At 34.4% G+C, this 72,089-nt stretch overlaps 3 protein-coding genes and 1 pseudogene across 7 annotated transcripts in view; all 4 read left to right on the top strand.

Moving 5' to 3' along the window:
• LOC118037065 (G-type lectin S-receptor-like serine/threonine-protein kinase At4g27290) overlaps positions 1 to 3,906 on the top strand; it is a 9,062-nt gene extending 5,156 nt beyond the window's left edge. For 2 of the 4 annotated variants that reach the window (XM_035042946.2, XM_035042948.2), the window contains exons 3-7: positions 1,958 to 2,115; positions 2,354 to 2,564; positions 2,850 to 3,087; positions 3,168 to 3,318; positions 3,468 to 3,906. In XM_035042946.2, the coding sequence (XP_034898837.1) occupies positions 1,958 to 2,115; positions 2,354 to 2,564; positions 2,850 to 3,087; positions 3,168 to 3,318; positions 3,468 to 3,773 (1,064 nt within the window). In that variant the 3' untranslated portion in view covers positions 3,774 to 3,906. The remainder of the gene's footprint in view (positions 1 to 1,957; positions 2,116 to 2,353; positions 2,565 to 2,849; positions 3,088 to 3,167; positions 3,319 to 3,467) is intronic. The other 2 variants (XM_035042947.2, XM_035042950.2) reach the window with 1 other exon arrangement.
• A 27,705-nt stretch (positions 3,907 to 31,611) lies between these two features.
• On the top strand, positions 31,612 to 35,773 carry LOC118037069 (G-type lectin S-receptor-like serine/threonine-protein kinase At4g27290). 2 transcript variants are annotated; one of them, XM_035042954.2, is made up of 7 exons: positions 31,612 to 32,949; positions 33,375 to 33,515; positions 33,761 to 33,918; positions 34,157 to 34,367; positions 34,601 to 34,838; positions 34,916 to 35,066; positions 35,195 to 35,773. In XM_035042954.2, the coding sequence occupies exons 1-7, from the start codon at positions 31,683 to 31,685 to the stop codon at positions 35,498 to 35,500; spliced, it is 2,472 nt and encodes an 823-aa protein (XP_034898845.1). In that variant the 5' UTR covers positions 31,612 to 31,682; the 3' UTR covers positions 35,501 to 35,773. The 2 variants fall into 2 exon arrangements, with proteins under 2 accessions (XP_034898845.1, XP_034898846.1); XM_035042955.2 differs by having other exon boundaries at positions 31,614 to 32,949; positions 33,773 to 33,918.
• Positions 35,774 to 45,381: 9,608 nt separating this feature from the next.
• On the top strand, positions 45,382 to 51,199 carry LOC140955990 (uncharacterized). Its single transcript, XM_073411679.1, has 5 exons — positions 45,382 to 46,998; positions 47,154 to 47,285; positions 47,688 to 47,981; positions 48,073 to 48,427; positions 48,486 to 51,199. Exons 1-5 carry the CDS (start codon positions 45,382 to 45,384, stop codon positions 51,197 to 51,199), a joined length of 5,112 nt encoding a protein of 1,703 aa, XP_073267780.1.
• Positions 51,200 to 52,221: 1,022 nt separating this feature from the next.
• Positions 52,222 to 56,614, top strand: LOC118037061 (G-type lectin S-receptor-like serine/threonine-protein kinase At4g27290; annotated as a pseudogene).
• The last annotated feature ends 15,475 nt before the right edge of the window (positions 56,615 to 72,089 follow it).

Genomic DNA, 72,089 nt, shown 5'->3' with positions numbered 1-72,089 from the left:
AAAGAAGAAATGAATAAATAATCATCAGAATCACATAATTGACCAATGAAAGCAAGATTCAATTTGAGTTTTGGAATAAAATAAACATTAGGGAAAGACAAGCGAGGTGTGATAAGAGAACCAACACCTGCTAAGGGCATGAGAGTGTCATCAACAGTCATAGCAAGGAATGGACGGTAAAGGGGACACAAGTAAAAGATGAAGAATCTAGAGACCTATGATGTGAAGCACCAGAATCTAAGACTCATTTAGAACATGACATATTTGAGGAACTATGAGGCAACTGACCTATGGAAGGAGAAGCGAACATTACTTATGGCTGTAAGGAGAGAAACTTTTGAAATTGCTTAGCTAGAGTAGTATGATCGGTGATAGAGCCTGATGAAGTTACTGCTACAATATTGTGGTGGTGGTTTATAACCCTAGAGGTGATCTATAAACATTAGATTGTGGCTGATTGTCATGCTTCCAAACTTGATTCTGTTATCTAAACTTCAAACACTAGGCCTTCCAATGACCTTTTTACTTATAGAAACTGCACTCATCGAATCCAACTCTTGTGTAAGGCTTACTCTGATGATTAGAAAATGGCTTAGAGGGTACTATTAGTACAAAAGGATTTGAAGCAGAACGAATTATCTTTTTAGAATAAGACTAAAGATGTATTTCTCTATCCAATAACTCATTAACAATAGAGTTAACAGAAGGCAGTGGAGAATGATGCATAATTGAACCTCTAAATCCTTCAAAATCACTGCGGAGTGTTGTTAAAAACTGTTCCAATCGTTGCTGCTCTTTACGCTCATTATAGGCACCACATGCCTTTAATTCTACCGATTCTATAAGAGCTAATTGATCCCAAAGATTTGTCATAGCAGAATAAAATTCCTAAATACTCATATTCTTCTGATGAAGAGCTCGTATGTCATTCTCTAACCAATATTGCTTTGCAAAATTTGATTGCGTGAATAACCTTTGCAGATAATCTCAAACCTCCTTTGTTGTCTCATAGTTCACCAACTGCGCACCTATGGAATGCTCGACAGAATTGTTGATCCAAGTAATAATCTTTGCATTATTTGCTTCCCATGTATCTATCAAAACAACATCCCCTTCCTCAGTATTCTTGGGTATCATATAAGTTCCACTAACATATTTCCACTATCCACATCTTCTTACTCTTAAGAAAATTTCTCATTACATAACTTTAGTACGAATAATTCTTTCCATCCAACCTCACACTCACAGACTGAAGCGAATCATGTCTTTCAGTGGCTATAATTAACAAACAAAACCAGACACAAAAGCAATGAAAGACAAAGTACCAAATTGCAGAAACTGAACAAATATCTTCTTAAAATTTATGATTACTCCAAAACACAACACAAATTGCAGAAACTAAATGCAAATATTAAATTGCAGAAGTTGAAGGAAAGGCAAAATACCAAATTTTGTAGAAGAGAAAGACAAAATATCACTTTAAAAAAAAAAATTGGGATTAAGTCTTATTCCATAAAATCAGCTCTAATACCATGTTAAGTTAATTCATATTAAAATAAAATACAAATGAACATAAAAGAGAAGGAGGTTGAAATTCTCATTAATTTGTTTATTCTAAAGTGCTTGAGTTAACCTAAATACAAAGAGATTATATATAGAATTCTACTCTTAATAAATAAAACAAAAGTAAATTTATTATTTAACAGTATTCACACCATACAAGATTGGGTATGGTAACGTATTCCTATTTAACCAATTCTGGATCATTAGATAACAAGATTGGTTTTTTTTTTTTAAAAAAAAAATTAAATTTGATTTTCAGTAATGTAAGGTATGACTGTAAGTTGTTCAAAGCCCCGTTATGTTTGATGCTATAAAAATCTTGAGTTTAGCAGCAAATAGAGACCCTTTGGCTTTCTTTCTATTTTTTCAAAAAGCATAACCGTTATGCTGACAGGAAAAATGACAGGTAATTTGCAAAGAAGATCAAATAACAAGGACTTGAAGGAAGAGCTAGAATTACCCTTCTTTAACATAGATGAGTTGGCTTGCGCAACAAATAACTTTTCTGTATCCAATAAACTAGGACAAGGGGGTTTCGGACCTGTTTATAAGGTAATAATTATCCATAAACAGTCATGCAATATAGCTTCTGAGTGTTCATGGTACAAACTCCAGGCACCAATGGAGTTCTGTGGTATTGAAATTGTTCCACTACAGAACCAACCTTTTTTTAGCATAAAAGGATGACTGATTGGAAAGAATTCCTGAACAGATACAAGCTGCATGAAATTCTCTGAGAATTCAGCAGACAACGTATGATTTGCTTATGATGCTGATTTATTATTTACAGGGAACATTAACAGATGGACGAGAAATAGCTGTCAAGAGGCTGTCTAAGAATTCAAGACAAGGACTTGATGAGTTCAAAAATGAAGTCAAACATATCGTGAAACTTCAGCACCGGAATCTAGTGAGGCTTCTTGGATGCTGCATTGAAAGAGATGAAAATATGTTGGTCTACGAGCTTTTGCCTAACAAAAGCTTGGACTTCTACATTTTTGGTATGAATCTCACAAAACTTTTCAGAAAGCTATTCCAATGTTTCAAATCTAGCACTATTGAGCTTCCATAATGGATTTGACATCAATTGTTTAGCCATCTATTGAGCATCGTTCAAATCCCTTCGGAAGCTTGTTTTGTAGGGGAAGATTTCTCCGCTTTCGTGCTGACAAATTCTGCCATATATGTATATGTAATTGTAACTCAAAATTCACTGATCCTTTTTTCTTGTTCCTTCACCAACATTTATGAATTTGATAAGAGATGTAATGGATTGACTTGGGCAGATGAGACTCGAAGCTTGCTACTAGATTGGCCTAAGCGCTACAATATCATCAACGGGATTGCTCGAGGACTCCTTTATCTTCACCAAGATTCGAGACTAAGAATAATCCACAGAGATCTAAAAACCAGCAATATTTTGTTGGATTACGAAATGAATCCAAAAATATCAGACTTTGGCCTGGCTAGAAGTTTTGGAGAAAATGAAACTGAAGCCAATACTAATAAAGTGGCTGGAACGTAGTAAGTGTCTCCATCTCCATCATACGCATTTTATCTTCATGGTCTGCAAATGGAACTTAAAATTCTATGAATACATGCAGTGGTTACATTTCTCCAGAGTACGCAAATTATGGGCTCTACTCGCTAAAATCAGACGTCTTCAGCTTTGGAGTATTAGCGCTAGAGATAGTGGGTGGCTATAGAAACAGAGGATTCCGTCATCCAGATCACCACCTTAACCTTATTGGGCATGTAGGAGTCAAAGCTATGTTACTTATTATCCTTAATTTCAATATATTCTTGAGTACTTTTTTCAGAAACCAGATGCCTGCACATGTTTAATGAGACCTGAACACTTTAAATCTTCAATGTGTTATTGACATCATGGTTTTGTTTATCAGGCTTGGATACTGTTCAAACAAGGCAGGCCTCTGGAACTGGCTGCGGGATCAAAAGTTGAAACACCCTATTTGTCTGAAGTGCTACGTTCAATTCACGTGGGGCTTTTGTGTGTGCAAGAAAATCCAGAAGATAGACCAAACATGTCATATGTGGTTTTGATGTTGGGTAATGAAGATGAATTGCCTCAGCCTAAACAACCAGGATTTTTCACTGAAAGGGATCTTGTTGAAGCAAGCTATTCATCGAGCGAGAGCAAACTACCTTCGGCAAACGTATGCTCAGTTTCAGTGTTAGAGGCAAGATAGATTACTTTTATTTTTATTCTTAGGAAAACTTGTGTGCTTGTTTTGCGTGGTCTTGATGTTTGTGATCGTGTGCTCATAAAAACTCTGCTGAATGTTTTCCATGGCAAGGTTAATTTCCAGGAAATTATTAACATTTTCCAGTGATAAAAAAAAAAGAGGAAAGTTCAGAAGTTAAAATTTAATCCAAATACAAATACAACTCAAGCTTTTAGAGGTGAGGGACTTGAGCAAACTGTATCAAGGAAAACCAGACTGCCATCTCATGTAAGCTATTATTGCAGGATACATGACAGTATCAAGAAAGATCACACTACGAACTCACGTGAATTATTATTGCATGATCAACTCATGCAACAGCATGATTCAACAAATTATTATTGCATGATCAACTAATGCAACAACAAGATTCATGACAATATAAATCAATAATCACTGCAAGCTACAATAAAGGATTAGTCACTGTAAAGATAGGATCAGTTTCTTATATTTTTTCTATTACTATAGCTAGAATTAGGGATTCTGTTTGTATTCTTTCCTTTATAAGCCTTCCATACTTAGCACTCTGTATTCTGTATATCTATTACCTTTTGCAGTTTGAATGAATTAAGCAAAATTCAAAACTTTTGTTTTCTCCTTTATGGTATCAGAGCGTTTCAATCTCTAACGAGTATCGTTCCTAAACCTTCACCATGTCTTCTTCCGCATCCATCAATTCAACCCCTAACCAAATCATCACTATCAATTCTGCTACTACCATCAATGAAAAACTTATAGCCTCCACCTTTCCACAATGGAGAGCACAGTTTGAAGCCTTACTTATTGGCTATGATCTCACGAATTTTGTTACTAGTGATCTCCAGTGTCCTGCTGATTAGTACTTAAAAGTGCATGTTTATCAAGGTTTTATATCATCATTTTGCACTTAAAGTATCAATAACTCCTTAATTAAAGCATGTTTTATAATAACAAGTTTGATACTATAAGATACCTTAATTTATGGTAAATGCTCATCTTAAATGCAAGCCTATCACATAAGTAAAAGGATTGATTGATGAGTTTAAGTATTGAAAGTGAAAGGACAAAGAGATGGCCAAACTTAGAAAAGAGATGTCGGTGCAGTCCAAACCGGAACATTGCTCGGTAATTGGATCATATCTGGAGCTCTAGATCTCGGATTTAGGTCCATTTTATATGGATGGAAAGGTAAGACAAAGGCCTACAACTTTCATGGGGAGCCCAAGATTTAAAAAGGCCTTTTTGAAGTTCAAACTGAAGGAACAACGAAGAAATCCGAAGTTGTCCTGCAGCCCAGACACTATTTAGTGTTCAGTCCATATCTTGAGTTCTAGAAGTCCAAATGACCTCATCTTTTTTTTGTTGGAAAGATGAGACAATTTACTAGAACATTCCTGAGGATTCCGGGCAAATTATGATGTTAGCAATGACGTTTTGTTCAGACAAGAAGATAAGGATTGTCACCAAGTCAAGATGTGGCCACCCACTCATCAATTAATTAACAAATCAATAGTTCCAAATTTTGGCCTATAAAAGGAGGCACTTACCATCTATTGAGGCATCTTGGTTTCTAGATCAAGATCATGCTCTTGCTTTCTCTCTTTGTATTGCTTATGTTTTGTTTTCATTAATATCAAGTTTATGCACTTCATTTCCTTTCCTTTACTTAGTTAACTTCTTTCTCATTCATGTTCTTATCTTGTTCATCTATGTTTCTTTCTTTCATTATGTTTAGCTAAGTTAATTATGTCAAGGTGAAAAGTGTACACTAATGGTGTAAGAATAAGTATAATATAAACTTAACATGGACCTTAACGTTGGATACTAACATGTTTTATATTTGTTATCTTGTTCACTTTTAATACTTTGCTTGTTAAATGGTTAATCTAGATTTATGTTGTATAACACTTGGTACAACAAATACTTGGTACTTTCATAGCCCATACTGTATGGTATAACCGACACCTGAGCTATGAAAGGAACTTGATTTGTTGTTAACATAAGTTATAATCATGAATGCCTGCCAACATTTACAAGTATTAGCTTTATTCGAATAAGATAACTAATGTAATCATGTTAACAATTTATAATCTGATTGGAAACCTCCTTTATGTGTGGTTTCCAATTGAGTAATAAGAGTTTATACTATACTTGTTTGAAGTACCATTAGTGGATCCTCTAACCTTGACATTTATTTTTATCGTTGTTTAATCCTTACATTAATCTTTCAACTCAAAGTTCTCATTAATTTCTTCCTTCTCTTCTTTATTGTTGTTGTTGTTGTTATTATTATTATTATTATTATTATTATTATCTGTTCAGAAACTCAGTATATAGGCTGGAAACCTGTGACCCGATCTTTTAGATCATTCTCAGGTATAACAACACCACATACTGAGTATTATTATTATTATTACTATTACTAGTACTACTATTGTTATTATTATCGTTATTATTGTTATTATTATTGTTGTTGTTGTTGTTGTTGCGTTGTTATTTATAATTTATACAATTAACCTCTCTGTGGTTCGACCGCAGTCTTGCCGGGTTATTTATTACTTCGACACTCCTGCACTTGGGAGAAGACATCAAGCTTTTGGTCGTGTCAAGTTTTTAGCGCCGTTGCCGGGGAGGTAAATTCTTGTATAAATTATAATATTTAATTTATTTTCTCTTTTCACTTTTCATTTTATCTAACTTTTGTTTTCTTTGTTTTGTTTTGTTTCTTTTTCTTCTTCTTCCTTTTATTGTCTTCTTACACGTGCATGAGAGTTTGGTCACGTACATTAAGTGGTCGACTTTGTAGGGTATCCTCATCATTTTCAGAAAATAAGGCCGAAGAAGATAATCAATCGCTTCATAATGAGAATAACCGTATGAGAACACTTAGAGACCACATGAATCCCACAAGAACAAGTGCACCCTCATACATAGTTTTCCCTCCTGATGCATCTCATTTTAATTTTAAGCCAGGCATTATTCAACTTTTTACCATCTTTTCATGGCTTAGACCTAGAAAATCCATACTTGCATTTAAGAGAATTTGAGGAGGTCTGTAATACCTATAATGACTCAAATTGTAGCATGAACACCATTCGATTAAAGTTTTTTTCCTTTTTCATTAAAAGATAAAGCTAAAACATGGCTACAAAATTTAAGACCAGGATCCATTCATGCTTGGGATGAAATGCAACAACAATTTTTAAAGAAGTTTTTTTCATCTCACAGAACAAACTCTTTCAAAAGACAAATCATCACTTTCACTCAAAAACCAAGAGAAACATTTTACCAATGTTGGGATAGGTATCGAGATTTGCTTAATACTTGCCCTCATCATGGTTTTGAAACATGGAGATTGGTTTCACATTTTTATGAAGGTTTAACACCTAGAGATAGACAAATGGTTGAATTGATGTGCAATGGAACCTTCGAAGATAAAGACCCTAATGAAGCAATGGAGTACCTAGACTTGCTAGTCAAAAATGCTCAAAATTGGGACACCATAGGTACTTATGAGGTACCAAGTAAAACTCAACCTCATACATCTAGTAGAGGTATGCACAACCTTAGGGAAGATCATGACCTCCAAGCCAAGTTTGTGTCTTTAGCTAAAAAAGTCGAAGCACTTGAATTGAAAAAGAGTGGTCAATTAAAATCTATTCAAGACATTGTGTGTCAAATCTGTGAAGCCAAGGAACACTCAACAAATGATTGTCCAACTTTGCCTTCTTTTAGGGAATGCCTCCATGAACAAGCTCATGCTTTAAACAGTTTCCAAAGACCCAACCATAACCCATACTCACAAACGTATAACCCTGGTTGGAGAAATCACCTAAATTTTAGTTGGAAGAGTGATAGCAACAATGCACAAACTTCACAGCCACCGTTTCAAGCACACCATAATTTCCAAAATTCTCATGGATATGCACCTCCTTATGCTCCACCTCCTAGAAGAAATCTTGAGGAAACATTGCATGCATTCATTGAAAAGCAAGAGGCAATCAACACTCAACTTGCTCAAAGCATGACAGATTTTAAAGATGCTCTTGCAAAATTAACATCTGCTTTGAAATATAAAGACCCTGGTTGTCCTACAATTTCTTGCTTTATTGGAGAACATAAAATTGAAAGAGCCTTACTTGATCTTGGAGCTAGTGTGAATTTACTTCCATATTCAGTCTTTCAAAGTCTCAATCTAGGTGAGTTAAAACCAACCTCTATAACTCTTTTACTTGCCGATAGATCTGTAAAAGTGCCTAGAGGAATAGTTGAGGATGTGTTAGTACAAGTTGATAAATTCATTTACCCTGTAGATTTTGTTGTCTTGGATACACAACATGTTGAAGCATGTAATTCAATTCCTATCATTTTAGGACGTCCATTTCTTGCCACTTCTAATGCATTGATTAATTGTAGGAATGGACTGATGAAGCTATCATTTGGAAATATGACATTGGAGATGAATATTTTCAACATTTACAAGAAACCTGGAGATGATAATGATTTACAGGAAGTGGACTTTATTGAAAAATTAGTTCATAATCAATTTCAAACCACTTCCAGTGAAACTGAGATTGATGAATCTGATGATTTGCAAATGGTCTGCTTTCAGGAATTAAAGGCATGCAATTGGAGACCACAAATTGAAGAATTGCCACCACGATCAATTAAGCCCATACCTTCAAGTGTTCAACCACCAAAACCTGAATTGAAGCCGTTACCATTTAATCTCAAATACTCATTTTTGGGAGAAAATGAAACTTTTTCGGTAATAATCTCTTCCAAACTTAATGCACATCAAGAAGGTAAGCTATTACAGACTCTGAAAATGCACAAAAATGCATTAGGATGGACCATAGTTGACATAAAAGGAATTAACCCTTTGATTTGCACACACAATATTTATTTGGAGGAAAATGCTAAACCCTCTAGAGAAATGCAACGAAGGCTTAATCCTAATATGAAAGAAGTAGTGAAAAATAAAGTCATTAAGCTTCTAGATAATGGAATCATTTATGCTATTTCTGACAGCAAATGGGTAAGTCCTACCCAAGTTGCACCTAAAAAGTCTGGAGTCACTGTGATAACGAATGAGAAAAATGAGTTAATTCCAACTAGGACTGTTACTGGTTGGCGCATGTGCATTGACTATAGGAAACTTAATTCTATGACTAGAAAAGATCATTTCCCTTTACCTTTCATGGATCAAATCCTAGAAAGAGTTGTAGGTCATGAATTTTATTGTTTCTTAGATGGCTATTCAAGTTACAATCAAATTGAAATTGCATTGGAAGATCAAGAGAAGACTACTTTCACATGTCCATTTGGTACTTTTGCATATTGAAGGATGCCTTTTGGATTATGTAATGCACCAGCCACGTTTCAAAGATGCATGCTTAGCATATTCAGTGATATGGTTGATCATTTTCTTGAAATTTTTATGGATGATTTTTCTGTTTTTGGTGATTCATTTGATGATTGTTTGACTAACTTAGAAAAGGTTTTGAGCAGGTGTGAAGAAAAGAATCTTGTACTAAATTGGGAAAAATGTCACTTTATGGTAACAAACGGCATTGTACTTGGTCACATTGTTTCATCGAAAGGAATTGAGGTTGACAAATCTAAAATTGAGTTAATTGCCAACTTACCAACACCAAAATCTGTTAAAGATGTTAGATCATTTTTAGGACATGCTGGTTTTTACAGAAGGTTCATCAAAGATTTTAGTGTAATATCTAAGCCCTTGAGTAACCTTCTAACAAAGGATAATATTTTTGAATGGACTGAACATTGTGAAGAAGCCTTTGTTAAACTTAAAACTTGCTTACTTCTGCTCCTGTCATTCAACCTCCTGATTGGTCATTACCTTTTGAAATAATGTGTGATGCTAGTGATTATGTCGTGGGTGTTGTCTTGGGACAAAGAAAAGATAAGAAACCTTATGTGATTTACTATGCAAGTAAAACTTTAAATAGTGCTTAAATGAATTACACCACCACTGAAAAAGAATTACTTGCAGTAGTATTTGCTTGTGATAAATTCAGATCTTATCTTGTTGGCTCACCTGGTGTTGTTTTTAGTGATCATGCAGCATTGAAATATCTTCTTTCTAAGAAAGATTCTAAGGCTAGATTGGTGCGGTGGATTTTGTTACTTCAAGAATTTGATATCACAATCAAAGACAAGAAAGGCACCGAAAATGTTGTTGCAGATCATTTGTCAAGATTGACAACAGATTCGAAATCTGACATCACACCAATCGATGACTACTTTCCCGATGAATCTTTATTTTCCGTTTCTATGATGCCTTGGTTTGCTAATATTGTTAATTTTCTTGTTTCAGGACAATTGCCAGCTCATTAGAGTATCCAAGACAAAAGAAAGTTCTTGAACGAAGTGAAGAACTTTTATTGAGATGACCCTTATTTATTCAAATATTATCCTGATCAAATATTTCGAAGATGCATTCCTGACAATGAGGTAAGTAGTGTCATTAAATTTTGTCATTCTGAGGCATGTGGGGGTCATTTCTCATTAAGAAAGACAACTGCAAAAATCTTACAAAGTGGATTTTATTGGCCCACCATGTTCAAAGACTCACATGCATTCTGCAAGACTTTGAAAATTGTCAAAAGTTGGGATCTATTTCAAAACGTCACATGATGCCTTTAAATCCTATTCTTGTCATTGAGATCTTTGACTGTTGGGGTATAGATTTCATGGGTTTATTTCCTCCATCATTTGGTTTCATGTACATATTAGTCGCAGTAGATTATGTTTCAAAATGGATAGAGGCAATTCCAAGTCGAAACAATGATCACAAAACAGTGATAAAGTTTTTGAAAGACAATATTTTGAGTCGATTTGGAATCCCTCGAGCCATAATAAGTGATGGTGGAACACATTTCTGCAACAAGCCATTTGCTTCTTTAATGAAGAAATATGAAATCACACACAAAGTTGCCACCCCTTATCACCCTCAGACAAGTGGACAAGTAGAGCTTGCTAATAGGGAGATCAAACAAATCTTGGAGAAAACAGTGAACCCTAATCGGAAAGACTGGTCTTTAAGACTTAATGATGCACTTTGGGCTTATCGAACTGCATATAAAACATCATTAGGTATGTCACCTTATAGACTAGTTTATGGAAAACCTTGTCACTTGCCTGTGGAAATTGAACATAAAGCTTATTGAGCTATTAAAGCTTTTGATTCAAACATTGATGATGCTAGTCAGCTGCGAAAATTGCAAATAAATGAGCTTGAGGAAATTAGAAATGATGCATATGACAATTCAAGAATTCATAAAGCAAGAATCGAAGAGTTTCATGACAAGAAAATACTGAGAAAAACATTCAATGTTGGTCAAAAAGTCTTGCTTTATAATTCTCGACTCCATTTATTTCCTGGAAAACTAAGATCAAGATGGAGCGGTCCTTTTATTGTGAAACATGTGTATCCATATGGGGCCTGTGATATCGAGAATCCAAAGAATGGCAATGTTTTCAAGGTAAATGGGCATCGGTTGAAAGTTTATTTTGACAATTTTTCAGTTGAAAATGACTCTACTAAATTGAGTGATCCTGTATATAAAGATTGATTCTTTTTCTCACATTGTTTTGTGTTTGTTTTGGTGTATCTTTTGTTTTGCTAGTTTCTCTCACCCCGGTCAAATGGCGTATAACGGTATTCCGTGACTCTTAAGTCGGTTCTTTCAGTTTCCCATGATAACTGATATCTGTGTATATAATTGTGCAATTCTCTGCTCTTTCTTCTTTCTTTGAATCTCCCATCCAATTCTCATTTGAAAATGGATACCACTCTTGAAAAATTGAAAAAGTATTTTCCCGCTCTGCCTCATAATGCGATTACAAAAATTTACCGTGCTAGGTGTGAAAGATTAAGGTTGTTAATGAACCATGGTCTGATTATCAGGTAAGTCCTCCAATTCTCTCATTTCAAACATGCCTGGAACAGGTAAAAGCACTTGTGCAAAGAAACGTCGTGCAAAACGACTGAAAGTCTATCACAGATGTGCCAGATGGACTTGTAATGCGACATGTCGTTCTTTAGGAATGGTATCTGTAAACCGTGAAGATAAAATACAATTCATTAAGGATGGCCTGAGTAAGGGGTCTTTAGATAATCTTTTGTTGACCCTTGAGACGCATCCTAGTGGAGATGTGCATCGTGTAATTCATGATTTATGGCCACAATTCCATAAAGAACATGATCGACTTAGTCTTGGGAATCTAACTAAAAAAGACCCTGTTTGCCAGTTTTTAAGAAAACTGGATGGGAAGCCTATCCCCGACCCATAGAGGGCGTTTAAGCTGTTCTTGGACGTAAAACCAAGGGAAGATGTGAGCCAAAATCACAACTACCTGTACATACATGCTTTGTCAAAATAAATAAATAAAGAGAGAGAGTATGAGACTACAGCTGGCCTACATATAGGTGGTATGATTGCATTTTCACTTTTTCATCTATAAATTGTTCTCTTCCTTCCCTTCATTTCTACTCATCCTATACATTCATCAAATATAGAAGTGTGTAGAAATGGCAGGTTCCTCAAGTCATCACATAAGAAATATTTGTGTTTTTGGTGGATCCAGCCCTGGGAAAGAAAAGGAGTTTTTAGAATCAGCAAATTATCTTGGTCAAGTACTAGCTGAGAGAAAGATTCATTTAGTGTATGAGGGAGGCAGCCTTGGGTTAATGGGAGGTGTTTCAATGGTTGCATTTTTAGGAGGCAGTCAAGTTTTGGGGGCTGTCCCCAAAGCTTTAACAAATGGGGACATCATTGGAAAAACAATTAGAGAGGAATTACATGTCCCAACAATGTCTGATCGACTGAATGCCATGTTTAGCCATTCTGATGCCTTCATTGCCTTACCAGGTGGTCTGGGCACATTGGAAGAGATCTTTCATATTTCATCTTGGGCCCAACTGGACATTCACTATAAACCTATATGTTTGTTAAATGTTAATGGTTTTTATGATAAGTTGCTGTCTTTCCTTGATCAAGCTGTGGAACATGAATTTCTAACATCTTCAACACGACAAATCATAATCTCTGCTGCTACTGCTGAACAATTGATTGACCAACTACAATCTTTCATCCCTGTCATTGATCCTTGCATGAGTCGTCTAGATTGGTCAGCTAAGGAAAGCCGTAAAAAGCTTAGATTAGATTTGAGCCTTCATCTGTGAAACCTTGTGTTTTTTTGGTTTTATTAATAGCATATTATTTTGTTTTGTTACTTCTTATATTTGTTTAAGTGTGTTTCAGGTTTGTCATTGTTCGCTGTTTCAGGTGATGTCTTCTATACTCTATCTTTCTACCTTAGGACATTGAGGACAATGTCTCGTTTTGGTTGGGGGAGAGGGTAGTAGTTTAAAAAAAAAAACAAAAAACTAACCAACTAACTGTTGTTTTTTTTAAAAAAATCATTTGGCAAAACTGTTATTACTAGGATGACAGAGTAAAGAGGAATTATTCTTGAGACGCATCTTAGTAAAAATTTTCTAATGGTTATTTGCAATATTCATAATAAGGCCTATTATAATACTTCTTGAAATATTCAGGTTTACAAACTCTCGCATTGTTATCACTTGATTATGCTCATATACTCATTTAACAAGTATTATTAAACCTTCATTTTCACACACACACTTTAACATATGATTGTGGATTGCACATTGGATTATTACATTATTTATGTTCTTTTGTTGAAGGTAACAACTAAGGGTAAGGGATAGTATATAATTTGCAAAAATAAAAAATAAAAAATAATGATAATATTGATGATAATAAAAACGTAGATAAGTTTGGTTTCGTTAGCCTCCCTAACCTAAGCAATTAAGCCCGTGGGGGTGTTTTAACACCTAATACCCTAAAGTCAACTGACTTGAGAGCTATTGGCCCATAGCTTGTTACATGGGTTAAGGAGAAAAGCTTAAGGGAATCAAACATTTGAACATAATATTGTTTTTTTCCAACAAAAGCCCCATCATCTATGTTTTCATATATTGAGCACATAAAAAGAAGGTTTATTAATATCTTGTTTAAGAAGTATGAAGCAGTAATATAAATTTAATGAGAGTTTGTTTTAAGAATGATGAATGCCTTGATTTGTGAAACTTGCAAATTGTTTCTCTATTTTAACGCTTTAGATTACTAAGGACTAGTAATAAGCTGGTTGGGGGGGTGTGATTAGTGCTTAAAAGTGCATGTTTATCAAGGTTTTATATCATCATTTTGCACTTGAAGTATCAATAACTCCTTAATTAAATCATGTTTTATAATAACAAGTTTGATACTATAAGATACCTTAATTTATGGTAAATGTTCATCTTAAATGCAGGCCTATCACATAAGTAAAAGGATTGATTGATGAGTTTAAGTATTGAAAGTGAAAGGACAAAGAGATGGCCAAACTTAGAAAAGAGATGCCGGTGTAGTCCAAACCGGAACATTGCTCGGTAATTGGATCATATCTGGAGCTCTAGATCTCGGATTTAGGTCCATTTTATATGGATGGAAAGGTAAGACAAAGGCCTACAACTTTCTTGGGAAGCCCAAGATTTAAAAAGGCCGTTTTGAAGTTCAAACTGAAGGAACAACGAAGAAGTCTGAAGCTGTCCTGCAGCCCAGACACTATTTAGTGTTCAGCCCATATCTTGAGTTCTAGAAGTCCAAATGACCTCATCTTTTTTTTGTTGGAAAGATGAGACAATTTCCTAGAACATTCCTGAGGATTCCGGGCAAATTATGATGTTAGCAATGACGTTTTGTTCAGACAAGAAGATAAGGATTGTCACCAAGTCAAGATGTGGCCACCCACTCATCAATTAATTAACAAATCAATAGTTCCAAATTTTGGCCTATAAAAGGAGGCACTTACCATGTATTGAGGCATCTTGGTTTCCAGATCAAGATCATGCTCTTGCTTTCTCTCTTTGTATCATTTTATGTTTTGCTTTCATTAATATCAAGTTTATGCACTTCATTTCCTTTCCTTTACTTAGTTAACTTCTTTCTCATTCATGTTCTTATCTTGTTCATCTATGTTTCTTTCTTTCATTATGTTTAGCTAAGTTAATTATGTCAAGGTGAAAAGGGTACACTAATGGTGTAAGAATAAGTATAATATAAACTTAACATGGACCTTAACGTTGGATACTAACATGTTTTATATTTGTTATCTTGTTCACTTTTAATACTTTGCTTGTTAAATGCTTAATCTAGATTTATGTTGTATAACACTTGGTACAACAAATACTTGGTACTTTCATAGCCCATACTGTATGGTATAACCGACACCTGAGCCTGGAAATGAACTTGATTTGTTGTTAACATAAGTTATAATCATGAATGCCTACCAACATTTACAAGTATTAGCTTTATTCGAATAAGATAACTAATGTAATCATGTTAACAATTTATAATATGATTGGAACCTCCTTTATGTGTGGTTTCCAATTGAGTAATAAGAGTTTATACTATACTTGTTTGAAGTACCATTAGTGGATCCTCTAACCTTGACATTTATTTTTGTCATTGTTTAATCCTTACATTAATCTTTCAACTCAAAGTTATCATTAATTTCTTCCTTCTCTTCTTTATTGTTGTTGTTGTTGTTATTATTATTATTATTATTATTATCTGTTCAGAAACTCAGTATATAGGCTGGAAACCTGTGACCCGTTCTTTTAGATCATTCTCAGGTATAACAACGCCACGTACTGAGTATTATTATTATTATTACTATTTCTAGTACTACTATTGTTATTATTATCGTTATTATTGTTATTATTATTGTTGTTGTTGTTGTTGTGGCGTTGTTATTTATAATTTATACAATTAACCTCTCTGTGGCGACCCCAGTATTGCCGGGTTATTTATTACTTCGACACTCCTGCACTTGGGAGAAGACATCAAGCTTTTGGTCGTGTCACCTGCAATTGATACTGAAAACTCTGTTGTCTCCAGAGCTACAAACTCTCACTGAATTCGGCACTACTAGCCTCAACATCCACCACCATCACACCTCTGCTTGCTTCATGCAAAACCTCCTATGAAGCTTGGAACAAACTAACACGTTTGTATGCAGAAAAATCACGCACCCATGCAATGCAATTGAAGGAAGATCTCACCATCAATCATCGTGGCAGTAGGACTGTCATTGAACTTCTCCAGGCGATTAAACTCATAGCTGATGAACTTGCCAGGATTGATCATCCTGTTACTGATGATGATCTGACTCTTTACGTTTTAAATGGATTGGGTCTAGACTTTTGTGAAATTATTGCACCAACACGAGCCAGAGAACATCCCATTTGGTTTGAGGAGCTACATGATTTGTTAATTGGCCATGAAAGTTATCTTCGTCGGTTGGAACAACAAACCATGCAGCTGCTAGTTTCAACAACAAATTTTACTCAACGCAAACACTTCCCTGCTGGAAATAATGGACAACGTTTTTACTCTAAAAGCCGTGATAACACCAAATGAAATACACACAATTCAGGTTTTCACAAATATAAACCTAAGTGTCAACTATGTGATTAGTTGGGTCACATAACTTAAACCTGTTCCAAACGCAATTCATCTGATTTTTCTGCTAATTGTGTTGCATCCTCTAAAAGCAAGGATTCAAAGTGGCTAATGGATTCGGCAACCTCTTACAATATGACGATTAATCTTTCAAATCTATCTATTCATTCTGAATATGATGGTACAAATGAAGTATTGCTTGGTGATGGTTTGCAAGTATCTCATACTAGGTCATTATTGTTCATCTTTCCCACCAGTATTTTTCATTTGAAAGACACTCTATGTGTTCCTGAAATTCAAAAAAAATTAATTCATGTTCATCACTTTACCAAACAAAATAATGTCTATCTTGAGTTTCATCCCTCTTATTTTCTTGTGAAGGATCGGATCACAGGGGCGACACTACTAAAAGGTGCATGTGAGGATGGTGTGTACCCTTTGCCGGAAACAATGATTATGGCTTCCAAACCTGTTATTGCTTTTGTTCATGAACGCATAACGACAGATGGATGGCACAAATGACTTGGTCATCCATCTTCCAAAATTGCTCAATATCTTATCTGCACTTTTTCCTTACCTGTCAGAAAAACAAAAGAAAATTCATCTCTTTGTGTCTCATGTTCTCACAATAAAGCCCACTGACAAATTCAATCTCATGGTTTTGTTAGTACAACACCCCTCGAATACATTTATACTGATGTTTAGGGTCCGGCTCATGACACTGGTATTGATAGTTCAAAATATTACATTATTTTTGTTGACCACTATACTAAATATATATGGCTTTATCCTATGTTCCATAAATCATGTGTTCATACTATCTTTCCTCAATTTCAAAATCTTGTGGAAAATAGGTTCAACACCAAAATCAAAAGTCTATATTCTGACAATGGAGGTGAATACATTGCTCTTAAAAATTATTTATCTGTTAATGGCATTGGTCATTATACCACTACTCCCTACACCCCACAACAAAATGGAATATCTAAAAGACTACATTCACGTCTTGTTGAAACAAGTCTCACTCTTCTCACCGATGCCCATATGCCTCTTTCCTATTTGGCCTTATGCATTTCAAGTTGCAACATACTTGATTAATCATATGCCAACCTCAACTCTGAATAACAAAAAACCCTTCGAACTGCTTTTTCATCAAAATCCCAACTCCATGAAACTAAAGCAGTTTGGGTGTCTTTGCTATACACATAAACTTCAAACCAAAGTCATGTCTTGTGTCTTCGTGGGTTACTCTTTAACCCAAAATGCTTATTTGTGTCTAGATCTTCTCAACAAAAAAGTATATCACTCCAAACATGTGCTCTTTAATGAGACTGTCTTTCCCATGGCTCAAACTAATTCTTGTTCTTTTGTAAAATCCCAACCTACAACCAGTGCTCTCGGTTCTTCTCACCCAATTTCCATAATTCTGCCATTGCTATATCTTGCACGACCACCAGCATCAACTGCTTCTGCACTAGGTACCACTGCTCCTTCATCACCTTTGGTACCTTTACCTCCAATGCCAGTTCCCTCACAAGTATGTTCTCCTGCTCAAACTGAAACTTCCTCTCAAAATTTAATTGTTAGTCATGCACCTGTGGTACTTCCCACTATTGAACATCGTCCCTATTATGTGGTTACTCGCTCTATGAACAACATCTATAAGCCTAAAAGGTTGTTCATGGTTACCAAACATCCATTACCTCCATCTTTGGAACCTACATCGGTGACTCGGCCTTAACTGACCCTTAGTGGCGTGCTGCAATGTCCTTAGAGCTTACAGCTCTTATGTGCCATGATACATGGCATCTGGTACCACCTGTCAAGGGCTGCAACATTACTAGATGTAAGTGGGTGTTTCAGGTTAAAAGGCTTGCTGATGGCTCAAATGATAGATTTAAAGCCAAATTAGTGGCCAAAGGTTTCAACCAAAGACCCGATTTGGATTATACTCTGACTTTTAGTCCTATAGTAAAACTAGTGACTATTTATATTATTTTATCAATTGCTGTGATGCATGGATGGCCTCTCCATCAGTTATATGTAAATAATGCATTTCTCTATGGCAATCTTACAGAAGTATACATGTCGCAGCCTCCTAGGTTTCGAGACCAATCTTCACTAAATTTTGTTTGTTGTCTTAAGAAGGCAATCTATGGCCTTAAACAAGACGATGTGCTTGGTATACTACACTTAAACAAGCTCTTCTGGAATTTGGTTTTGTCAATACTGATTAGTACTTAAAACTGTATTTTTATCCAGGTTTTATATCATCATTTTGCACTTGAAGTATCAATAACTACTTAACTAAATCATGTTTTATAATAGCATACCTAATAATATAAGATACCTTTAATTTATGGTAAATGTTCATCTTAATTGTAGGCCTATCACATAAATAAAAGGAATGATTGATGAGTTCAAGTATTGAAATTGAAAGGACAAAGAGAGGGCCAAACTTAGAAAAGAGATGTTGGTGCAGTCCAAACTGGAACATTGTTTGGTAATTGGGTCATATCTCGAGTTCTAGATGTCCAAATGATCTCACTTTTTTACACAGCTTCGGTAAGACATAGGCCTACAACTTTTATGTGGAGTCCAAGATTTAAAAAGGTCGTTTTCAAGTCCAAATTATAGCAACAACAGAGAAGTCTGAATCTGTCCTGCAGCCCAGACACTGTTCAGTAATCAGTTCATATATCGAGTTTTAGAAGTGAAAATGACCTCAATTGTTTTTCCCTGGAAAGATAAGACAATTTACTAGAACTTTCATGAGTATAGGTGGTTCCAGTTCTGATGTTAGAAATGATGTTTTATTCAGACAAGAAGATAAGGATTTTCACAAAGTAAAGAGTTGGACACCTACTCAACAATTAGTCATCAAATCAATAGTTCTAAATTTTAACCTATAAAAGGAGGCATTTGCCATGCATTTAGACATCTTGGTGTTCATATTAAGATCATGCTCTTGCTCTTTTTCTTTGTATTTTGTAATGTTTAAGTTTTATTTGATGTTATATTAATCTCTTGTTTATGCTTTTCATTTCCTTTCCTTTATTTATATAATTATATTCTTATCTTGTTTATTTATGTTTCTTTCTTTCATTATGTTTAGCTAAATCTATAATGTCAAGGTGAAAATGATACACTAATGGTGTAAGAAGAAGTATAGTATAAACTCAACATGGACTTTAATGCTTGATACTAACATGTTTTATATTTATTATCTTGCTCACTCTTAATACCTTGCTTGTTAAATGATTAATCTAGATTTGTGTTGAACAACCCTTGATACAACAAATGCTTGGCACTTTCATAGCACAAGTGTATCATAGCCCAACCGTATGGTATAACCTACACTTGTGCTATGAAAGGAACTTGATTTGTTGTTAACATAAGTTATCACTACCATAAATACCTGATAATATTTACAAGTATTGGCATTACTCAAACAAGATAATTAATGTAATTATGTTAACAATTATAATCTGATTAGAACCTCTTTTGTGTGTGGTTTGCAGTTGAGTAATAAGAGTTTATACTATACTTGTTTGAAGTACCATTAGTGGATCCTCTAACCCTAACATTTGTTTTTATTATTGTTTAATCCTCATATTAATCTTACATCTCAAAGTCCTCTTTATTATTATTATTATTATTATTAATATCATTACTACTACTACTACTACTACTACTACTACTATTACTATTATTGTTATTATTATTATTACTACTACTAATTATTATTATTATTATTATTATTATTATTGTGTTGTATTGTTGTTATTTATAATTTATATAGTTAACCTCCCTGTGGTTTGACCCCGGTCTTGCCGGGTTATTTATTACTTTGACACTCCTACACTTGGAAGAAGACATTAATCTTTTGGTCGTGTCAAATACCAAGTCTGATTCTTCATTATTTGTCTATACTGTTGCGTCCACTACTGCTTATTTTTTATGTATGTTGATGATTTAATTATCACCAGTAACAACTCTCATTTTGCTGTAAGTGTTATACAACAACTTGGCAGGAAGTTCTCCCTTAAAGACTTAGGACCCTTGCATTTATTCCTTGGCATTAAAGTTATTCCCATGCAGAATGGGCTATTCCTCACTCAGCATAAATACATCAAGGATCTTCTTACCAGAACTGGCATGGATGGAGAAAAAGATGTCACCACTTCACTGTCAACTTCGGTCTCTCTGAAATTAAATGATGGCTCAGCTGCTATCAATCCTACTGAATATCACAAGGTAATTGGAGCATTGCAATATCTTTCACTCACTCGACTCAACATCAGCTTTGCGGTCAACAAATTGTCACACTTTATGCACTACCCTTCTACAATTCACTAGACTGCCACCAAGCGGTTATTGCGTTATCTGAAGAATACAATTTTCCATGGCATCTCAATTCAGAAAAATGTTAACCCTCCTCTTACATGTTACTCAGACACGGATTAGGCTGGCAATTTGGATAATCGCAACTCTACTCCAGCTTACCTCATTTTGCTCGATTCAAATCTCCTCTCTTGGAGTTCCATAAAGCAGTGTGCAATTGCACAATCATCTACAGAGGCTGAATATCATGCGCTTGCCACCGCTGCTTCTGAGTTTATGTGGATTCTATCACTCTTTATTGAAATAAAGTTTTCTCTTCCTCAGCCTCCACTACTCTTATGTGACAATCTTGGTGCAACCAATCTCAGCTTCAATCCTGTTCAGCACTCACACATGAAGCACATCCAAATTGACTTACACTTTGTTCGGGACCTTGTTCAGAAAAATTCTCTTACTGTTCACCATACAAACCTGCTTACCAAACCACTCTTCAAGCAGTGCATAAATTTTCTCAAGCACAAGATCGGTCTCACCAATGGGAGCCAGTTCTTACGGAGGCGTATCAAGGAAAACCACACTACCACCTCATGTAAGCTATTATTGCAGGATACATGACAGTATCAAGGAAGATCACACTGCCAACTCACGTGAATTAATATTGCATGATCAACTCATGCAACGACAGGATTCAGCAAATTATTATTGCATCATCAACTTATGCAACAACAAGATTCATGACAGTATAAATCAATAATCACTACAAGCTACAATCAAGGATTAATCGCTATAAAGCTAGGATTAGTTTCTTGTATTTTTCCTATTATTATAGCTAGAATAAGGGATCAGCTAGCATTAAGGATTCGGTTTGTATTCTTTCCTTTATAAGCCTTCCATACTTAGCACTCTGTATTCTGTATATATATTACATTCTCCAGTTTGAATGAATTAAGCAAAATTCAAAACTTTTGTCTTCTCCTTTATATATATATATATATTACTCTCGGCTCGACTCGATTGAGGCCTGGACTTGGGTGTATTGTAAAATATTTTTTTGCACTACAAAACATTATTTTATCCTAGCTTAAATTTGAACTTGGGTTTGGCCCTTAATGAATTACCAGTCCAATCCATGAATGGTAAAACTGATTAGTTTTCTTCTAGAAGGATATTTGTAGATCTGAACAGTTTTTTCAGGTCAAAAGACATGTGATTTAAAGCTACAAATGTTTAGGTTTAATTCAAATTTTATGAAGGGTAATCAAAGCTAATAAGAGAATTTTATCAGCTTTTGGTTCCTAAATTTTTTTATAAAAGGGAATGAAGAAGAGTGTTTTTAGGTTGGTTTTTCTGCACTGTTTGGATAGATTTTTCTACAGAATTTGACATTCTTTTTCACATATTTTGCATCTTAAATCTTCTGGTTTTTTAAGCTTTATTCCTCTTTGTTTTCCTCGTAATCTAGAGCATGGTTTCAATCCTTGTAGAAAGACATTAAGTATAATTTATTTGTATCTATTAAAAATTCTTTACGAGTGCACCTAAACAAGATGGTGTTGTTGAAATCCTGTGAAGCTTATTGAAGTGAGTTTTTTTACACAAAGTGAGGAGCAATAAAGCCTTAAGGATAAATGATTTTAACTTTGGCAACAAAAAAAAATGAGATTGGTAATATTCTAAAATCTTTAACAAGTAATTACTTTAAATTGGTTTTGTTTAAGTATATTTTTTTATACAAATTTAGTATACATGCTAGAATTGTATTTCTATATCTTGTGCAAGTCTGCATATTGAATTAATATGCATGCTATCGTTTTTTTATTGCATGATTACCGTGTTTTTGTTGGGTCCTAAAATCTATACACGCATCGATAACGATAAATTTAAGGTAATATTTGGGAGTCCCTATGATTTTATTAGATAGATCTAGAGTTGTATTGTTTGCATGTGAATTATGTGATCAAGTGCTCACGAGTAGGGGCGGAGCTAGAGGGAGGTTAGTGGGAGCCTTAGGCCCCTGCAAAAGTCTTAAGATTTTATAACTAGACTAAACTACTTTTTTTTAAAAAAAAAATGGAAAACATTGTCATTTTCCATTAAAGATATAAATCTCTAATTAATAATAATTTAGATTACTGCATCTCTCTTTGTGAGTGTGTGAGGGTGAGTTTTCTCTATTATTTTAGTTCTCTAACGAACTAAATCGACTTATCGAAGAATAATTATCTTCATGTTGTCATCCTATACTTCTTATTCACGAACTATTATTCATTGGATGGGGTAATCAGATTTTAATAGTGCTGGTGCCTATGTTCAAGGTTATCTTTGTGTCACACATCCAAACCTAATTTCCTGGCTTTTCGAGAGTTGTATTGTTTCCATATGAGTTATGTCACCAAGTTCTCACAAGCAGAGGCAGAGCTAGGGGGACTTTAATTGGGGCTAAGCCCCTGCAAAAGTCTTTAAGATTTTATAACTAGACCCAACTCTATTATATATATATATATATATATATATATAAGGAAAATGTTGTCTTTTTCCATAAGAGATATAAATCCCTAGTTAACAAGACAATAGCCACACCAATCACCTAGAATTCTCCCTTCCTCTATTGTTTTCCCTGGCCCTCATACACCAAAATCCTTCAATTAAGATGGTCTAAAATTCTCCTTACTAAGCCACAACGAAGAATATTTAATGGGAAACAATATAGTTTTCATATGTGGCATGGACTCCATATTAATGTGGAATCCTTATGGTGTATGGAAACAATTATTCTATCCTTATTATAATAGAAATATATCATTAAAAAAATTTCCAAGTCCGCTAAGAATACTTTACAAACAAGAAAACTAAAGAGGAGACAACTTCAGATTTGATTCTCCTAACTTGTACAGGACTTCTAAAGGGCAGCAAATTTGATCCTATCATATTTAAGATATTAAATTCGGATTTATTATTGTTATTATTATTTTCTTGTTAGTTTAGGGTTTATTTATATTATTTGAGTTTAATTGTAGGTAGACATCATATAAGTCCATATAATGGGTCCATTAGAGTTTGTTTCAGTTTAGAGTCAGTATAAATAAAGGCATAATCAGATATGTAAGTAAGACAATTCAAATTAATAAAATTTCTTCAATAGGTGTTGATGTTTTCTCTCAACTCTTCCATTTTGTTCATGTGTTTCAACACAAGATAATTGATGAATGATGCCATGCTCTTGATAAAAAAAATAAAAATAAATAAATAGGCATATTAAACTCTTGTCCATTATCTAATCTAAGAGTTTGAATATTAGTGATGAAATGAGTATGAACACAAGCTAGAAAGTTGGTAAGAATAGCTCTAGTTTCTAATTTGAATTTCATTAAAAATAACTAGGTGAGTAGTGTAATCATCAACAATGGTAAGGAAGAATCTATAACTAGAGTAAGAAGGAACATAAAAAGGTCCCCAAATATCAATGTGAACCAATTGAAAGGCTTGATTGGATTTATTAGTTGACAAAGGTAAATAAAGGTTTTTTTTACTTAGCTAAAGGACAAAACTCGCTGATAGATTTGCTAGTAGCTGTTACAGAACTACTTAGGAGATTAATTTCTTATGCTGGAATATGGCCTAAACAAAAATGCCAAAGATCAGTGGCAACGATACATGATTTGACTAATGAACTAGAAGGCAAGCCAATAGAGTTGGGAAGGATTTCAATATTAGATTGAGCAAAAGGTCTGTGAAGATGGTATGGGCCAAATTGAACTTCAGCAAGCTCAATCATCCTCCATTTGCTTAGATCCTACAAGATACATTTTATTTGAAGAAAAATAATCCAATAGAATTATCAGTAGTTAATCTTGAGACAGAAACAAGATTGACATCAAAGGATGAAACATAAAGAGCATTATGTAAAACGATATCAGGAGAAAATTTAACAATTCCAGTAAAAACAATTGGAACCGTTTGACCATTTGGTAAATCAACCTTGGAAGGAGTTCTAGGCAAAATAATTGAATAAAAAAGAAGAGGGCTACAAATCATATGATTTGTTGCTCCTGTATCAAGAATCCAAACAAGTTGATTCTGTGATGAAGAAATGGTATGACAAGAAGAAGACATGCCTCATGCAAATGCAACATTAGTAGTAGAGTTTAAGTTTGAGTTGGAAATGCTATTACAAGAGTGAGTAGATTTTGGATTTGCTTTCAAGAGAAAACAATGTTGGGAGTGCTAGAATTTTGCTCCAAAACAACAGTATTGTTTGCAGTGGATAACCTTTGAAAATTCTTGCCAATAGTTGGTGTATAAATAAATCTTTTTCCTCTTGGCCCCTTCCATCCAGAAGGGTATCTAATTAGCTGAAAGCATTTATCTACAAGATGTCTTGAATAACCATAATGAGAGTAGATTGCACCAAACTTTCCTTTCTGTTTAGTAAAATGATTGGCGTATGTTGAACCTGGTCTTGAGGATTGATTCACAGATTATTCAGCAACCATTGATTGTGAATCAATAGAAATGCCAACTATATTTGTCAAATACCTCTGACTCTCTTCTTGCAAAAGTAAAGAAAAAACTCTACCCATAGATGGTAAAGGAGATTGAAACAATAGTTGACTCTTAATTGCAGAATAGGAATCATGAAGACCCATAAGAAATTTCAAAACATAATCTGACTGTTGTCAATCTATCATATGTTTTAGAATATTACATAAGCAATGATCAAGATTTCCACATTTACAACTGGGAATTGGACAATAATTGATGTATTCATCCCACAAAGCCTTGAATTCACTGAAATACACGATGACAGATTTGGAGTTCTGAGAAATAGAACTTAAAGATTTCTCCAAAGAAAAAACCCTTGGTATCACTTCTAAGATATCTAATTCTCAGTTCTTCCCAAATATCGAAAGTTGTTGTCAAGTAAAGAAGACTACTACATATATCCTTGGCAATGGAATTCATTAGCCAAAACTAAAAAAGATTGTTAGATCTTAGCCAGGCCACACAAAGTAATTGATCAGTGGTGATAGGCTGAGCTAGAGAAGCTAGAGAACCATCAACAAAGGCAATTTAATTTTTCACTGTTAAAGCAATTGACATGGATCGACTCCATGCAATGTAATTCTCACTAGTGAAGATCTTAGAGACTAGAAGAGCACCAGGATTATTAGAAGGATGCAAGTAGTAGCAGTTGGACGAATCATCAGAAAGGTTCTCAATAGAGGTATTGATTGAACAATTATGTGTCGTAGAAGCATTATCCTCAAGATGATTAGACATTGTGAAGTCTTGGAAAGATCAAGAAAATGGTGAAAAGAAATGTGTAGACAGATATCTAATTATCAGAAATGTACTCTGATACCATGTAAAACTACAAAGAAATAATTTGTGCAGAAGAAAAATGTGAAGCTTAAGAGAAGAAAAATATGTTATGCTCGAAAAGGAATTCCCCTTTCTTTTGATATATCTTTCGTATATTACTTTTCTTTATAGGATGGTGTGAATATATATATATATATATATATATATTATATATATATATATATATATATAGACTTTGATCCGCTGCAACTAACTATAACTGCTATAACTAATTGCAGTTGTTATAACTAACTTTAATTGCTATAACTAACTTTACCTGCTAACCATGACTACAGACTTTAACTCCATTGTATCAATAACATTCTGTATATTCCAACACTTTTTTCTAAGCCACGACAAAGAAATTCAATTCAAGTTTGGTTTATTTTCAACTTATGGCAAGTTAACTTCTCATTTTTACTTCTCTCCACATGTTTCAACAAAAAAATTTACAAGTAGATTGTATAATGTGCTACTTGGATAGTTGGATTAGCCAATACTGGTAATATGCTTAGGTTCTTCTTGTAGATGAATTCATTACACGAGTTAATTTAATGTTAATTTTTTTGTCGTTTTCATTTTGTATAGCTTATAAAGTGTGTTTGTCAATTTTTTTTTATTAGGGTTTGTTTAGGAATGTCATAATAATTGTGATTTAAAAAGCTTTTATATATATATATATATATATATTATTTTTTTAAAATTATTTTTAACATTAGTATATCAAAACAACTTAAAAATATATAAAAAATTAATATTTTTTTAAAAAATAAATTTTAAAGGAGCACTATGCAAAACATGCCCCGGCTTTGCTCAGGACAATGCACCTTATCATTTCATATAATGTTATAATTCAATTTTTATCTCTTTTTATTTTTATTTTATTCTTTCTATTTATTTTTATTTTTACTATATTTTCTATAAAAATGATAATAAAAATCATGAAAAAATGATAATAAAAAATGACGATGAAAAAAATGATGATGAAAGACAAATAAAAATTGAAATGAATGAAGAATAAATTAATATTTGAGTCAAGACAATATAAATTGAAAGTTTGAGGACTTAATTAAACTTTGGATTAGTTTAATTAAAGAATTGATAAGTTTGGAGGCTTAATTGAACTTGAAATTAGTTTAAGTAATGAAATCAGGGTCTTAATTGAAAATAATACCAAAGTTTGGAGCTGAATTCAGTCAAAATTGCAAGGAATTAAAGAACAAGGACCAAAGTAAAAAAACAAGGGTAGTGTAGGGAGCTTAATTGATTTTTTAAGAGGTAGTTTTGAAAGCATTAAAAGTTGAAGAGTTAATTAAGGACTGGATTGAAACATTTAGAATACAAGGACTGTTTTGTAAAGGGCTCTAAACTCCAGTGGTCCTATTGCAATTTATCCATGGCACAAAATTACAAAACAAAAGGAGCGAATTTCCTGATTAAGGGGCTTAATTACAAAATTGAAAAACGTCAGTGAGCAAAATAAAAATGATCATTTTCCATCTCAAAACGGTGTCGTTTCAAAGAGCATTGTTCACCAACTTCTTCATTACACCAGGGAAGCCGTTCCAGCAGGAAGACGAAGGAACAATTCGCTCAGCTGACCACGATGCAATACGTTACTGAAACGTATGGCATTCTCCGGCTATAAAGCCAGAGAAAGAAAGGCAACGAGCAAACCGAGAGAACCAGAGGACGAACTGAGAGACCAAAAAGGAATAGGGAAAACCCCCGAACAGGGGAACGAAAAAAAACACGCAGGAGAAAGGGAGAGAGAGAGACCGGGAGAAAGAGGGAGAGACAGAGAAAAACTAAAACAGAAAAAGAGAACAGAAAAGGAAGCGAAAGGAGAGAAGGCAACAGAGAAGAACAACGAAATGAAGAGTAGAAACAGAAGTGCACCACTGTTTTCAAGCTTTGGTCCTCAGCAGCTACAGGTAAGCCTTCCTGTTTTCCCTCCCTAAAATTTAATTAATTCACGCTTGCGGAGAAAAGAAGACCAGTCGGGTTACTGGTTTCACTGGTCTGAAACCAGTAACAGTACTGGGCCGGCCCGGTTGAAAAAAAATAAAAAAACAGCTGAGATTGAGCTGTGCGGGGCCAGCCTGCCCAATCTATTTGGATCAAGATTGTGTTTCATAAAACACACCATGGTTTTTTACTCCTCTATTTTCATCCTTTTCTATTTTGATATCTAGCAAAAAAAAAAAAAAAACAAAACTTTTTGAATATCAAAAAATTCTAAAAGAATTTGTTGATTTTTTTGAATTTATTTATAAGTACCTCTTATTTTTTTATATATGTATACGTATGCATTAATTTAAATTTATTTCATTAGTTTAGTTAGTAAGACTAGATTCAGGAATATCACAGTTTTTTGTTTGCTACGTAATATATAACAACACTAGAGTGAAAAGTATCCGTAACCGAATATTTACTAGCACTAAAGTCAGGAATATTACAGGTATACCATCAAAGATAAAACACAATAAACTCTTAGAAATTTAAAACAAAATCAGCAATGCATTTTGTCTTATGAATGATGCTTAAGAGGTAATAATATCTTTTATTTTAAGTAACTAGTTCTATGCCATATAATCTCTATTGATCATTTAGGATTTTTAGTGACTATATTATTAAGTTATCATGTTCTTGTTGGGTCCTGAAAGCCATACACACAGCTAAAATGATAAATTTAAGGTAATATTTAGGAGTTCCTAAGATTTCATTAGATAGATTTAGAGTTGTATTATTTGCATGTGAGTTATATGACTAAGTACTCAAGTAGGGTGAATCTAGGAGGAGGTTAGTGGGGCTTAGGCCCTATAAAATTCTTAACATTTTATAACCAGACCAAACTCGAATATATGCCCTTCATGGATTGGCTTCCAAACCTAAGCCTTCTTTTATGGGCAAAATTATGATGGAATAGCAAGCAAGCTACAACTTGCTCCACAGAAATCTGCATCTTCCCAATGCTCTGCTCGCACTCTTGGAAGCTTCATCAACATTGCATCTTGACAATTTCCATCGAGCCACAAATACTTTAATTTTTAGTAGTTTTCAACGATTAAAATTCAAGAACGTTAAGATTTTAATAGAAGAAACCTTAATTTTATAGCTAAATTAGTACAAAATTCTTAACATTTCTTACACAATCTTGAAATTCATCACAACAACACAGTTATTAATGATTCGTGGGATCTAGACCAAGTGCTCTAATACCAACTGTAACAATCCGGCTTTTCAAAGCCAAAACAATAATAATTTTGTTTTTTAATAACATTCTAGAAATTGATAAACTGGTTTCCACTAGTTCTTGTAGCTCAATCTATACACCAAACATCAATCAACATTTCATTAACAATAATTTTTACACATACACATAATATTACATTTGCATGATTACAAGCTCGCATTATAATATACGTACATAATCATAAGTTTGTCCTTTTGTTCCACTAATAAATATCATGAAATTAAATAAGAGTATCGAATAGCAGATACACAATTAGTACACTTAGTTCATACAAAATACATCACGATTCAAAATGTAACTGTATGATTCTTTGCAAAAGTGAGTTCCCGTGTAATGAGGTTCCTAGGTACCTCATTGTTGAGATGTCCCTAATACAGTACAAATATTTACAAGAATTATAAACAGTTACTAATAACAATTAAATAGTTTAACAGAAGCATTAATGTTATTCTTCGTTTAAGGCATAACAAGCATAGTTTCTTGCATATACTTGATATATACAAAACATAGTACACATGAACACATCAATTCTTAAAACTAACTCGTAACTCACAGATCCGTCTATCCTTTTAGGATGTCATTAGTCAAAGCTAATCATTTAATCACCCCAATCATCCTTTTAGGATGCCGTTAGCTGAAACTAATCATTTACTCATCCTACTCATCCACTTAGGATGCCATTAGCCGAAATTAATCATTTAAGCATCCCAGTCACCCTCTTAAGATGCCCTTAGCTGAAGTTAATCATGTAATCATCTCGGTCATCCTTTTAAGATGCCATTAGCCGAAGATAATCATATAATCATCACGGTCATCCACTTAGGACGCCATTAGCCGAAGCAAATCATGTAATCATCCTACTCATCCTCTTAGGATGTCATTAGCCAAAGCTAATCATTTAATCATCTTGGTCTCCCCCCTTCTTCTAAGTAGGTTTAAAGAAAGTTTTACAATATTCCTTCTTTTCTTCTCCTGGTTTTCCTCCCTTTTTCTTCCTCTCTCGATTTCTAGCCCCATTTCTCCTTCCCTTTAGGCAGCTATTCGATCTTCTCTCAAGTTCTCAACTCTCTCTCTCTCTCTCTCCCTCACACACACACGTTCAAAGAGGCACTTACTACTGGATTAGTTTAATATCCGTTAGGAAGGAGGAAGAGAAGAGAAGCATGCAGTTGAATATGCAGCTGCTGCAGATAGATTTTGGGAAGAGGAAGGGTCACCTTCTCTCTCCTCGTTGTATTTATACCTCCTCTTAAAGAGCTAGGGTGTTTGGGTGCTGGTTTAAGTTGGTTCCTATCCCCCCTTGGTTATTCCAAGATTAGTCCCCCCTAACTCCTTAAGGCAGGCCAATTTGCTCCCCCAACTATAACTTAGCATGATCCGGCCTTTTACTTAGATTTATGTTGGGTATTACAACCACGGATGACACATAAATTCATCAGCGCTCATAACCACTGTTGACTCAGGAATCGTCACAAAAAACTAAGTAGCTGCTGATTCAAAAATCAATTGTGAAAACTGATTTTTTTTTCCTATTCTAGTTTAATTCCAATATGGAGTACACCCATAAAAATAATTTTTTAAAAATAATTTAAAACTAGGGATAGGACTCAATTCAATTAAGACAGGGGTAAAAATATTATAAATTATAATTTTTTTCATGCAATCCAATGAAATCACAACTAGACATTTTTTTTAAAAAAAAGAGTGGTTAGTTACTATGAACTTCCTTTTTTATTTTTATTTTATGATTCTAAATTTACATGTATTTATAACAAAGACAAAAAAAAATTATTATAGTATTAAAATTATCAACTTGATAATTCAAAAATAAAAGCCACAAGGACTATATTTACTGCATGCTGACAGACCCACAAAGTTTCTCTCATTGTGTGGGCTTCTCTTGGGGGCTAAAGCACCGAGGATAGTCTGGTGGTATGCCACTTTACATTATTACATGTACAAGTTATTCAGTCTTCGCTTGAAGTCTCCAGCACCGACTGCTCTTGGCCTCTTTCACTTGACAAGGAATAAGCTTCGCTCCACTATCCATGATTGGATATGAGTTCTCTGTAGCAGAAGATTGGTATTCCAACGAACTCAAGCAATGGAGAAGAGATCTTAAGCTTGTAGGGTCGTAATTCAGAGTCCACTAGCCTCAATTTTCAAAGTAAACGATTCCTTGAGCTTTATGTTTTAAGTCTTAAAGTAGTGTCAACCATTTTTGGAGCACAATTGTCACTTCAGAGCAATGATTTCCAGAGTCTTGCGTTCTCTGTAGACTAATTGTGATGTTAAATAGGCAATTCCTTGAGACGAATATTTTCACATCTAGCAAGGCCAGCCATTTTTTAATATAAAAAATTGAGAGAACCAATGGATTACATCCCCATGCTTGTTTTCTGCTTCATTTCATTTCTGATTGTAAGAACAGCCACACCTACTGACACCATAAACACAGCTCAGTTCATTAGAGATGGAGACACTATAGTTTCAGCTGGTGGGACCTATGAATTAGGATTTTTTACCCCCGAGAAATCCAGAAACCGATACTTGGGGATATGGTATGGCAAAATATCTGTCCAGACAGCAGTTTGGGTTGCCAACAGAGAAACTCCACTTAACGATTCGTCAGGAGTTGTAAGGCTTACCAACAAAGGACTTCTTGTCCTTCTCAATCGTAGTGGAAGCATCATCTGGTCTTCCAACACATCAGCACCTGCTAGGAATCCAGTTGCACAGCTATTGGATTCAGGAAACCTTGTTGTGAAAGAGGAGGGTGATAATAACATGGAGAACTCCTTGTGGCAGAGTTTTGATTATCCAGGTAACACACTAATACCGGGCTCGAAGCTAGGACGGAATAGAATAACTGGCATGGACTGGCACTTGACATCATGGAAGTCATCAGATGATCCTTCCATAGGTAATATTTCAATAACCCTTATTCCTGGTGGATATCCCGAGTATGCAGCGGTGGAAGATTCAAATGTGAAGTATCGAGCTGGGCCATGGAATGGTCTGGGGTTCAGTGGATTGCCTCGTTTAAAACCAAATCCGATATACACATTTGAATTTGTTTTTAATGACAAGGAGATATTTTACAGAGAAACTCTTGTCAATAACTCAACGCATTGGAGAGCCGTCGCAACTCAGAATGGTGATCTCCAGCTCCTTTTGTGGATGGAGCAAACCCAAAGCTGGTTTCTTTACGCAACAGTAAATACAGATAATTGTGAGCGTTATAACCTCTGTGGTCCAAATGGTATCTGTAGCATTGACCACTCTCCAGTTTGCGATTGCTTGAATGGATTTGTACCAAAAGTTCCAAGAGACTGGAAGAAGACAGATTGGTTAAGTGGTTGCGTTAGAAAGACTGCACTAAATTGTTCCAGAGATGGGTTTCGGAAGCTCAGAGGTTTGAAGATGCCGGAGACAAGAAAATCATGGTTCAACAGGAGTATGAACCTGGAGGAGTGCAAGAACACATGCTTGAAGAACTGCAGCTGTACTGCGTATGCAAACTTGGACATTAAGGATGGAGGAAGCGGTTGCTTGCTTTGGTTCAATGATTTGATTGATATGAGAACTTTCCTTCAAAACGAGCAAGACATTTTTATACGGATGGCTGCATCAGAACTAGGTATGAATTTATCCTCAGATTAGAGAAGTCGTTTTCTTAATTATTATTAAAATTCGAAATATATTCAGATAGAAAACTAGCAAGCTATTGGAAAAAGGATACAACGTTTAAAAATCTTAAAACCAAGCTATATAGTCTCTGATCGTATCCAAGCCTTTCCTAGCAAGGCTATCAGCGACAGAGTTTCCTTCTGTTTCTCTGAGCGTATCCAAACCAAGCTATTAATTTTCCCTTATACACAACTAGATTAGTCATGACTTGGCATGTCACTTGGTGATGGATTGGTTTTCTCCTACCCAAAATGATACTGTTTTATAATGAATGAGTAGAAATCTGAAATTGAATGATAATAACTAACCAAACAAATACAAAAGGCATTTGGCATTTCCTCTTTTTAACACCATTTTTTCTGTACCATGTTGCAGATAACGGTGACTCTGCAAAGGTTAATACCAAATCCAAAGTGAAGAAAAGGATCATAGTAAGCTCAGTGTTGTCTACTGGGATTCTGTTCGTTGGCCTATGCTTGGTCTTGTATGTTTGGAAAAAGAAGCAGCAGAAAAACAGTACGTATTCACGCCATCAAAATCTAAGTATTCCTATTGCACCAGTTCTGGATCATTAGATAACATGATTGGGTTTTTTTAAAAAAATAAAATATAAATTTGATTTTCAGTAATGTAAGGTATGACTGTAAGTTGTTCAAAGCCCCGTTGTGTTTGATGCTATAAAAATATTGAGTTTAGCAGCAAATAGAGATCCTTTGTCTTTCTTTCTATTTTTTAAACAAGCATAACAGTTATGCTGACAGGAAAAATGACAGGTGATTTGCAGAGAACATCAAATAACAAGGACTTGAAGGAAGAACTGGAGTTACCCTTCTTTAACATGGATGAGTTGGCTTGCGCAACAAATAACTTTTCTGTATCCAATAAACTAGGACAAGGGGGTTTCGGACCTGTTTATAAGGTAATAATTATCCATAAACAGTCGTGCAATATAGCTTCTGAGTTTTCATGGTACAAACTCCAGGCACCAATGGAGTTCTGTGGTATTGAAATTGTTCCACTACGGAACCAACCTTTTTTTAGCATAAAAGGATGACTGATTGGAAAGAATTCCTGAACAGATACAAGCTGCATGAAATTCTCTAAGAATTCAGCAGACAACGTATGATTTGCTTATGATGCTGAGTAATTATTTACAGGGAACATTAACAGATGGACGAGAAATAGCTGTCAAGAGGCTCTCTAAGAATTCAAGACAAGGACTTGATGAGTTCAAAAATGAAGTCAAACATATCGTGAAACTTCAGCACCGGAATCTAGTGAGGCTTCTTGGATGCTGCATTGAAAGAGATGAAAATATATTGGTCTACGAGCTTTTGCCTAACAAAAGCTTGGACTTCTACATTTTTGGTATGAATCTCACAAAACTATTCAAAAAGCTAATCCAATGTTTCAAATTTAGCACTATTGAGCTTCCAAAATGGTTTTGACATCAATTGTTTAGCCATCTATTGAGCATCGTTCATATGCATATGTAATTGTAACTCAAAATTCACTGATCGTAACTTATCATCTCCTTTTTTCTTGTTCCTTCACCAACATTTATGAATCTGATAAGAGATGTAATGGATTGACTTGGGCAGATGAGACTCGAAGCTTGCTACTAGATTGGCCTAAGCGATACAACATCATCAACGGGATTGCTCGAGGACTCCTTTATCTTCACCAAGATTCGAGACTACGAATAATCCACAGAGATCTAAAAACCAGCAATATTTTGTTGGATCACGAAATGAATCCAAAAATCTCAGACTTTGGCCTGGCTAGAAGTTTTGGAGAAAATGAAACTGAAGCCAATACTAATAAAGTGGCTGGAACGTAGTAAGTGTCATTTCTATCATACGCATTTTATCTTCGTAGTCTGCAAATGAAACTTAAAATTCTATGAATACATGCAGTGGTTACATATCTCCAGAGTACGCAAATTATGGGCTCTACTCGCTAAAATCAGACGTCTTCAGCTTTGGAGTATTGGTGCTAGAGATAGTGAGTGGCTATAAGAACAGAGGATTCCATCATCCAGATCACCACCTCAACCTTATTGGGCATGTAGGTGTCACAGATTATCTTTAACTTCAATATATTCCAGTTACCAAATGCCCGCGCATGTTTAATGAAACCTGAGCACCTTAAATCTTCAATGTGTTATTTATTGACAACATGGTTTTGTTTATCAGGCTTGGAGACTGTTCAAACAAGGCAGGCCTCTGGAACTAGCTGCGGGATCAAAAGTTGAAACACCCTTTTTGTCTGAAGTGCTACGTTCAATTCACGTAGGGCTATTGTGTGTGCAGGAAAATCCAGAAGATAGACCAAACATGTCATATGTGGTTTTGATGTTGGGTAATGAAGATGAATTGCCTCAGCCTAAACAACCAGGATTTTTCACTGAAAGGGATCTTGTTGAAGCAAGCAATTCATCAAGCCAGAGCAAACCACCTTCGGCAAACGTATGCTCAGTTTCAGTGTTAGAGGCAAGATAGATTACTTGTATTTTTATTCTTATGAAAACTTGTCTGCTTGTTTCGCGTGGTCATGATGTTTGTGATCGTGTGCTCATAAAAACTCTGCTGAATGTTTTCCATGGCAAGGTTAATTTCCAGGAAATTATTAACATTTTTCAGCAAAATAAAAAAAGGAAAGTTGAGAGGAGAGGGACTTAAGTAAACTAGGCTCTCGGCTCGGCTCAGTTGAGGCCTGGACTTGGATGTATTGTAAAATAATTTTTTGCATTACAAAATATTATTTTATCCCAACTTAGATTTGTGCTTGAGTCTAGTCCTTAAAGAATTACTAGTCTGGTCCATGAATGGTAAAACTGATTAGTTTTCTTCCAGAAGAATTTTTGTAGAACAGTTTTTTCAACTTAAAAAACATCTAATTTAAAGCTACAAATGTTTTGGTTTAATTCAAATTTTATGGAGGGTAAACAAAGTTGATAATGAGAGAATTCTATCAGCTTTTGGTTTCTAAAATTGTTTATAAAAAGGATTGAAGAAGAGTGTTTTCAGGTTGGTTTTTATACACTATTTAATATATTTATTTACAAAATTTGACATTCTTCTTCACGTATGTTTCCATCTTAAATCTTCTGATTTTTTAAGCTTTATTCATTTTTGTTTTTGTCATAATCTAGAGCTTAGTTTCAATTATTGTAGAAAGACATTGAGGATAATTCATTTATATCTACTGGACCTTGATTACAAGTGCACCTAAACAAGATAGTGTTGTTGAAATCTTGTGAGGTTTATTCAAGTGAGTTTTTATTTGCACAAAGTGAAAACCAATAAAGCCTTAAAGATAAATAATTTTAACTTTAGCAACAACAAGATAATGAGATTGGTTATATTCTAAAATCTTCAACAAGTAATTACTTTAAATTGGTTTTGTTTAAATATATATTTTTATAAAAATTTAGTATATATGCTAGGATTGTATTTCTATATCTTATGCAAGTCTATATATTTACTTAATATGCATGCTATCTTTTTTTTATTGCAAGGTTATCATGTTCTTGTTGGGTTCTAAAATCCATACTCACAGCGAAATCAATAAATTTAATGTAATATTTGGGAGTCCGTAGGATTTTATTAGATAGATCTAGAGTTATATTATTTGCATTTGAGTTATGTGACCAAGTGCTCACGAGTAGGAAAAGAGCTAGGAGGAGGTTAATGGGGGCCTAGGCCCCTGCAAAAGTTTTAAAATTTTATAACCAGACTAAACTCTTTTTTTTTTTAAAAAGAAAAACATTGTTGTTTTCCATTAAAGATATAAATCCCTAGTTAATAATAATTTAGATTGCAGCATCTCTCTTTGTGAGTGTGTGAGGATGAGTTTTCTCTCTTTTACTTTAGTTTTTTTAACAAACTGAATCGACTTATTAAAAAAACAATTGTTTTCATGTTGTCATCATATATTTTTTATTCATGAATTGCTATTCATTGGGTGAGATATCAAATTTCAATTGTGTTGGTATCTAAGTTCAAAGTTATCTGTGTATCATATTTTCAAACCTGATTTCTTAGCTTTTTTATAGTTATATTTATTGTTATCTATTTTTGGGTTCCCACACAAAAAATAAGAAAATACAAAAAATGAAATATATTCAGAAAAAATCAAAAAAATAATGGAAGCAAGAAAAGGATGCTGGAATGCCGAGGAAATGTCAGAATTGGTTGAGAAGGTTTAGAAATACAAGAATTGAAATTTGGCGTTATATTTTTTACTAATGAGAGCCTTGTTGACAAAGAACATTCAAGTTGAGGAAGAAAAGTTCAAAATCAAATGTTTATAGAGTCAATTAAATATTATCTAAGGTTTAATTGAATTTATGGAGGGTTGGATTGTATGAAAAATTGATTTTTTTAAGTCAATTTAGGCTTTTATTGGAAGAAATTAAAGTTCTAGGGTCCAATTATAATTTTTAAAAGTTGATTCGATCAAATCAGGGTTTAATTGCATAATTATTGAAGTTTGATGGCCAATTAGGGACTTGATTGAAACAATCCGAAACCAAGAACCAAACCGGAAAAGGCACTAAAATCAAGGGATCCAATTACAATTTACCTGGGGGCTTAATTACAAAATTGCAAAAACATCCAAGGACCAAATCAGAAATATGCATGTTGAATTAGCAAACGGCGTCGCTTCCTTGACAACTGTTGATCACCTTCTTCATCCGCAACGGCTTCAATAGTGAATGAGCGCTATCAATGGAGCCATTTCAGCAACAAAAACAGCAGAGTGCTTCAGTTATAGGGAATGTTTCACGGCTACTATTCAGACATGCCGTTACCAAGTTAGATGTTGCACTGCAGGCCATTCTTTGGCTTATAAAAGCCAGAGAAAGACGATGAAAAAAGGGAGGAAAAAGGTGATAAAAACATAGAGAAGACAGAGGGGGAAAAAAGAGGGAGAAAACGAGGAAGAGTGGAATAGAAAGAGAGAAAAACATAAACATAGAGAGGAAAGACAGCATAAAAAAACGCAGAGAAAAGGAACGAGAGAGGAGAGAAGAGAAAAGGAGAGGAGAGGATGGGACAGAAAGGGAGAGAGGAAAGAACACAGGGGAAAGGAGAGGAGGAGGACGCAGACACACTAGAAAAAAAAAAAAAGAACAGGGAGAATAAAGAAAGGAAACAGAGGGATGTGCACTGGGTAGCACAGGGAGAAGGAAGCATAGAAGAGGGACTGTTGAACCTCTTTCAAAACCGCAGGATCCGTGATCAAGCTCAGACAAATTGGAAAAAAAAAAAAACATGAATACCAATAGCAAGGAAAAACAGACAGAGAGGAAGAACCAGAGGAAAAGCAAACTGAAGAAACAGAGTTTTCTTATTTATCAAAAATTGATCTTACAATCTCTTTATACATAAGAAATATAAACGTAAACTTATCAGTTACAACAATTAATAATAGCATAACAGTTGTAAGCATTATATGCTGGCATTCATTGGTTTTAAACCATCCGTTACTAACCATAATTACAATAACTGCCTAACATTCCCCCGTAAACTAGACACCGGATAGGTGACAAGTTTGGAAACATGACGTTCAAAACGGTCAACTGGTAAGCCTTTTGTGAAGACATCTGCAAGTTGAAGTTGAGAAGGGATGAACTGAACTTTGTGACTGCCAGAGGCAACCCGTTCACGAACAAAATGATAATCAATAGCAATGTGTTTTGTACGAGCATGGAAGATAGGATTAGCGGCTAAGTATGTGGCAGACAGGTTGTTGCAATTAAGCAAAACCGGACGGGTAAGTGGACAACGAAGTTCAGTTAAGAGACCTTGAATCCACAGAGTATCGGCATAGGCATAGGCAAAGGCAAAGGCGCGATATTCTGCTTCGGTACTGGAACGAGAAACTGTGGGCTGCTTCTTGGCACTCCAAGAAATGAGGTTGGGTCCCAAGAATATACAATACCCAGTTGTGGACCTGCGAGTGTCAGGACATCTAGCCTAGTCTGCATCAGAATAGGCTACTAAGAAAGAACAGTCAGAAAACCTGCAAACGGGAAGGCCAACTCCAAGACTGCCTTTTAGATAACATAAAATCCGTTTGACAGCTTCAAAATGAACATCACTTGGTGATCCTATAAATTGAGAGACATGTTGAACAACATAGGAGATATCTGGACCAGTCATGGTGAGATATTGTAAGGCGCCAACCATCCGTCGATAAGGAGTAGGATCCGTAAGGAGAGTACCATGGGTCCGAGAAAGGGTGCCTTTGAAAGTAAGGGTGTAGAAACAGGTTTGCAGTCTAAGAGATTGCTACGTTTGAGAAGATCAACGGTGTACTGGTTTTGAGTAAGATGGATGGAAGTAGGGTGATAATGGACCTCCACACCAAGAAAATAATGCAAACGCCCCAAATCTTTTATGTCAAACTCAACACCCAATGTGCGGAGAAAGGCAAGAAGATGAGAAGAATTACTACCAGTGAGAATGATGTCATCGACATATAGTAACAAGATCATAACAGAAAGGTGATCATGATAAATAAACATAGAATTGTCAGCCTTGCTTTGAGTAAAGCCAACACGAAGTAGGAAAGAACTAAAACGCTGAAACCATGCCCGGGGGGCCTGCTTAAGGCCATAAATAGCCTTGTGAAGTTTACACACATGATTGGGCCAATGAGGATCAGCAAAGCCAGGTGGTTGCCACATATATACATCTTCGGATAGAGAGCCATGCAAGAATGCATTTTTGACATCTAGTTGCCGAAGAGGCCATCCAAAAGAAATAGCCAGACAGAGAACAGTGTGAATGGTTGTGGGCTTAACCACAGGACTGAAAGTATCAAAATAGTCAACACCAGATTGTTGATGGAAGCCTTTGGCAACAAGACGTGCCTTATATCATTCAATTGTTCCATCAGATCGTCGCTTTATTCGGAAGACCCATTTGCAACCAACCGTGTTGAGTGAAGGAGATGACGGCACCAAGGACCAGGTGCCCTGCTGAAGAAGAGCATGATACTCATCTAACATGGCTTGTTTCCATTCGGGATGACAAGAGGCTTGGGTGTAACATATGGGTTCAATGTCTGTGTTGACTAAAGCAGAGAAATCATAAGGAACGGGGTATCGAGTAGAAAAATTGGCATGATATTTGGGATTGGGCTTAACAATTCCAGATTTAGACCGCGTATGCACAAGACTGACACAGTCACTTGGCGGTAGAGGTTCGATGACAGGTGTTGAAGAAGAGATAGATAAGTCTGATGGTGTTGGAGCACGTGGGTCTGAGGAAGGGGATGATACAGCCGATTGTGGAGAATTTATGGGGGCTAGTTATGAAGAGCTAGGTTCAACGGGAAAAGATGGAGAGGAAATTGACCTAGAGGTGGACTAGGCTGATGTTTGGGAATTGTCAGTAGTAATGGACTGAGCTGGTGGATTAGGAAGAAAGCCCACAGGGACTACAACAAGATCTGAGATTTGAACATGCTTAGAAACAATAGCATAATAGAGTTGGTCTTCATGAAAAATGACATGGCGAGAAACATAGAGCTGACCTGTAGGAGGATGGAGGTAGCGGTAACCATGATGAAGATCATTGTAGCCAACAAAAACACACTGTAGAGAACGAGGTTTTAATTTGTTAGTTACATAATCTCCAAGATATGGGTAACAAATACATCCAAAAACACGAAGGAATGTGTAATCCGGGGAAACGCCAAATAATAACTTATAGGGGGAGGTTCTTTGAAGAATAGGGGTTGGAAGTCGATTAATCAAAGAAACTGCCATACAAAATGCTTCGACCCATAGATTATGAGGCATGTGAGCAGTGTGTAAGAGGGTGCGACCCATATCAGCAATATGGCGATGTTTTCGCTCTGCTAACCCATTCTGTTGGGGTGTATGAGGACAAGAAAAACGATGCACAATGCCATTAGTAGCACAAAACTGTTTAAATTGTAGGTTATCATATTCCTTCCCCCCATCACTTTGAAATTGTTTGACAGACAAAGAGAATTGAGTTTTAACATACATAGCAAAAGTAGAAAAATGACCAAAAACTTCAGATTTAAGACGCATAGGGAAAATCCATGAATAACGAGTGTAATCATCCGTAAACAAGACATAATAGCGATATCCAGAAACAGAAACAACAGGAGACATCCACACATCTGAATGGATTAAAGCAAATGGCTCAGTAGAACAATGGTCATGAGATGAAAAGGGAAGTTTGATTGATTTAGCTAACGCACAATGGCTACAGGGAGAATTTGATAAATGAGAAAAAGAACCTAATAAGGAGCGAGAGACAAGTGTGTGAAGAACTTTATTAGAGGGATGACCAAGACGACGATGCCATAAAGAGGATGATGCAAGGCTAGAAGAAAAAGCTTGCTTGGAGCTGGACGATAACGCTGGAAAGATAGGATAAAGACCATTTTTACATAGGCCCTAAAAGAGAACATCACCACGCTGTAAGTCACAAATTTGATATCCCCAATGAAAGAAAGTAATACTAACATTAAAATCATGAGTAAATTGAGCGACAGATAAAAGATTTTTACAAAGAGAAGGGACATGAAGAACATCAGAAAGGGGGAAGACAAAAGGACCAGAAGAAAAGGAAAGGTTACCAGAATGAGTGATGGGGAGAGTGTCACCATTACCAACAACAACCTGATTAGAAGCTGCATATAGAGTGCCAGAGTGAAATTTTTGCGCATCACAGGTCATGTGATTTGTGGCACCAGAGTCCAAATACCAGTTAGGGTCTGAAGAGGACATAACATGCATACCAGCAAAAGCACGAAGATAAGAGCACTTAGCTCGAACATGACCAAATTGTTGGCAATTCCAGCATTGAATTGACTGGCGAGAGGGTGGAGGACCCAAAAGACCTTGAGAGAATGAGGAAAGGCGTGGAGCACAGTGGGAAGGCTGGCCTGGGCTAGAGGAAAGGTGAACTTGAGATGAACCACCAAAGGGACGAGAGGGTTGGTCACGCAAAAGCGGGTGACGGGGTCCACGGTTGAAGCGGGCAGCAACAAAAGCAGCAGGGGAAGCCACAGGAGTCATCTAAGTTGCTAAGGCCTGTTGCCCTTCAAAAGCAAGAAGACGAGTTTGTAGGTCTGAGAAGGAAGGAAGTGGTGGGAAGTTTAAAATTGCCATCACAATCATTTGATAGTCAAGACCCAAACCGCGAAGCATATAAGTAACCAGATCAGAGTTGGATACAGGTTCCTGGATCGTAGTGAGTTCATCAGCCAAACTCTTGGCATGAGCAAGGTATTCAGAGATGGATTTGGAACCTTTGGTAATAGAGAAGAGGCAAAATTTGAGCTGGGCAGAATTGGCAAGGGATTGCTGTGAGAAATTTTGTTTGAGACAATCCCAAATGTCCTTCAAGGTGGAGAACCCAATAACTTGTGAAAGAACACTTTCAGACAGTGTAGCACGAAGAATACTAATCAAGCTTTGGTCAGTTTGAAACCAAGAGACATAGTTAGGATTGGCCAAAGACGAAGTAGAGGACTCAGACTTATCAGAAGGAGAAAGGGTAGGGGAGGGACAAGGATGAGAGCCGTTAATAAAACGTCAAAGATTCTGGCCTAGTAAGAAAGGTTTTACCTGGCTTTCCCATACAAGATAATTTGTATCAGATAGTTTGACAGAGACAAGATGGGAGATGTTGGGAACACTACTTGAAGCCATCGGGAAGAAAAGTTCTGGCTCTGATACCATGAAGAAACAGAGTTTTCTTATTTATCAAAAACTGATCTTACAATCTCTTTATACATAAGAAATATAAATGTAAACTTATTAGTTACAACAATTAATAATAGCATAACAGCTGTAAGCATTATATGCTAGCATTCATTGGTTTTAAACCATCCGTTACTAACCATAATTACGATAACTGCCTAACACAAACAAAACAAGGAAGATATAAAGCCAAAACATATTGTTGTCTTCGTTTCGCTTCCAGGTAACTCCAACTTTGGCAAAATAATGCACAAAACACTGTGCACTTGGAATTTAATTACAAGGTGGCTGTAGCAAGCGTGCGTGACTTATTCACGCACTCTGGCTTAGGTCAGCTGGGTCTAGCCCAGCCACATTGGCCGAGCTCGGCCTAGTAAAAAAAAAATTTCTTTAAAAAAATTATTTCAAAAAATTTGTAATTTTCTGCAAATATTTTACCGTATTTTGATCAATATTGGTTTGTATTTTTATAATGTAAAGATATAAATCTGGTATTGAAATATTTGATTTTTGTCAAAACATAAAAAAATATATTTTATTTTCATGAATACGGCCAAGTCTCTCTAATATATATATATATATATATATATATATATATATATATAAAAATCATATTGTATCTTCATAAAAAAATATATATATATATATATTAGCATGCATTTTGGCTTTAATAACCAGTTTATTAAACGAGAACTAGGCCAATATTTCAAAATTCAAAAAAAAATTATTTTGTTTTTTTCTTTTAAATATCTAGGGTTATGATCTTGTATGTAAGACGTATTCTGGATATTAAAATTCTTTTGTTGACGTTAGAATAGTTAGGTTTTACCTGATAAGATAAGGATCTCTTTACCTTAGATAACTTTTCTTAAACCATAGACGGATCAATAACTAGAAAACACAAAAAGACTTTAAATTTTATCAGACAATAAACAATGCAGTCTACCTTAGGTATGTCGTATTTGGGGTGCTAAGAGAACCAGAGGATGAACTGAAAGACCAAAAAGGAATAGGGAAAACCCACGGACAGGGGAACAAAAAAAAAACACGCAGGAGAGAGAGATAGAGAGAGCGAGAGAAAGAGGAAGTGAAAGGCGAGATTGAGCAAAGAAAACCAGTCGGGTTACTGGTTTCACTGGTCTGAAACCAGTAACAGTACTGGGCCGGTCTAATTAGTCTAATTCATTTTAAAAAAAAAATTCAGAAAACAACTGAGATTGAGTTGTGCTGGGCCAGGCCCAGCCTGCCCAATCTATTTAGGGCCAAGATTGTGTTTCATAAAACACACCTGGTTTTTTTACTCATTTATTTTCACACTTTTTTATTTTGATATCTAGCTAAAAAAAAACTTTTTGAATATCAAAAAATTCTTAAACAATTTGTTGATTTTTTTGAATTTATTTCTAAGTACCTCTTGTATTTTTAGGTATTTCACTATATAATCAATATGTGAATTTTTATTGTGAAATGCAAATCCAGTGTACGATATATATTTTTTCTTTAAAAAGATAAAAACAATATATGGATGCATTGATTTAAATTTATTTTATTGGTTTCTTCATTGAGGTTAGATTCAAGAATACCATTTTTTTTTTGCTACGTAATATTTAATAACACTAGAGTTAGAAGTATCCGCAATTTAATATTTATTACCACTAAAGTCATGAATATTACAGGTATACCATCAAAGATAAAACACAACAAACTCTTATAAATTTAAAACAAAACCAAGAATGCATTCTGTCTTAGGAAGGATGCTTAAAAGGTGATAATGTTTTTTATTTTGAGTAACCATAATACTATGTTACCATGTTTTTATTGGGTCCTGAAATCCATACATACAACTAAAATGATAAATTTAAGGTAATATTTGGGAGTCCCTGAGATTTTATTAGATAGATCTAGAGTTGTATTGTTTGTATGTGAGTTATGTCACCAAGTGCTCACAAGTAGGGGCGAAGCTAGGAGGAGGTTATTGGGGGCCTAGGCCCCTGCAAAATTCTTAACATTTTATAACTAGACCAAACTCTTTTTTTTAAAAAAAAAATGGTGTTGTTTTCCATTAAAAATATAAATCCCTAATTAATAATAATTTTGATTGCCTCATCTTTCTTTGTGAGTGTGGAAGGATGAGTTTTCTCTCTCACTTTAATTCTCTAAAAAAATTAATCGATTTATCAAAGAATAACTGTCTTCATAGTGTTATTTTATACTTTTTATTTGTGAATTGTTATTCATTAGGTGGTGATATCAGATTTCAATAATATTGGTGTGTAGGTTCAAGGTTATCTCTATATTAAACTTTCAAACCTGAATATTTGTCTTTTCAAGAATTGTATCGTTTCGATATGAGTTATGTGACCAACTTCTCACAAGCATAGGTTAACTGTTAATTTTTCTAAAAACATGCCTCTCTACCTGGAAGTTTTCGTGCACCGTTGCGATTATGCAAAAGTCATGCGGCCACCTTTTTCTCTCTTTCAACAGTGAATCTTTGTTCTAAGACTTTTATCAAACACATTGTGTGCAGTTTGTGTTCGAATGGAAGTCTCCTCCGAAGAAAAAGATCTACTGGTACGCTCGAACAAAAAGATCAAAACAAATAATATTCTCCAAGGCAGCGACATGGATACATCTGATTCTACGAATGTAGAGAATGATGCGAGGGGAACTTTCAGCTACAAAGAGTCTCTCATTGGATCGGCTTTTCGAGGACAATCAGATTTCTCTATTCCAGAGCAGGAAGATTTTGCGTCTGATGATGATGAGGAGGATGAAGAGGAGGAGGATTGCCCAGTTATTAGGCTCTCTATGGAGGAGAAAAAAAGAATCAGAGAACCATGGCGCCAAACCTTAATCATAAAGGTGTTGGGGCGTCGTGTCAGTTATACCTTCTTACTGAAGCGACTACAAATCATGTGGAAGATTCAAGGTGATATGAACTTGGTGGATCTCGGTAATGATTTCTTCCTAGCTAGATTTTCTAACAAAGAAGACCGGGAGTTTGCCATGTCTGGGGGACCTTGGATGGTGGCAGACCACTATCTTACAATGCGATCTTGGCACCCAAATTTCGACCCTAACGTGGCAACCATTGAAAAAGTAGCAGTGTGGATTAGGCTACCAGATTTGGCAATGGAGTATTATGATACCGCAGTGTTATGGAAGATTGGGAACCATATCGGAAAGACTTTGAAGGTGGACAGAACAACCTCTGTGGGCATGCGTGGAAACTATGCACGCATATGTGTGGAGGTAGATCTCACTAAACCATTGTTATCCAAATTCAAACTAAGACGTAGAATTCGACGCATTAGCTATGAAGGGTTGCACATGATTTGTTTTGGTTGTGGTCAATATGGACACAAACATGATATGTGCCCCTTTTCCATGAATAAGGAGGATCGTAACGATGAGCAGCAAGTCTCATCGAATAATGGGAAGGGAAGAGATCCAACAGTTCCAGCTGAGGATACAGTGGTCAGACCAGAGGTGGCGGAGAATTACGGACAGTGGATGGTGGCTCGTAGGGTGGGGCGAAAGTTTAGTATGAAAACAAATTCCAATCAACTCCGATTGCCCCAATCTTTGGAAAATCTCTCACAAGGTGGTAAGAGGAGTAGCCTACGAGAGAAACTTAAGGAAACAGCAATTGGGGGAGGATCACGCTTTAATGCGCTTAATGGTTTATATGTAGAATCCCACGATTTAGGGAGTCGGGAATTGCGGGCAGAGATCCCAGGACCAAGCAAGCCAACGGGTGACAACAGATTTTGTAAGGAAACTATAGACATGGTGAATTTTAAACATGAGGAGAGAATAAAGGCACAGGGTAAGTGGGTGCCTAACAGAAAGCATGAGGTTGGTGGTTCTAATATGCAGCAGACTAATCATGAGTTACAACCAGGCAGAAAGATTAATTCACAGAGGAATACCCAGTTGCCAGACCATGTTCATAACGAACGCACCCCTGTTCAAAAACAAATTATCTTGAGAAACCCAAATCAATCCGCCTCTAATATGAAGAAACTCCTTACTGCAAATGAAGAGATAGAGATTGTGGGTGTTCTTCGTGGAAAAGATTTGAATGTTGAGCCTTTCAAATCTCATTCCCCACGACCTCCAGATTGTGAGCCAGTGTTAGAGGTAACTTTGGGGGAGTCCACAAATATTGAGGTCAGCGAGGAACCAGAAGAGGATGAAGACACGAGAATGGCTGAAGACGAAGATGAGACAACTGAGGTATTGGTTCGTGGCCATATGGGCTGCACGTAATTTCTCTATTTTTATCCTAATTTATGATGAAGATTATGTTTTGGAATTGTAGGGGTGCGGGCAGTAATCGTTTTTGTTCCTTAGTGTTGAATTATAAGCGAATCCATAATTTTAATGTGTAGCTGTGGTTGAAACGAGAGTTAGTGGGTTTAATAGCCGATCGAGTGATTGGGAAATTGAATTTTGAAAACAGTGTTAGAGTTGAAGCAGTGGGAAGGTCGGGTGGCATCTGGTTATTATGGAATGGTTCTAAGGTTGATTTGAAAGTGTTAAAAACCGCCAGACACCTCATCCATGTGGTCTTTGATGAAAGGGGTCCATGTCCTTGGCTATGTAGCTTTGTATATGCCAACCCGAATGATCAATTAAAGAGAGCTTGTTTTGAGGATATCAAGGATTTAGCGAGCTCTATTTCATTACCGTGGATGATTGTAGGTGATTTTAATGAGGTTATGGGGGCGGCAGAAAAGAAAGGGGGTGCACCAATTGATATGAGGAGATGTTTGAGGTTTAATAAGTGGGTGCAAGAGTGTGGGTTTATTGATTTGGGTAGTTTGGGGCCAACATTTACCTGGAGAGGGGCAGAAAATAGAGGTTACGGTTGAGTATTTGAGAGGTTAGATAGAGGATTTAGTAATCAATCTTTCATAATCCAGTTCCCAGAGCTTAATATACGTGTACTGCCTAGGGTGAAATCAGATCATCACCCATTGTTAGCTGATTTTATGACCAAGTGTGACAATGGTCAGAAACTTGTTAGGCCCTTTCGTTTTGAAGTGGCTTGGACAACACATGATTCCTTTGCGGATCTGTTAAAGTCTGGATGGAGGTCTGGTTCAAACTTCATTACTGCCTTAGATAATCTAACTTTGAAGTTGAAGGATTGGAATTGGGAAGTTTTTGGGAGTATTTTTCAGCGTAAGAAGAGAGTTCTGGCTAGGCTTGGAGTGGTTTCAAAAGCATTTGAATGGGGGACATAACAGTTTTTTAATTAATCTGGAGAAGACTTTGTTGAAGGAATACAATCGGATTTTACAACAGGAAGAAATTTTTTGGGCCCAAAAGTCTCGGTGTAATTGGATTAATTTTGGGGATAGAAACACATCTTACTTCCATACAAAAACTATTATTAGGAGACAGAGGAACAGGATTGGGTGTCTCAAAGATTCTAGTAACAATTGGGTGTGGGAAGAGGATCAACTCAAAAAGTTGGCAGTAGATTTTTATAAACACTTGTTCACGGGAGATGAGGTTTCAAATGATGATATTTCCTTTTTTTCGGCTTTCCCTGACTTGGAGAATAGTCACAGTTCTGGTCTTCTTGAAAAGGTTTCGGATGAGGAGATTCGCAAGGCTGTTTTTGATATGAAGCCTCTTAAAGCTCCCGGCCCTGATGGTTTCCAACCTTATTTCTTCCAGACTCAATGGAGTGTTGTGGGGGGTGATTTATGTAGGTTCATTAAGGAGGTTTTTTGCCAACAAACAGGAGGTTGCGGAGGTGAATTATTCATACCTGGTGCTCATTCCCAAAGTTCCGAAACCTGAATATATCCACCAATTCAGGCCAATAGGGTTATGTAATGTAATTTACAAAACCCTCACAAAAATTTTGGTGAACAGGTTAAAGCCACTTATGCAGAAGCTTGTTTCTATGAACCAAAGCAGCTTTGTTCCTGGTAGGCAGATTGTTGATAATATCGTTATAGCACAGGAAATTATTCACTCTATGCGGAATTTAAAAAGGAAAAAGGGGGTGATGGCTATTAAAGTGGATTTGGAAAAAGCCTATGATAGGCTCCGTTGGGATTTTATTAGAGACACTCTTACATTAACTGGAATTCCAAGCAGCACAGTGGATCTTATTATGAAGTGCATTGAAACTACATCTTTAAGCGTCTTGTGGAATGGGAGTCCTTCTGAAAAATTCCTCCCTACTAGAGGAATTCGTCAAGGGGATCCTTTATCTCCTTATATTTTTGTGTTGTGTATGGAGCGTTTGTCTCAATTGATTCATAGGGAAGTTAGCCTGGGTAATTGGAAACCATTTCAAATTGGTAGAGAAGGTCCAAAAATTTCCCATTTATGCTTTGCTGATGATATGCTTTTGTTTGCAGAAGCAAGTGAGGGGCAATTGGATAAAGTTCTTGAATGTCTTAATCTGTTTTGTTCTGCCTCTGGTCAACGAGTGAGTGTTGAAAAGACCAAGATGTTTTTCTCTAAAGGTGTTTCACGTTCTGTTGTTAGATCACTTAGTTACAGGAGTGGGTTTGCTGTTACTCAAGACTTGGGCAAATATCTGGGGGTCCCTCTTCTTCATCAACGCATTACCAAGCAAACATATGGTTATATTATAGAGAGCTTGCATCAGAAATTGGCGACATGGAAATGTAAACAGTTGTCTCTTGCTGGTAGAATCACTTTATGTAAGTCAATTCTGGCTACTGTTCCTTTATATCCTATGCAATCCAGTTTATTACCCAAGTCCATTTGCTTTGAAATTGAAAAAATATGCCGAGGATTTATTTGGGGGGACAGCATTGAGGCTAAACGAACTCATCTTGTTAACTGGAAAACTCTTTGTCAACCAAGAGATGAGGGAGGTCTGGGGCTGAGAGGAATGCACTCTATGAACCGAGCTTTTATAATGAAGCTGGGATGGGGTATCATTAACGACAATACTAGTCTATGGGCTTCAGTTTTCAGAAGTAAGTATATCAGATCTAGTGATACCATTCCTAAAGTTCAAGCTAAGCAGAAAGATTCTCCTCTTTGGAAAGCGATATGCAAGGAATGGTCTCATGTGATTAAAGGCATTTCTTGGGCTATTGGCAATGGAGAAAACGTCAAGTTCTGGGAGGATGAGTGGTTGGATGGCTTTGGTTCTCTTGCTAGATATGCGTCTCAGGATCTATCTGAGGAATTGCTCAACAAGTCAGTGGCAGAAATGGTTTCCAGCAACAATCAGTGGAGATGGGATGTTTTTGCACACCTCTTGCCAATGAATATTGTGATGACTCTAGCTAGCTATCCCCCTCCACATAGGGAGCCAAATGAGGACCAGCTCTTTTGGAACCTTTCCATGAATGGTGAGTTCACTATTAAATCAGCTTATTTCTCTCTTATCAACTCTTGTGATAATCGGACCCATTTGAAGCCTTTATGGCGACTTGTTTGGAGATGGAGAGGTCCTGAAAGAATTAGATCTTTCCTTTGGCTTGTTGTCCATAATAGAGCTATGACTAATGAGATTAGATATAAAAGACATATGAGTAGTTCCCCTAATTGTCATTGTGATAGCGGTGATATTGAGACCATTTTACATGTGTTAAGGGACTGCAGATGGGCTCGGGAAGTGTGGCTGAAAATCTTGAATCCTTGTGATACTGATGGTTTTTTTGCTGTGGATTTACATGTATGGTTGTTGTCTAACTTGTCAAGCATAGTTATTACAAAGGAAGGTTGGTGTTGGTCAATCTTGTTTGGTGTTACTGTGTGGTTCCTTTGGAAGTACAGGAATTGTCGCATTTTTAGGGAGACTCCAGAAGTGGCAGGGCATCCTTTAATGGCTATTTGGGGTTTGACAAAAGAGATAATGGGCGCTGGACACCATGAGGAGCTTAATACTTTGATTTCTAAGAAGATGAATGTTGTGGGATGGAAATACCCCCCTTCGAATTGGATGAAATTAAATGTAGATGGATGTAGTAAAGGCAACCCAGGTTTAGCAGCGGCGGGAGGATTAATTAGGGATTGCATGGGCTCTTGGATTAGAGGTTTTTCTATTAATACTGGGATTTGTACTTCAGTTCGTGCTGAGTTATGGGCGGTGATTACAGGGCTAGAGTTGGCTTGGTCTTTAGGCTTTCGCAAGATTATTTTGGAATCTGATTCATTGGTTGTGGTGGATCTGCTCTTGAAACAATCCGTGAAAGCTGATGCTAACTTTGCCTTGGTTAACAGAGCTCGTGAAGCTCTAAGTAGAGATTGGGAAGTCCAAGTGCAACATTCATACAGGGAGGCGAATGTTGCTGCTGATTGGCTTGCTAACTATGGGCTCTCCAGGAATCCCCTTTTTAAGGAGGATTCGACTATCAATGACCCTCCAGAGGGCTTGTATTGGTTTTTATACTATGACTTGATTAGAACGGTGTTCCCTCGTTTAATTTAATTTTGGGCTTTAGCCCCGATTTATAACAAAAAAAAACTGTTGATTTTTCTGTCGTTTTCATTTTGTATAGCTTATAAATTGCGTTTCTCAATTTTCTTTCTTAGCTCTGATCCGGACATTGCACCCTTTCTTTTCATATAATATGATTTATTAGCTCCATAGGTTTCAATCACTGAAGCCTTATTTTCTCTTATTTATCAACTTTTTCTCAACCCTTTTCACACAATCACATTAACTTTCTTTAGATTTATTGACTCAACTTTTCACTCAAAATATATTTTTTATTATCTTGGCATGTCTTGTCATTTCTAATTTTACTATTAAAATATTTATACTAATATACTTTCTTTTATATTTTGTAACGTGTTTAACTTTAAACTGCAATGCAATCTATTGTTTTTAACACTAATATATCAAAACAATATAAAAACAAAAAAAAAACAATTATTTTTTTTCAAAAATACTTTAAAATAAATAAATAATAAAAACAGCTATGAATGAATATACGGCGGATCAGTCTTCCCTTGAAGTCTCCAGCACCGACTGCTCTTGGCCTCTTTCACTTGACAAGGAATAAGCTTCGCTCCACTAGCCTTGATTGGTGGATGGAAGCAACGAGGATAGTCTGGTGGTATGCCACTTCCATGATTCGACTAGATTTTCAAGATTGGGTTGGTGTTCTCTGTACCAGAAGATTGGGTATTCCAACGAACTCAAGCAATGGAAAAGAGATCTTAATCTTATTGGGTCGTAATTCAGAGATCCACTAGCCTCAATTTTCAAAGTAAATGATTCCTTAAGCTTGCTGTTTTAAGTCTTAAAGTAGTGTCAACCATTTTTGGAATACAAGGGTCACTTCAGAGCCAATAATTTCCAAAGACTTGCGTTTACCTAGATCTCTGTAGCGTAGCATTGCTAGCTCTCCCGGCCCGTAGACTAATTGTGATGTTAAAATAGGCAATTCCTTGAGACGAATATTTTCACATTTCATAATAAACGAAGTGAGCTCCTTGAAGAAACACGAGCAGCAATGGATTGCATCCCATGCTCGTTTTCTGCTTCATTTCATTTCTGATTGTAAGAACAGCCACACCTACTGACACCATAAACACAGCCCAGTTCATTAGAGATGGAGAAACTATAGTTTCAGCTGGCGGGACCTATGAATTAGGATTTTTCAGCCCCGGGAAATCCAAAAGCCGATACTTGGGGATATGGTATGGCAAAATATCTGTCCAGACAGCAGTTTGGGTTGCCAACAGAGAAACTCCACTTAACGATTCATCAGGAGTCGTAAGGCTTACCAACGAAGGAATTCTTGTTCTTCTCAATCGTAGTGGAAGCATCATTTGGTCTTCCAACACCTCAACACCTGCTAGGAATCCAGTTGCGCAGCTTTTGGATACAGGAAACCTTGTTGTGAAAGAGGAGGGTGATAATAACATGGAGAACTCCTTGTGGCAGAGTTTTGATTATCCAGGCAACACACTAATACCGGGCATGAAGGTAGGACGGAATATCAAAACTGGCATGGACTGGTACGTGACATCATGGAAGTCACCTGATGATCCTTCCAGAGGTAATATTACAGGCATCCTTGTTCCTGAAGGATATCCGGAGTTACTACTGTTGGAAGATTCGAAGCCGAAGCATCGAGCTGGGCCATGGAATGGCTTGCAGTTCAGTGGCATGCCTCAAGTAAAACCAAATCCGTGTACATATTTGAATTTGTTTATAATGAGAAGGAGATATATTACACAGAGCAACTTCATAATAGCTCAAGGCATTGGAGGGTCGTCTTACCTCAGAGTGGTGATATCCAGCACATCCTCTGGATCGAACAAACTCAAAGTTGGCTTCTTTATGAAACAGCAAATACAGATAATTGTGAAACTTATGCACTCTGTGGCGCAAATGGTATCTGTAGCATTAACAACTCTCCGGTGTGTAGCTGCTTGAAAGGATTTGTACCAAAAGTTCCTAGAGACTGGACAAGACAGATTGGTCAAGTGGTTGCGTTAGAAAGACAGCACTAAATTGTTCCAGAGATGGGTTTCGGAAGCTCTCGGGTGTGAAGATGCCGGAGACAAGAAAATCATGGTTCAACAGGAGTATGGACCTGGAGGAGTGCAAGAACACATGCTTGAAGAACTGCAGCTGTACTGCGTATACAAACCTGGACATCAGGGATGGAGGAAGTGGTTGCTTGCTTTGGTTCAATGATTTGATTGATATGAGAACTTTCCTTCAAAATGAGCAAGACATTTTTATACGGATGGATGCATCAGAACTAGGTATGAATTTATCCTCAACTAGAAAAGTCACTCTTGCTCTTTTTTTTTTATTAAAATTTGAAATATTTTCAGAAAGAAAACCAGTAAGATAAAGCTACTGGCAAAAGGATACAAAGTTTAAGAATATTAAAACCAAGCTATATAGTCTGTGAGCGTGTCTAGACCTTTCCTTGCGAGGCTATCATCAGCAACAGAGTTTCCTTCTCTTAAAATATGGCTAAAAGAAACCTGATTAAGACCCTTAAGCATCATATAGTTGATACTTTTTTTTGCTTTACATCTAAATGATTTTTTTTCCAAATATATATTCTAGTTATCTTTCAGATAACTAGAAATCAAATTCATGAGAAGAAAGTTATCTTTATATTTATTCATATAAACATGATCCTTGAGAGTAGCTTGCATATATGCTTGTGTTGATAGCATAATATATTAGTTGGCATGAAAGTACTTGAAATTTTCAGGGAAAACAAACACACAAACAACTAGATTAGTCACTTGGTGTTGGTGACATGATGGATTGTTTTTCTCCTACCCAAAATGATACTGTTTTATAATGAGTAGAAAAAACTTTCCACCCTTAATAACTAACGAAACAAATACAATGGGCATTTGGCATTTCCTCTTTTTAACACCAGTTTTTTCTCTACCATGTTATAGATAACGGTGGCTCTGCAAGGGTTAATACAAATCCAAAGTGAAGGAAAGGATCGTAGTATCCACTGTGTTGTCCACAGGAATTCTGTTTATTGGCCTATGCTTGGTCTTTTATGTTTGCAAAAGATGCCGAAGAAAAGTAGTAAAGTATTCACACCATCAAAATCTAAACTATTTCTGTTGTCCACTGGAATTCTGTTTTATCGACCCATTCCGTTGTGTTTTGATGCTATGAAAATTTGAGTTTACCAGCTAATAGAGATCCCTTGTCTTTCTCTTTCTTCCCCCCCAATCCATAGAAGTTATGCTGACAGGAAAAATGCAAAGAAGATCAAACAACAATGACATGAAGGAAGAACTAGAATTACCCTTCTTAACATGGATGAGTTGGCTTCTGCAACAAATAACTTTTCCGATTCCAATAAACTAGGAGAAGGGGGTTTCGGACCTGTTTATAAGGTAATAATTATCCATAAACAGTCATGCAATATAATAGCTTCTGAGTTTTCATGGTACAAACTCCAGGCACCAATGGAGTTCTGTGGTATTGAAATTGTTCCACTACGGAACCAACCTTTTTCTAGCATAAAAGGATGACTGATTGGAAAGAATTCCTGAACAGATACAAGCTGCATGAAATTCTCTAAGAATTCAGCAGACATCGCATGATTTGCTTATGATGCTGAGTCATTATTTACAGGGAACATTAACAGATGGACGAGAAATAGCTGTCAAGAGGCTCTCTAAGAATTCAAGACAAGGACTTGAGGAGTTCAAAAATGAAGTCCAACATATTGTGAAACTTCAGCACCGGAATCTAGTGAGGCTTCTTGGATGCTGTATTCAAAGTGATGAAACGATGCTGGTCTACGAGTTCTTGCCTAACAAAAGCTTGGACTTCTATATTTTTGGTATGAATCTCACAAAACCTTTTCAAAAAGTTACTCCAATTTTTCAAATTTAGCACTATTAAGCTTCTATGAATTGTTCTACAATCTATTGAGCTTCTATAAAGTGGCCTTGTAGGAGAAGAGTAGTTTTCCCCAATTTCATTCTCACAAATTCTGCCATGTATGTGTTTGTAATTGTAACACAAAAACTCATTGGTAGTCGCTTACCACTTATCAACTGATAAGAGCCATAATGGATTGACTTGGGCAGATGAGACTCATAGCTTGCTGCTAGATTGGCCTAAACGCTACAACATCATCAACGGGATTGCTCGAGGACTCCTTTATCTTCACCAAGATTCCAGACTAAGAATAATCCACAGAGATCTGAAAACCAGCAATATTTTGTTGGATGACGAAATGAATCCAAAAATCTCAGACTTTGGCCTGGCTAGAAGTTTTGGAGAAAATGAAACTGAAGCCAATACTAATAAAGTGGCTGGAACGTAGTAAGTGTCATCTCCATCATACGCATTTTATCTTCATAGTCTGCGAATGGAACTTAAAATTCTATGAATACTTGCAGTGGTTACATATCTCCAGAGTACGCAAATTATGGACTCTACTCGCTAAAATCAGACGTCTTCAGCTTTGGAGTATTGGTGCTAGAGATAGTGAGTGGCTATAGGAACAGAGGATTCAGTCACCCAGATCACCACCTCAACCTTATCGGGCATGTAAGTGTGAAAGTTATGTCACTTTGACTGTTTCATTTCAATAAATACTAGAGTGCTTTTGTTAAGTACCAGATGCCTGCACATGCTTATGAGACATGAACACTTCAAATACTTGAAGAAAAACTGAAGAAATTTTGAAAAACAATTTGAAAAACAGAATTTGCATGAATAGATAATGTGTTCTTAATAGCATGGTTTTGTTTATCAGGCTTGGATGCTGTTCAAGCAAGGCAGGCCTCTGGAACTGGTTGCGAGATCAGGAGTTGAAACACCCTATTTGTCTGAAGTCCTACGTTCAATTCATGTGGGGCTGTTGTGTGTGCAAGAAAATACAGAAGATCGACCAAACATATCACATGTGGTTTTGATGTTGGGTAATGAAGATGAATTGCCTCAGCCTAAACAACCAGGATTTTTCACTGAAAGGGATCTTGATGAAGCAAGCTATTCAACGAGCCAGAACAAACCACCTTCGGCAAACGGATGCTCGATTTCAATGTTAGAGGCAAGATAGATTGCTTTTATTTTCATTTCAAGTGATTAAAGGCGAATATTCGATAGATGTCCTAGTTGCAGAACAGCAATTACGGACAGAAGCAAGTCAAATAAATGCTTCTAAAGCTTATGTCTCTATGAAACGTGAAGAAATTGAAGACAAGTATCTTCATGTAATCCAAGAGTTGCAGCTACATTTATGAATCATGGAGAGGGGACTCCAGATATTTCTCTTACTTGATGTTCATGTATCATCAAGATGTGCAAGTAAAAGTTAATTAATATGATCATGAGTTGAGCAAGAAATTTATTAATAAGAATATGAGTTTGTCGCTCGAGGAATCGTTTGAGTTTGACTCTATTATTTATTAATAAAAACATTAGTATATTGGAAATAGCAAGTCATGTTGAATGATTACTAAGGTAACGTTTGGTAACGTGGCTGCGGGTGAGGTTCACCCGCAGCCACGCCAAATGCCGTTTGGTTAACAAAAGAAAACAGATTTTTGATGGTGGGACCCGTCCAATTCTCAGCCGCGCCTCAGGTTTTGGAGAAGCAGCAAAATGCTGCTTCTTCATAGGGTAGAAAAGTTGCAACAGTGGAGCCATGCTCCACTGTATGCAACAGTGCGAGTGAATTAATTCACTCGCACTGTTACAGTTTTAGTTTTTTTTTTTTTTTTTTTTTTTTTTTGAAAAAAACATTGCAAGAAATTTTTTTTTTTCTTGAAAATTAGTGCAATTAATTGATTTTACTCGCATTGTTCACGTGAACATGAAACAATATTATTTTTTAAAAAAATTAGTTTAAGGTGAATTAAAATTTACTCGTATTGTAATCTCAATTTTATTCCTGATAATATTTTACTTAATTTTATTGCACGTTCAAAAAATTATTTTTTTTCTGTAGTTCTTGTCGAATGAATTTTGTACATAATAAAATTATAATTTTTTTTAAAAAATATGTTTTACTTGAAAAAACTAGTATTTAATATTATTTAATAACACTACATAAAAAAAATTCAGTTTTTATTTTTTATTTTAATTGTGTTTTTATTCAAAAACTTAAAAGGAAATCGCTTAATGACGTAATAAAAAATTCAGTTTTTGTTGTTGCGCCGCTTAAGAAACCATGAAAAATATAGTCCTTGTCGGATAGATTTTGTATGTAATGACATTGCACATAGTTTAATGGAAGAATAAAAAATATTTGATATCAATATTATTTATTTCATGATATAATAACAGTGGTTAAATCTAAAATATTTAAATTAAAAATCATTAATATAATATATATATATATATTAATTATTTTTATAACCTCAATTTGAAAAGCATTTTTTTACCAAACACATTAAACTACTTTTTGTTCAACCTCAATTTCAACCACAGTTTTAACCAAACATATATTTTTTCAAACCAACCTCAACTAAAAGCACTTTTTATAAAACAACTTTTTTTAAAACCACAACCACAACAGCAACCTCAATACCAAACAGACCCTAAGTTGAGGTGACCAGCACCGAGAAAAAAAAAAAAAAGTGGTGTGGCTTCCATATGAACTAGATGGTGGATATATCTTTTCTTGTCATAATTTTATATTCGTGATGTTTGAAAGGATAATAATAATTATAATTTAAATATTTTTTATTTAAAAATATATTAAAATAATATTTTTTTTATTTTTAAAAAAATATTTTACATTAACATATCAAAACTATTTATGATGATTGTTTAAACCAAGTATTTATTATATTAGAATGTTATTAAAGCATAATAATTGTACATCAAGTATTGTGTGTCACACAATCTAGTAGTTGGTTATGTTTTTACATGAATATTTGATCATAGTCAAAAGAGGCTGGATGTGGTGCGTGAGTGAAAGGTTCACCCACCCCTCATTATTTTTTTATTTATTTTGTTGATAATATAATTCATTTTAAGCCCTATAAAACAAACATATTTATTCAAGAAATATAATCATAGTTATGATTATATAAAAAAAATTGTTATGAGCGATTCAGGAATCATCAAAATGGGCTAGAATAAATAACCCAAGTGGAGGTAATGACCTTTGAAATTCATTTTTTTTGGTGTATTTAACCTACCTTTTCTCTTTTCCCAGGATTTAAAAAGAAAAAAAAGAGGAAGAAGAAGTCAAATCCACTAATGCTCAACTGACGTGTTTATTATATCTCCTCTCTTTCATGGACTCGCCTATCAATTAACTTTCTTCTTAACCCAATTTCACACATTTAAATTAACTTCCTTTTTGACTCATTTAGTTAATTTTTCACTCAAAATATAATTTTTTTTATGCTTGTATTACTTGGTATCTCTTGTCTTTTTTAATTTTACTATTAAAGTGTTTATGCCTATGATATTTTCGCTAGATATTTTATAACATGTAACTTTAGGACCTATCAAATTTAACAATTTTATCAATGGGTACTTTTCATCAATATTTACTCTCACAACTATCAATACGTATTTTAACTGACAGGATCATGAACAAAAAACATTCCTTCAGAAAAACCTTTGTTATTAATTTATGATCTGTTGGTGAGTCCGTTGTTAATAAATTTACGGATGGATTTATAGACGAACAAAGCTCGCAAAAAAATCTACCCATTTTATTTATCGATAAATCCATCGGTAAATTTAATATATTACCACAGGAAACCATATGTAATTTTCATTTGTGTTTTTATTTATCTGTCAGTAAATATAGCTTATCGCCAATAAAATACCATCTGCAATTTCATCGGAGAGTTAATAGTAGCAATAGTATTTATAGTAATTCTTTTCTAATTCTTTGGAATATACCGATGGAAGTGTTTAGTCAGTAACCCCGTCAGTAATAAATTAAAATATTTTTAAAAACAAATTGAATTGAACAAAAGTAGAAATAATTAAAATAAATTAAAATCAAATAAAAAATCAATATATAAAAAGAAATTCTAAATAATATAAAAATTAAATATTTATTATAAATTTAAACATTTTTTAATTCAAATACAATCAATCTAAAATAAAGACGGCGATGAAGAAGGAGAAGGTTGGTTATCACAAGATCGTAGGGCCAATAAAAAGCACAATGGATGACTCATATTCGATCCCATTTTCAATTACCACTCGATGAAATTCTTCATAAATCCGTAGTGAGTCATTTATATTTTTTATAAAGAGGGTCGTCTGATCCTGTATCTCAATGGTTTAGCATCGTCACGAACTCTAAAGTTTAAGTGCTCGAAACCAAGTGCGAGTTACCTTCACAGGTATTTGCAAAACACCAATAGGTCATCCGTAAGTTTGCAGTCGTAATGTTAGAAAGTCATACACCTGATTTCTATCGAGCCACTACCAGACGATCCTACCTCCAACCCCAAAATTCTGGATCAAGATCCAGATGGGTTGAACAATTATCCTTGTATCTCTTTCAACTTGTTATATTATGTATCCTAAAAAAGAAAAAAAATAAATAAAGTCATTAAATTCAAGGAATATAACCTAAAATTTTTTTTTATATAGAAAACCAACACTTACCATATATAATGCTAAGCTCACTTATCATAAAACTGGTTGCATCTCTTTTTTGTGGTCATCACTTAACACATGTTTTCAACAAAAAGCTTCCATTACGCCTTGCCTACAAGATAAAAATATTATCAGCTAAATATATTTTATAAAAAATAACTAATTAAAAAAATAGATATAATAAAAAAATCTTAATTAATGCTTTACATGTTAAATGAACAAAACAGAGCCGCTGGTGTGTATTATGGTAACAGAAACGTGAACATTTTTTTGACTTTTAGACATCATTTTTTTTACTATCCAACCATTATATAGGCGATTTGAAATCTTCCAAATGCATGTCATTTCAGGCTGGAAATGCTCGCTTTTCTCTCTATATTTTTTTTTGTTTTTTTAAAGTCTCGTACCCAAAGATCAAACGCAAAAAAAAGCCTATATATTACCGATAAATTATTTTTATTAGTAAATGAAAAATATATATAATTTTGAAAAATATATATATCTCTTGATTTTGGGTCTTATTAGTTATAGCGTCCCTCCTCACACAACATTATAATATCATCTCTTCTCATTCAAATTTTCTCTTGCAGTAAAAATTTATAAAAGAAATAATTTCAGTAATTTCATAAATACTAAAACTGAATTATAATAAAAAAAAATTAAGTTAATACTAAACTTAAACCTTGAAAACCATGTATCCTTTGTGGTTCTATTGAGAATGTTTGGAACCAAAACTTTATTAAAACAATGAATTTCCGATCAATGAATTTAAAAGTCGATGATTATTTTCTTGTAGCTTAATGTTTGTAAGACTGAAATTACATTCATTAAATAAAATTATTTTAAAAAAATTATACCCACTGTGAAAAAGACCATTGGCAACATTGCACTCAAACGACCCACATCATGAGTCAATGCATGTGCCTTAGGTGTCTATTTTTGGTTTGACACCTAAATGACTCGTGATTGTCAACATTTTTTCCAGAAGAAACTAGCAGTGATCTTGTCCTCACAACGCATGCAATAAACTATTCTCTAGGCTATACACAATTATTAACAAAAAAAAATTTTAAGCAATTTCTATTTAAAAAAAATATTTAGTAGCACCTCAAACCTCCCCTACATACGGAAGGTCAAAATTTTTATGAAAGAACATGTTAACCTGCAAATACATAACAACTTTTCATAATATACAAATTAGAAATGTACAATTGATTTTCCAATTTATTCGCCTGTCATTACAAAATAAATCTATCGCCTATTAGAATAATTCAATTTCCTACAAAATTAAAGTAATCAAGTTTTCTCAAGTGGTAATATATATAATCCTAAATATGTAAAAAAATGATCTCTAAATTACAAAATTCAAATAATATTAAAATTAATCCTACATATTTAATTAAAATTGACACAAAACTGAAGAAAAACCTAAAATTCAACAAAATAATGAAAATGTTTTCATATATCACATAAAAACAAACATTGAATAATGAGAACAACAATTATTTCTAAAGTGGTAATATTTGTGATCCTAATTTATCAAAAAAAAATTTATTCTAAATGAAATAAATAATACAAAAATAATGCAAAATTATATTCAATAAACAACTAAAATTTAACCACAACTATTAATTCATAAATTATTAAGAAATAATTAATTTTGAACAAAAATAATGACCTAAAACAATAATGCTAAAAAAAAAAAAGCAGCACAATAAAGAAGAGAAAAGAATGAAAAAGTCTTACCTTATGGTGTGGGTTAGTTTGTTGAGAATTAAAAAAAAAAAAAAGAAATAATGAAAAGAGATTGTTAAAAAAAAAAACAAAGAAAAAGAAAATGAAGGAAAACAACATACATTAGGATGAGAAAAGAAGATGATGCTTGATGAGAAGAGAAAAATAACATGAATAGTTTGAAAAAGAGTAGAGAAGTATTAAAAGAGAAGAAGAGAGTAAGAACAGAGAAAATGAGAAGATGAAGCTTCACTTGCTATGTCCATGATTTTTTTATATTAGGTTTTATTGATAGAATAAAGCAAATGATTGTTGTACCAATGAAGTTAGTTGAAAATTTTCATTTCGATAAAAATTTTCAAAAACCCTTTAAATTAAATACTAATGACATTTACTTGATGTCTTTTCATTCATCAATGATATCTTTGGATAAAAGAGTAAAAAAATCCAATAGCACAAAAAAAAAGGCATTATGTAGGTGATTCCATTGGCAAAAAAACAACATTAATTATCAGTGATTTTTGAGAGTGAAGTGAATAGTGTTCAGGGAGAAGAGAACAAATTCCTATAGTCTTTGAAATATATCACTCGGAAACAACATTTCATTCAATATACCCAATGTATAATAAACATCGTGAACAGTAGTACCAGGAAGAGAAGAAAGAATTCCCTTCATCACTGAAATATTACTGACGAACACAATCTGTTGATATTTCCAATCAAGTAAAAACAATGTCTGAATACTAGATTTGACTGTATCCTTTATCTATCCATCTTGCACATACTTAAATTTCATAGTTGTACCCATGATACAATAACATTAGTTCACATTAAGATAATAATAAAAATGTTTTTACTTGTCATTCAATAATAAATTAACATCATTGTCATTACATTAAAGTGAATTTTGTCCATAAATATTACATTATAGTAAATAGTGATTAAACGAGTGAATAAGTCTGATTTGTTATTTAACTAATTCTATAAATGGAGGAACAAAGAAGAAAGATCTCAAAATGAGAAGTTAAAAAGTTTTATGTTATTTCTAAATAGTTCTTTAATACTCTTATGAAACCATCATTATATTTTTGGAAACAACCCTCCAAGTCTAGGAAAATACTAAAATGATATAATTGAGATCTAAATAAATATATACTTTTGTCAAAAAACTAAGCAAATATAAATAACACATGTTTTTTTACTTATAAAACACACACAGAAATTAAAACAACCATAACTTCTTGCATATAACTCCAACGCATGCATGGTTAAACAATCTAAATACATGACATTCTAGCACTTGAAATTTTCAATGCAATATGGTAGTAAAAATTCGCGACTCGAATAGGCCCAGTAAGCTAACTGCAAAATCTAAACTCTTCAAAACTCTCAAATCATGGCTTAGGTTTTATTTGAAAAAAAAAAAAACATAGTTTAATTATTTTCATTCAACTTACAAGCCTCTAAAGCTCATTAAAGCTCAGTCGTATTAATTTGACTTGGTTAATATTATTTTATAAGTATTTCACCCGAGCTCTTGTCCATTGGACTATTTGGATGTCCCATATACAATAAATCAAACCTCTTTTATATTAAAATCGCTGATGTATATTAAAAATAATTAAAGAAAAAAATACTTTTTAAAATTTATTTTTAAAATATTTAAAGTTTAAACAAATAGGGAAAATAATTTCTTGTAGACTACGAGGCTACAGCTAATTTACCCATTACGAGGAGTATGTCTTTAACAAACTCAAAACAACATTTTCGAAAGCGTTTAACGTTGTGGACTGTGTGCCTTTGAGGTAACTACCCTTGCAACGCTCGGAGGCTCTTACTTGCCTCATAAGACAAGTATTTTCATTAAAAAAAACCTGAAAAGCCAAGAGTAATAACCAATAAACATAAAAGCATAAAAAAACCTAATTGTTTTTTTTTAAAAAAAAAACTACAATAAAAATAAAACTAACTTTTAAAAAATCTTAAAAGTGAAAATATCATATTCATAAAGTCTCCTAGTGGGAATATGTCTTAAATAATGAATATAATTTGTGTAATATTCTAGTGTTTTCGATTTTTTTCTTTTAATTTTCAGAATTTTTATATTTTTTTAATGAAGTTAGTTTCAAGTTTTTTAGATTGTTCCAGTTTTTAATTTTAATTTTTTTTTTTCATTTCTTAGTGTCTTCTCAGGTTTTGTTTAACTTTTTGAAAAATTAATTCTTTTTGTGATATAAGGGATAATATTTTTATCTAAAAAGTGACAAGAAATAATAAAGAAAGAAATATAAATATACAAGCATTTATGACAATAGTGAAGAATTATTAGAAACAAAACACATGTAAGAATATTTGATAAATATTAAAATGCAGTTACATATATCATCCCTGATGATTAAATAACCATTGCACAAATAACAGTCAAAAAATCAAAAATCAAAGTTTGCAAGTACAGTAAAAAACAAAGAAAAAGGGTTTTTTGAATACAGAAAAAAGAAAAAAAAAGAAAATTTCAGAAAAAATATAAAATCTAAAATCCATAGTTTTTTAGACCCGGCTTGGGTTTCGGGTTTTGACGCGGGTCGTCTTGGTCAATTTTTTTTTAAAAAAACAAAATGAATGTTATTTTAGTATAATACAAAATCAACGAGTACACTAAGTTTTTTACTAGGTCTTGTTGAGTCAACCAGGTTTTTTCTTTTTCCCTATTTTTTTTTTATTTGGCCTGATTTTAGCTCCGGATCGGCTAAATCAGATTGGCTTGAGTCCAGATTGACCCGTCAGACAAGACCGGATTCAAAATTATACTAAAATCTAATTTTGATGACGTTTCAAAACTATGCTAAAATCTAATTCTCATTAATTTTTTAAAACCCACACCCGTACAGGTTTTATAAAGTGGTTTTAAGGCCTCAATTTTGTCTGAAGAATCTTTGTCTTGGCACCGCTTCATTTACGTCCTGACAGTCATTACCGTCTCACTTATAAATAACAACCTTAACCATTTCCGGACAAAACCACAAAAACCATATATGTTATTTCCTTCCTCCCTTCTCTCTACAGTTTCAGTACAAAAATGGCAAATAAGAAGAAGAAGGAGGAGGATCTCAGAGTAACTTCTTGTTTCAACGTTCTTCGTTCTTCTCTCTTCTTCCTTTAATTTGGCTATAATTAATTAGGGTTTTTAATTTAACAGGCGGTTTGTTGCAGAATACAAAGTCTCCCATGCACTGCAATGCATGTGAAAGAACCGTGGCCAAGATCATATCAATGTTCAAGGTAAAAAAAAATAAAAAAAAAAATATTTGATCTCTCTCAAAATTAAAATTGACTTGAACATTTATCATCGTACGTGCCCATATATGCTATGTGAAACAATTAATTTTGATGCTATTTGTCGTTGTTTTTCAGGGGTGGAGACCTTCAGAAAACAGATATGAACAAACACAGGTAGTGGTAACAGGCAGAATCGATCCACAGAAACTCTTGAAGAAACTAAAGAAGAAGACAAGGAAGGAAGTAGAGATTGTAGCCAACAAAAAGGAAGAAGAAGGATCAAAAGATACGACGTCTCGTACAGAAGAAATTAATGTGGCCTCAGAGTCATTTCCACAACAATACCTCCAATATTCTTTGATTGTTGTAAAAATAATGATTTGTTGATGGCTTTTTAGTGATGAGAATCCAAACGCATGTTCAATCATGTAGGAATAATGCTGAAGAGTTTTTGAAACTCTTTTTTTTTTTGGTATATATAATATAACTCTTTTTTTATTATTATTAATTTTGATCGATTAGTTAATTTCTTTCAATAGGTCGAACCCTCCTTTTAATTTTCATGTGAAAAATTAATTTTATTGACGTGTTAAATCGTGTTAAATGGAACAACGTAAGAGCCATGAAACTACTGTATATAATTATGGTTTCGATGAGTTAATGTTTTAAAAGAAATACACAGCGCAATCATTGTTCTCTCATGCAACCGCCATGCTTAGCTAGCATTGAAATTTTGAATGTTTTGGTCACTTGAATAAGCGTGCAAGGAAAAATCATGTTAAATTAAAATTTTCCGATACATATAATGCATTTGGGATGTTTTTTTAAATTGTTTATAAAAAATACATTTCTCCCATCAATATAATATATATGCAGGTTCATATCACGTTTTTTATAACATGATATCTAGAATATAAATAATAATAACTATTATTAAATTTAAATAGTTTTAATCGATAAAAAAATTATATTGGTATTTACACTCACAACCTGTTGAATATATATATTACACGACGGGCTCATGGTTTGAAACAGTCCATCAAAAAACTCTTGTCGGAAATTTATAGTTTGTTGGTGAGATCCATTAGTAATACATACACTGATAGATTTTATAGACGAACAAAGCACGCCAAAAAAAAAAGCATTACCTACTTTATTCCGTTGGTATCTTCATTGATAAATTTAACATATCATCGATAGAAAAACCTTATGTAATGCCATTGATATTTTATTTGTCGCATCTGTCGGTAAATATAATATATCACAGATTAAAATACATTTTTCATTTCAATCGGTGAGTTAACGTAATAGTGACAATTTGCAATAATTCTTTTTTTTTAACAACTCTCTCTAGAATATATCAAACAGAGTTTGTTTTGTTAGTAACCCTATCGATAATATTTTAAAAATATATATTTTTTCAAACAATATATTGAACAAAAGTAGAAAAATAATTATTTAAAATAATATAAAAATAAAATATTTATTTACAAATTTAAATATTTATACGTTCAATATAAAAATAAATCTTAAAATGGATGTGGTGCCGGAGGATGAGGAGGCTAGTTGTCACTGGGACTATGGGGTCAATTAAGGGTTTCAAGTACATGTACCACCCATCTGTGATTTTATCTTCATTACCAATCTGCAGAGTTTTTCATAATCAATAGTGAATCTTTTATATTTTTCATTAAAAATCGATTGTCTGATCTTGTACTCGTTTGATATAATATTGCCACGAACTCTAGATTTTGAATGCCTTGAATCGATTGTAAGCATCCAATGATAGAAAACACTACAAGTAGACCACAAATTCTCAATCATAGTGTTTGTTTTTTTAAATTTATACTAATTTCAAAAATTGACATTTTTAAATTCTTCATAATTTTTTCTATAAAAATTTTTTTATATATAGTTTTCTAAATAAACAAATGAACAATACCATTATTTGTCTTTATATGCAACATGTTTTCACAATGAAAGGATTTTATATTCTGATTTTTTGTTTTTTATATTTAGCTAGTATCATAAAATTTAATAAAAGAATATATTTTTTTAAATATCTTTATAAATAGTTATGTCATAAATTTAATATAAAGAATTTTTTGAGTTAACGATATAACTTTTTCAATCATAATCTTTAATTTAAATAAAATAAAATTAATATTCTTTAAATTAGATTATCATAAATACAAAAATATTAGATAACCATTACAAATCATGATTTTTATTTTTATGAAAATATATTTAAAATTTTAATGTATTTTTATATTTTGGAGAAAACATTTGTCTTCATTATTTTGACCAAATGAATACATTTTTTCAATTTTTTTTATTGATAAAAAAAACTAAAGAAATAAAAAGAAAAGAAAGAGAAACTATTTTTATGTTACTCAACGCATCCTTAATTTTTTTTCAATAACCGAGCCCAATATATTTTCTTCAAAGAATACTTATTGGAGAGTCATTGCACAATATCTTTAGATATTAAATTGGATTTAGGTTATTTTTTATTACATTTTTAAAAAATTGATTTAATTTTTTATTTTTTTATTCAAAAAAAATTATAAGTATATTTAGTTAGAAATAATTTTGGACTTGAATAAAAAATTTATTACAAAATTAAATCAAAAGTTATCTTAACTTATGGATTTAAACTTATACTACGTACAAAAGAGTTATTTAAGATAATATAAGAAAAAAAATTGTTTTGGATCATATTTTTTAGGTAAAAATTATATTAGCTTATTTTTATAATAATTTTTTTGTAAAAGGTATTTTTTAAAATTATAATTAAAATTAATAATTAAAAAAATCAGCTAAAAGTAAATTCTTACTAAAAATCTGTCATTTCATGCATGGTTATTAAACTCGCGAGTTGAGCCGTAAAATCATATGATTTTATGAGTCAACACAACACAAATATAATGTGCGAAATCGAGTAAAAAACTCGAAAACCAGCCAACTCAATAACTCAAACCGAGTTTACCGAGTTTGACAAAATTAACAAGATTTACTGCCTCTTCTCAGTCCTCTCCATCCCGTTTGCCTCACGATTTCCAGTCTCTAGTTCTCTCCTCTCCATTTTTGATCTGATTGTCTCTGTCTCTCCGATCTCCAGTATACAAAACACTTATGTTCATGGGCACCCACCCACCACTAGTAAAGTGCAACAATCATTAGAGAATAATAGATTTGAGATGGGCTAAGGGGCTGGGTTGCTAGGATAAGCTTTGATTTTTTAAGGTTTTCTTTTTTCCTCCATGATAACTGAGATTGTCGAAAAAAAACTTGAACTAGATGTAGAATAGGAATACACAGTTCATAAAGAAGGAAGCTAAAGAAATGCTTATCTCAGGGCTAACGCCTATCGGGAAAATCCTGAACACTGTCTTCAATAGCTGCTGATTTGAGAACAAGAACCATGGTATTTGATGTAGCCTACTCCCGCCTTTGTCCTAACAGCTAAGCCAATAGCAGGGCATTCAATAGCAGTAGTAGCCTAGGTAATGGTTGGTAATGGAAATTGAAATGGAAAAATTATAAACTGAATATTTCACTTTTCTTAATTTTAACTATTGTCTATTACATTGTATATATAGACTAATCTGGAAACAGATTAAGCAACGGTTAATTAACAGAAATAACAGACTCCTATAACAGCTTCAACTAACTCTAACAACTTTAACAAACACTAACCCCTTCACTGTTGCTTGCTGAAGAAGTTAACTGAAGACTGCAGGATTGCTCGTTACTGTTGCTGCTAGAGATTTGCATTGCTGTATTCATTGCTGATGCGGAGAAGCCAAAGATAACAGAACTGCACTGCTGGCTTTATTGTGGACATGAAGAAGATTGAGTTGTATGCAACTCAATACCCCCCCTCAAGATGAGATGCAAAAAAAAAAAAATCAAAGAGAATATATGTTTTGAAGACTCATCTTGGATAGCAAAGGATAAAAGAGAGAGAAGCCAAGAGCCTTAGTAAATATCTCAGCTAGCTGATGTTTGGAGGAAACATGAAAAGTGCGCAGAATGCCTAACTGAATCTTCTCTTGAACTACATGACAATCAATGTCAATGTGTTTTGTACACTCATGATAGACAAGGTTAGCTACAATGTGAAGAGCAGCTTTACTGTCACAATAAAGAAGAGTAGTTTGACGTGAAACATGTAGGTCTTGAAGTAGATTACGAAGCCACACAATCTCACAACAAATTGATGCCATGGCTCTGTACTTAGCCTCAACAAAAGACATGGAAACAGTGGTTTGGTTCTTTGATTTCCAAGAGATTTAAAGAGTTGTCAAGGAAAAATGTAGTACCTATGACTGATCTTCTGGAATCAACACAACTGTCCCAGTCAGAATCACAGAATGCTTCATTTGTAAACTAGAAATAGCTGGAAAGAACAACCCTTGAGCTGGAGATGCTTTAATATATCGCAGGACTCTAGTTGTTGCAGTTAAATGAGGAACTCTAGGCTTGTCCATAAATTGACTTAAGACTTGTACTGCAAATGAAATGTGAGGTCTGCTGATAGTGAGATAGGTAACCACCCAACAAACCGTCTATAAGCAATAGGATTATCTAAGATTTGTCCATAATCTTTAGATAATTTCACATTAGGTTCCATTGGAAATTGTACTGGTTTTGAAGCCAACATACCAGTATCTTCAAGAACTTCCAAAGTATATTTTCTCTGGCAGACAAAGATACCAAGCTCATTGCAAGCTATTTCTAAACCAAGGAAATATTTTAATTGTCCAAGGTCTACAAGCTTAAATCTATCATTAAGTAGTTGGATAAATTCTGAAACCTCTGCCTTGCTAGCCATAATTATGTCATCAACATAAACAAACAATGCAATGAATGAACCCTCCAAAATTCTTGTAAATAAAGTGTAATCAGCTTTGGATTGTATGAATCCAAACTCGAGCAGGGCAGAAGAAAATTTAGCAAACCATTGCCTTGAAGCCTACTTTAAGCCATAAATGGACTTGTGTGGCTTGTATACCTTGGACTCCCCCTGTCTAGCAAATCCAGTAGGCAAAGACATGTAGACTTCTTCATCTAATTGGCCATGAAGAAAGACATTATTCACATCCAACTGATGAAGATCCCACTTCTTGACTGCAGCTACTGCTAAAAGAGTTCTCACAGTGGTGAGTTTAGCCACAAGAGAAAAAGTCTCGTAGTAATCCAATCCCTCGCACTGAATATATCCCTTAGCAATTAACCAAGCTTTATACCTCTCCAAAGTCCCATCAGAGTGTAACTTGACTTTGTAAACCCATTTACACCCAATAACATGCTTGGAAACAGGAAGATCAATAATAGTCCATATATCATTTTGTTCAAGTGCTTTGATCTCATTATCCATAGCCTCACGCCATTTCTCATGTTCAACAGCTTGGATATAGGATGTGGGTTCAACAAGTGCAGAGACAGAAAGACTAAAGAATTTTTTTAGTAGAGGAAAGATGATTATAGGAAAGACTGAAAAAAGAGAATAAGGAATACCTAAAGCTGTAGACGAAGGTGCAGGATCTGAAGTGGAGGTTGCAAGATGATAATGATAGTCATGCAAATATCCAGGTGTGTGTTTTACCTTAGAAGACTTTCTATTGGGCTGTGGTGTAATTTATGAAGCAGATAGTATATATTGTTCTATAGTGGGATTTATATTACTTGAACTAAAAGGTGAATTATTGATACAGCTTAAGGGAAAAGAATTTGTAAGTAAGGTATCAAGTGAAGTAATAGCTGAGTCATTTATTGGAATAGGCAGAGGTAATATAGAATCAATAAGAGATGTAGGATGTTTAAGTGTAAAAGGAAATATATTTTTGTGGAACACAACATCTCTAAAAACAAACAAGGTATTGAGATGTAAATCATATAGTTTGTAACCTTTCATGCCCAAGGGATAACCAAGAAATATGCAAGGCTTAGCTCTAGGATCAAATTTATGTCGATTTCGAAGAAGAGTATTGGCATTGCAAAGACAACCAAATACTCGCAAATGAGAATATAATGGAGAAGATTTAAACAAGGTTTTATAAGGAGATTTATTGTGTAGTATGAGAGTAGGAATCTTATTTATCAAATGCACGGTTGTAAGAATATAGTCCCCCCAAAACTGTAAAGGCAAATGTGACTGAAAATGAATGGATCTAGCAACATTCAAAATATGCTAGTGTTTGCGTTCAACAATGGAGTTTTGTTGTGGTGTTTCAACGCAGTTGAGTTGATGAACAACACCCTTTGATGCATAGAAATGGCTCATGTTGAACTCAACTTTATTATCTTATCGTAAGCATTTGATTCTAACATTGAATTGTGTCTCAACCAGATTAAAGAAAGCTTGAATGTGAGTTCTGGTTTGAGATTTATTTTCTAAAAGATGAATCCATGTAAATCTGGTATGGTCATCAACAATGGTTAAAAAATATGATGCACCAATAAGAAATTTTACGAAAAAGATGCCCCAAATATCACAATGAATTAAATCAAAAGGTTGTGTGGAAATGGATGTGCTATAGGGAAAAGAGAAATGATGCTATTTGGCTAATGGACAGATGTTGCAATTCTTATTTGATTCATATAGAACCTAAGGAATTACATGAGAAAGTAATCTCAAACGAGAGTCTGAAGGATGGCCTAATCTATAATGCTATAAGCTATTATTGACAAAGTTTACAGAGAAACTAGTAGAGGCTAAAGCAGTGACATCATTATTGGACATGAATTTTGCAAAATTGACAGAAACAGAATTCTTAGGTAAAGCAGAAACTAGATTTTACAGCAAATGATATAAACCTCCAGCTTCTTTACCTGCACCAATCGTTTTTTAGCTTGTAAGGTGCTGAACAAAACAAAACTTTGATAAGATGACACGGCATTGTAGATTTTTAATCAGTTTGCTAACAAATATTAAGTTGAATGAAAAAAAAAAAAAAAAGGAATGTAAAGCACGTCAGTTAGAACAAAAGATTCTGAAATTTTAATTGTGCCAATGTGAGTAATTGAGGCATATTGTCCATTGGGTAATCTCACAGATTTGGAAATAGCAGAAGTAATGCTTGTAAAAAATGACATAGAACAGATCATGTGATCTGCAGCACCAGTATCAATGATCCAAGAGGTTTTGGTAGAATTTGTTAGGGAAGACTATGGAGTTAAAGACAAAGAAGATGCAAAAATAGAATGTTTTGAATCTAGATCATAAAGTTGTATACCATTTATGAGTGAAGAATCACCTACACTT

This window comes from Populus alba, chromosome 10 (assembly GCF_005239225.2).
Source record: "Populus alba chromosome 10, ASM523922v2, whole genome shotgun sequence".
Taxonomy (NCBI): Eukaryota; Viridiplantae; Streptophyta; class Magnoliopsida; order Malpighiales; family Salicaceae; genus Populus; species Populus alba.
Note: the sequence above shows the minus strand (reverse complement) of the source record. Positions and strands in the feature narration are given on the sequence as shown.

What these genes read in the sequence shown, in the direction of transcription:
- LOC118037069 (XM_035042954.2), top strand. Translation starts at nt 31,683, where the DNA reads ATGGATTACATCCCCATGCTTGTTTTCTGCTTCATTTCATTTCTGATT. An exon ending in GATGGCTGCATCAGAACTAG is followed by an intron (nt 32,950 to 33,374) that starts GTATGAATTTAT and finishes ACCATGTTGCAG; the next exon opens with ATAACGGTGACTCTGCAAAG. An exon ending in AATAAAGTGGCTGGAACGTA is followed by an intron (nt 34,839 to 34,915) that starts GTAAGTGTCATT and finishes GAATACATGCAG; the next exon opens with TGGTTACATATCTCCAGAGT.
- LOC140955990 (XM_073411679.1), top strand. Translation starts at nt 45,382, where the DNA reads ATGGATACATCTGATTCTACGAATGTAGAGAATGATGCGAGGGGAACT. An exon ending in TTCTGGCTAGGCTTGGAGTG is followed by an intron (nt 47,982 to 48,072) that starts GTTTCAAAAGCA and finishes ATTTTACAACAG; the next exon opens with GAAGAAATTTTTTGGGCCCA. An exon ending in TAAAGCTCCCGGCCCTGATG is followed by an intron (nt 48,428 to 48,485) that starts GTTTCCAACCTT and finishes TGATTTATGTAG; the next exon opens with GTTCATTAAGGAGGTTTTTT.